This window comes from Xenopus laevis, chromosome 1S (genome assembly GCF_017654675.1).
Source record: "Xenopus laevis strain J_2021 chromosome 1S, Xenopus_laevis_v10.1, whole genome shotgun sequence".
NCBI lineage: Eukaryota > Metazoa > Chordata > Amphibia > Anura > Pipidae > Xenopus > Xenopus laevis.
Window position 1 is genome coordinate 58,002,534 of NC_054372.1, and position 72,089 is coordinate 58,074,622.

Consider the following 72,089-nt stretch of genomic DNA (forward strand, 5'->3'; position numbering starts at 1 on the left):
CACCTGTTGGCCAATAACTAGCATAGGTTAAAATAAACTAGATACATGGGCTTTTGCCCAGCAACTATGTAAAAGGAGGAATGGTAGGGATTTAAAGCCATAGGGGCATTTAACCCTATGGGTCTAAACTTTTTAATGTGTATAATTATATATGATGTTGCTCCTGTATCCACCATCAGTTCTTTTGGTGTTCAACTGCTTGACTGCCTCTCACCTATTTTGAAGGCAAACATTTGCTCTGTGTCATCATCTGCTTGCTTTACATTGCCCCACCCCTTGTGTCTGCAAAATGCCTCTTTATGTGTCGGGCTCTTGCAATAGTTACACCACTGTGACCTTCTTTTATTTAGTTTGCTTGGCCATGTGTTAGCTCTGTGGCACTTTTGGTTGCAATTGTAGCAGACAGGGTTAATGTTGCCTCTCTCCCTTACTGTTGTAAAAGGGGTGCTGACCTGCATCACATTATCAGTGTTTGGGCTGATACAGTATTTCTCAGTGTCCTCAAAAGTTCTTAACTGTGTTTTAAACTCAGTTAAAGTCACGTTTCCATCACCTTGTGTAATATGGATATCAAAGGGTTTAAATAATTCAGGTAGGCCCTAAAGAATCATTGCAATCAACAGTCCATCACTCAGTGTCTCTTCAGCATTGCCTTCGCCACCTCAGACCAGGCGAGGTGCAATGGAGTAGATAGGATGTACTTGAAATTTTGTTGAAAATTTTTCTAAGTTCCAAAAAAACGCTAGCGTCTTTTCCTTTTTTCAGGATGATAGCCTGTAAAAGTGTGTAAATTTTTTTTAGGGTACCCGGCTTCCCCCCTACATTTCCTTACATATGGCACATAAACTATACCGTGGGCACATGTATAGGGCAATATAACAACTCTATTTTATTTTATTAAGGCTCCCTGGCCTTGTGTAGTGTAATGTATTTGCTGCAACATATATATCCATTGTACTTTAACTGCATGTCGTATGCAAATTAGCCAACGCTAGCGTAACTTCGAACTACTGATCGTCTTATCGCTAGCGCATCTTCGCAAGCATTCGGTACCGTGTACTTTGGATGTTCATGAATTAGCATTGTCCAGGCGAATTTACGCCTGGCGAAGTGTTGCTATGTGCGTGAAGCCAGCGCTGGCAGATTTTCGGAGGTAAGTAAATTTACCCCTTTGTCTCCTTTTAGTCAGATAAATGAGTTTGATCCATAAACAAAATGTATATACAAGTATGGGATCTGTTATCTGGAAACCCGTTATGCAGGAAGCTCCAAATGGTAGGTACAATGTCTCCCATAGACCCTAGTTTTATTGTTTTTTTTAAACCTTGAAAAATTTGAATTTTTCGCAATCCAATTTTTTCGACCTGAAATATTAGTAAATAAGCCAAATTCGTGGATGGGAGTTAGGTCGAGTTTGTTTCTGGTAAAATATGAACAAAAAAAACAAGTTTTAGTAAATAACCGCCTTAATGTTTAAATGATTTTCTAGTAGACTTAAGGTATGAAAACCCAAATAACGGAAAGACCTCAGGTCCTGAGCATTCTGGATAACAGGTCCCATACCTATATTTTTGAATCCAATGATAGTGTGCCTTTAATATGAAAATATCTGCTACAGCTGGTACTTTAAAAAAAAGTCATGTAAAATACTGGGATTATAAGCAAGGAACCATTTTGTTATTTTAATAAAAACAGATGATCATGGCATTCTAAAGGGATCTTAAATCTTTACCCAACTGATTAATATTTAATTACACTGCAGTTTTTCATTTTCTTGGCAAAAATCATCACATCTTGCTGTCCAAAAGTAAATAAAATTATTGTTAAATGTCAGAAAGACACTGATGCATTTGTTAGGGGAATTAATATGAGCTTGAGCATTTAACTTAATATATAAAACCTAATGAACCATTCTCAGCAATTAATATAACATTCAGGCGGCTTTAGTAGCTTAATAAGATATATTACTTTTGCACCACATCAGGAAACCTATCAAGTGAACTTACCATTGAAGGTAGGCATAATTTACTTTAAAAAAGGATTTTTCTTTATCATATGATATTTTTTATACAAAGACACTACCCTTATTGTATAAGGGGCATTTTACAAACATCCTGAGATCACAAACCACATACAGTAAATGTTTCTCACAGTCCATGTTCATTTTACTGTTGCTTTTTTACTGTTTTGTATGTTTACTTGCAGCCAGAAAGGAGATTGATTGCAAAATGTTTTTTATTGGCAGAATGATTAGTTATTGATTCTCTTTCTGGGCAAACCCTATCCCTATTTATCTTCCATTCTGCAGACCTGCCAAGGTGAAAAAAAGTAGTGTTAAATGCAATGACCAATGTGCAGAGGCAAAATTAAGGGCCTGGCTTTTAAAATAAAGGGAAATAATATTTTTTGGGACAAGCTAGGGAGATGGGAAACAAGAGTTTGAAAGTGGAAGAAGAGAGAGTTAGGGGCGAATTAATCAGTTTTCAAAACCAAGTGTAACACCTATTTGGGCCACTCGGGGTTAATTCACCAGCTAGAACACTAGAGCATGGGTTACACGTGACTTACACCCAGGGCAGGGCCTTCGCTAAGTGGAAGTGTTCCCTCTATGGTGTAGTGCAACTACATCCCCCCCAGGCTACTGTGCACACAAAAACAACTTGGGCACCAGGAGGTTCTTAACAATCAGGAACAGTTTATTATGCCAAAAAGGGCAAATGACCACAGGTTTAATACTCACGCAGGAGTTGAGGAAAACAGCATATTGAGAGTTCACACAGAACAAGGCAGGCTCACACAGAGAGTACACAGGAAGATGCAGTACAACCTTTCCCTCCTGGAAGTTGTCAGGGAAGCAGCTTCTACCCTACAGTCCCTCTTCACTGAGGTCCCTGACTGGAGGCAACACACAGAGCCTCTGGGAAGCTACTCCCTTACTGCAAATCCTTGTTGGAGCTTCAGCTGCTCTTTCTCTCTATCCTATCTGCCTTTCTCTCCTAGAGAGACTATGACAAGTCTGCCTAGTATATCTGTTCCTCATTCACCAGTTACCTGGTCCCCGACTTGGACAAATGCCTTCTTCTGGGCCTATTGCACTCAGTCCCCCTGAGCACATCCAGCTGGATCAGCATCCAGAGGCAAAAGAGGAAGAGGCCACTCCCTGTACACACTATATAGGAGTGTGTCAGAGCAGTGTCGTGTCATCAAATCTCTCAGCCTATCACTGTAAAGGTTATTCTGTAACAGGGATTCTACCCAATAACCCAAGGAAATGGTGAAAAGATTAACTCTATAGGGCCTGTATCCCTATAGGGCCCTACACAAGTTTTTACAGCAATATTCAAAATCACTCATATTTTTGAGATTTATGAAGTGCAAATTAAAAAAACAAACAAACAATTTGGCATTTAAAAGCTGGCATGTAGAAGTCAGTAGGAATTGAGCTAGACAAAATGTAAGCAATTTTTCGCAAGTTCGAGTTTTTCAATTTTTTGAGAGTTGGTAGACCCACTGATGATGAGTAGAATATGAATTACATTCCAACTTTTTTTAACATTTCTATTGACCCAAGTTTTTAACATTTTAAAACACAATCTGCTTCAAAGTTGGAGAATGCAATTGTTGCTGAAAGGGAACCTGTTTAATATGCAGGGCTAATTGGATTTTACTGTCTGTACATAATGCATTGTAGTCTATGGGCGAAACATGGTGAAAAATCTACTTGTGGAGGGTAAAGTGATTCATAGCAACAAAATGATTCTGAAATAGATTTTATGTTTATATCATAATTCTTTTAGGATTTATGCTGCTCTCCTGGCCCTCTTTTATTCATCTTCCAGTCATTCATACTGCACCATAGTTGCTAGGGTGAGTGGGATGCTAGAAATCAGATCATGGTATATATTCAAAAATGACAGCGGTATATAAAATGAATTATCAAAATGCAGAGCATGCTAAAATTTAATTTTAAAGGGATACAGAAAATGTCAGTATCAGAAAAGAGATGTTACATGCAAAATATTCGCAAGGCCCACCAAAACAACTCCCAGTCCAGCTCACTTTAGTGAAGGCGACCCTTCCGCAGTTGTTTTAGATTGGTTGCAGGCAATGCAGTCCTTCCATAGGCTGTAGTATTGTTTTTATTCATAACTAGCCTATGGGGTGCAGCCCCCCAGCCCAGCATAACCAACAGCTGCAAAAGAGTATTAAGCTTTAATATGATTTTCATAGGAACGTGCCGGTATCCCTTTAAATAAGAAATCCCCTTTATTGCAGACTCAGCAATATATTTATTGCTTAAACACATCATGATATTCCCAGTAACATATTCTTTGAAACATCTACCATAATTCTGTAGCACACACTTAAGTGTACTTTTGCTGTGTATTAAAGTGGACCTGTCACCCAGACACAAAAATCTGTATAATAAAAGTCCTTTTCAAATTAAACTTGAAATCCAATTTCTATTTTTTATTAAAGCATTCATAGCTGTTGTAACCTTATTTAAAAATCTCAGCTGTCAATCAAATATTGTCTGCCCCTCCTCTATGCCATGGGCATAGAGGCGGGGCAGGCAATTACTTTCACTTTCCATTCAGCACTTCCTAGATGTCACTGCTCTCCCCACATTCCCCCAGTTCTCTTAACCATTTAATTGTGTAGCCAGGGCATGGGAATGGACATCGGGTCCCCCATTCTGGTGCACAAACATGATTCTGAGATGATACAAGGCTTTCCTTAAAAAATGGCTGCTGCCTGCTTGTTATTATTTTGAATTCCCAGACTGAAGGAAACAAGATTCAAATAATTCATACAGTGTAATTTAAGTTCATTTTGCTTGACTAATGTGATAAAATAGGATTTTGAATAATTGTTTTGGGTGACGGGTCCCCTTTAAGTCTGTGTGTGACCAGGCTAAAACTGCTTGTAGTGTGCCCCGGACCCCCAGTGTACCAGTGCAACTCCCTGTACCTGGTGTAGATCAATGCAGCAGGATATTCAGCCAGACAGTTTCTTTGCAGTAAACTATAACTTGTTTATTAACAGAGAGAACAGTGGCAAGGTCATAGTTCACAAGCACTTTGAAGGCAAAGTCCCCCAGGACAGACCCCGACCACATGGTGCTAAACCCCTTTATATTGACAAGCAGTGCCATCTAGTGGACAATCTCCGTGAACTAGCCAGCCAGGGACATAGCTGCCTAAGTTAACTAAAGGACCCTTAGGCGTCCAAATACTAAAGGGGAACTGCCTGAGTAATGTAACCCAAATCTAAGGGTCCCTACAATCAGGGCCGGATTTACATAGAGGGCGCCCCTAGGCCCGCTGCCGTTTGTCGCCCCTGTCCCCTCCCCTTTATTCATGCAAATTTTCATCATCAATGGGGAAATTTAAAAAAAATATTGTATCTCCAGCGAATATCCCCAGTGTTTGCAATTTATGATTAGGATTGCATCCTTAGGCCCAGTAATTGCTCCTTACGCAAACTGAATTATTTAAAAAAAGTGTAAAATGGATAGCACCAATACATGTTAGTAAAATGTAAGTAAAACAAACCTGATTCTCTTTTGATATGTGTCATTTTTTCATCCATCCATTACTAACGTATTTTGGGATAAGTCCTACTGCGTTATACCTGCCCATTCAGCCTCCTGAGACATATATTTTCTAAGAAATGTATAAAAAAGCAAATTGATTTTCCAGGACCATGCTGCTGAAACTGGCTTTGAATAACAAAATCCTGAAAGTGCTGAATATTGCTGCTTTGGAGAATTACACTACTGAAAGGCTTTTGAAATATTTTATACAGGGGTTATCTAATTTTCATGTCTGAAATATAATGAATCCACATATATTAATGCTTTCATTGCAGATGATTGTGCTCCTGAAGGAATAGTCTTTGCAATTTTCAGAGGACAACATTGTGAATGTCATACTAACTCCACAGAACTCAGGCAGCTTCCACAGAGAAGACATTGGATTGTATATTCATAAACCCAACCAGTGAGTAATCGCAAGTCAGCAACATGATCCTGTGACTGAATACAAACTAGGAATAATGGCATGGGGGGAAGGGGGTTGGTTCAGCTAACATTATTTAGTATAAAAATCACCCCAAAGTTACCCTCTGTCTGCTCCCATTGTCATCATGCTCATTGTCAGCAATGAGAATGTTTTAGTGGAAATAATTATGTTGAAATTCTAGAAATTACAACCAGGTAGTTTTTTCCCCATCCTGATGTAGGGACCCATAGGGGTTAAGATGCCCCTATGGCTTAAAATCCCTACACTTCCTGATCTCCCTAGTTGCTGGGCAGATGCCCATGTAGCTAGTTGTGATTTACATATCCCAGTTAATGGCCAAGAGATGTTGTGACTGCTTCCTGGTGAATGAGAAGGGATGGATCTTCTTCTTTTGCTTCTGGTTGCTGATCCAGCTGGATGTTTCCAGGGAGCCTGGGTGCAACAAAGCCCAGTAAAGCCAGTTTGTTCTGGAGGGACCTGAAACTCTAAAGAGAGAGTAAGGACCCCTTGAATGAGGGCAGCTAATGATACGATACTACCTGTAATAGTACTCTCTGGGAGACTAAGATAGGTTGGTTAGGTAGCAAGAGCAGCTTTGCTCCAACTAGGAGGGATAGTAAGGAGGTAGCTCTCCCCTCAGGCAAGACTGGTCTATAGTATAGGCACACAGCCTAATAGGGAATTAGGGCTAGTGAGTTCCCTGATACAACGTGTGAGGATCCAGGTCACGGTGCTGAGATCCTGATAGGGTATCTATAAAGGTCTTATGCTATCGCCTCAGGAGTTCCACTGTGCTGTCTCTGAGGGACATGGTGTAGCCTTATCATAATTATGTGTTGGGCCTCTGTGGCAACCTGTGGATTTTTGTCTATGACAAATAAAAGTTTGTTCTGTTTGACTGCGAGAAACTCCTGGTGCCCATTTCTTTATTGGTTTATGCACAGTAGCCTGTGGGAGTTGTAGTTGCACTACACTGCACCTTCACTTCTTCCAATTTGTGAAGGCCCTGCCTTAGAGTCAAGTGTAACCCATTTTCTAGTTTACTAGCTAGCGATTAACCCCGTTGGTGTAAATAGCCCAAAATAGTGTTACAATGATATACAGTAGATTATGCTGTACACTTCTTATTTCAAACTAAGTGCACTTACTCGAGTGTGAATCCATTTTTTTTAAAAAGGAAAACTACATCCCTGGACAATGTAAGTCTTTATATTTCATAAAACAGCTGATATGTAAAGCCCTGCTTCATATAAATAAACCATTTTTATAATAATATACTTTTTTTGCAATATGTGCCATTGGATAATCCTAAAAAGAAAATTGCCATTTTAAGAAATAAGGGCCGCCCCCTGGGATCCTAGGATTCACAGTGCACACAAACAAACCCATACATGTTAGATCACATGAGCCAATTAACAAAGTTGTGTCTTTTGCTTCCACATTTCTTCCTGTTACAGTTAGAGCTGCAATATTTCTGGTCAGGTGATGAGGTCAGGCGAGGGAATGCACAGACCATCACAAAATGGGGACTCAAGAGTATAGAGAGAACTTTTTAATAATAATATGATCTAATCTTATTATCTCAGTAAATGTAATTTGATGGCTGTTTTAACAATACCATTTGATGTGGAATAATATAGAATTCAGCTGTGCCATGTAATCCTTTCAGTGTCCCTTCACTTTAAACTTGGTTACCCATTTTGCAAGCAAAGGTGATAGGTGGTATCATACAATAAACTGTATCTTTAGGCTGTAGGTTTTACTTGGGGTCAGCATTCAAATCGGTAAAATTCCTACCACCCCTAAAACTCTCTGGGGCAAATGCACTAAGCGCCGAAGCACCGAACCCCAGCGTTACTTCGCTAGCGTTTGGCATTTTCGTTACTGCGCAAATTCACTAACGAACGCTGGCGTAGTTTCGCTAGTGTTACTTCGCACCCTTACGCCTGGCGAAGTTTCGCTAGCGACGTAACTACGCAAATTCACTAACGCGCGCAGTGTACTGAACGCTACCTTTTACGCTAGACTTCCTTCGCCACCTCAGACCAGGCGAAGCGCAATAGAGTAGATAGGGATTGCTTCAAAAAAAGTCAAAAATCTTTCTAAGACCCAAAAAACACTGGCGTGTTTTCTACATTATGGGTGATAGGCTGAAAAAGATCGAAATTTTTTTTGGGGCTCCCCTCCTTCCCCCCTACATTTCCTGACTCATGGCAACTTACCTAGACAGTGGGCACATGTGTAGCCATTTGTAGTGCTGATACGTATTCCTCCATTGAAATTTGAATTTGGCGCCGTATGCAAATTAGCCTTCGCTAGCGTAACTTTGCTTTACTTAGCGAATCAACGCTAGCGCAACTTCGCAACCTTACGCTACCCCTGAGTGCAACTTCGGATATTAGTGAATTTGCGAAGCGCTGGCGAAACTGCGCCTGGCGAAGTGCGGCGAAGTTACGCTTGGCGCAACTACGAATCTTAGTGAATTTGCCCCTCTATGTCCTTTATATATTCACATGATGAATAATTTGATCTTATTCTGCTTGCTTTTAGCCAGCAATAATTAACAGACAAATTTTGATGTGGTATATCTGTAATGTGTTCTAAGATCCAAAAATATGTTCTTGAAACCATATGACCATGTACTGTTTCCATAAAGGAAAGATAAAAGTCATTCCATTCTTGTGACAAATGTCATTTTCTCCATCCAATGTTTGCATGGGATTTTTAGGACTTAGCCAAAAAAAAATAGTTATGAAGGTAAATCAATCCAAACACAACTCTGGTCCTAATAAAATTGAAAATATGCATATTATTAGAGTACCTTCCCCAGGATATTAAAAAAAAACATTCACATGGCTCAATAGGCTGGTTCTGCTTCCATAAGGATTAGTTATATCTTTGTTCAAGTACAAGGTTTTATTATTACAGAGAAAATAAAAAATAGTTTTCTAAAATTTGGATTATTTGGATAAAATGGAGTCTATGGGAGATGACCTTTCTGTAATTCAGAGCTTTCCGGATAACAGATTTCTATATAATGGATCCCATACCTGAATACTCAGTATATTTACAGATTGTCTTTTTCACTTCCATGTAATAAATAAAGATTCATTCACAACTTAAAGGGTACCTGTTTGTTATCCCCAACCAAAGGTGTGGGCTAATTGAGCCAGCACTCCAGTTGGGGGTAACAGAAGCTTTTTATCAAAACATTGCTCCACACCAGCGCTAGGACACTCGCACCGGGGTGGACCTCCTGGTACGAGCGTCCATGTTGGGGCATGCATGCATGCACACTATGATCTGTGCATGACATCAGAAGTGCATTTGACTGACATGGCCACTCGCACCAGGAGCTCCCTCCCAGTGTGAGTGTCCTAGCGCTGGCTGGGGAAAATTTTTTGAAATAAAAAAAAAAAGGCTCTATTAGCCTGCACCTTTGGTTGGGCATAACATTTTAGCCAAACAGGTGCCCTTTAAAGGTACTTAGATGCAAGTACATTTAGGGCTCTTAAACACAGGAGTTTTTGCTCTGCGCTTCCCTTTACAAGCAGCTGCAAGAGTATGTGCCCATAATCAGATGCATTTAATCCTTCAATTAAAACGGAACTCAGGGGAGCGCAGGGCAAAAATTCCCACGTGTAAGAGGCCTTAATGGCATAAACTCGCCCAACCACTATGTGAATTTTTATGCGACCACAACTTTGGTTGAGGCCGCAAATGACCTCTATAATACACCAGTAACTGTTTTAATCAATTATTGTTCATACAGTAAATGAGTATTTTTCTACGCAGTATTAATTAGCATTTTCTTTATTATGTTTTGATATCCGCTACATGTTGCTTTTATGTTGGACCTTAAATGAATAGAGTCTTCTAAGTATGCTTCACTCGAAAGAAGAAATTGTTTCTGTTTATTAATGTCGACTGCAACGCCCATGAAGATTGAATGGCACTGCCAGATTTCCCTTGGCTGTATTTGTGGCTACAGTAGGACTGTACTATTGTTTTTTTTCTTTTAATCTATTTTTGTATAGTTGCTCTTTCCCAGAGTGTTTAATTCCCAGCACGTGGCTTCCCTGGCCCCTGTCAGAAGCATTTAGAAAAGCTTCAGCAACATTTGTGTAGAGTGTAGATGTGTTGCATCAGGCAATGCTGATTTAAGGAAGAAAAGCATGGAAAATGGCACTGAACTGATCTCAGGCAGGCTGTAATGTAAAAACATTCCAATGTTCTGGCTCTGTCTGGGGTTATTTAGTGCCATGAGACTGAATATCTCATAAACATCAGCACACCACATGTATTAGTGAGACAGGGAAAGGGAAAATAAAGGGAGTAAAGGAGTATAGGTAGAGAAAGGAAATGAAAAAGAAAAAATTATATGGTGAACGTTGAAAAGCAAAGCCCTACATAATTTGCTAGTTACACTATATAGAAATAAATGACGAGGAACATACTTAGCTGCAATCACAAAGCTCTGAACAACGTGGTTTTTTTTTTTAAATGGACATAAAAACCCCCCAAACACAACAAAAAAACATGTATTTGTGAACCAACCTTGAAAACCCAGACAAAGAATCACCAGTCTTACCAAGGAATTAATAACATTAATGAGGTACCGGTGGCAACAAATCGCCACAGCAGAAAATTATAGTAGAGTCATATGCCTTTATAAGAGGTGAGCAATGCTTGGGTTGTGTACAGTGTGAAGAAGGGTGATACCATAGATATACCAGAGAGGAATAGCAGATGATAGTACAGGGCTATTGAACTTGTCTGTCTAAATTTGTGGTTTGTGCTATCTTTTGCCCATGTGTCTATGTTTTTTAAAACCACAAATAAACAAATTTTCTCTAAAACCATGAATGCCATGAAGGTTATTAATACATCTTAATATAAAAAGCACAAATAAAAAAAAACAAAATGATGAATTATCCGCTAAATAATATGAATACATCAAAAAAAACCAAAAAAAGTTTAGTAATTTTGACAATTAGCTAAAAAATAAATCAGGAAACCTCTAAAAGTCCAAATTGATTAAAAATGGTCCAGTAGGAGCAGCTCCCATTGACTTGTATAGGACCTTGACTGCTTTTACTTGGAGACATTTTTGGATTTTTGTGTTTATTGTTGTGGTTTTTACAATCAACGATTGAATTTCGAGTTTATGAGAGTTTCTAAAAACTCCCATCAATTTGAAAAAAAAAAAGACCAATCAAAATTTACGACTCCAAATCGATTGTAGGAGGCCCCCCCTGGGCCAAAACACTAATTCAGCAGGTTTTAGATGGTGAATAATCAAATTCAAATTCTTAAAGGGACAATACATGATAAATTTCAAAATTTTTGAATTTTTTTAAAACTAGAATCGAATTTAGACTATTCCCTAGTAAAATACACTAAAGTTAACTCGAAATTTGAATTTCAAAATTTAAATTTTCAATTCGATCCTTGATAAATCTGCCCCTTAATATAGCTCAAATTATTAGAGTTTTAGCAGAATACAAAAAAGACATATTTTAAAAGATTTGTGAGAAAAATAAAAATGTAAATGTTAGCAAAATAGACCCCTTTGTGTCAAGGATGGTTTCTTCTAACATAATTCCTCAGTAAATGGGATGGAGTAAAGAGTCACATTGAAAAGATCCTGGGCATTGAAAAGATCCCCACCAGAATGTGAAATTTCATGTCTAGATGGGTATCATGTTCTGGTAGGGATACCCATGCCATCTAGGGGTGGTGACGAACTCATTGCAGTATAATTGCAGTAGCAATTTCATATAAAACACTTTTTAAGAAGTGTGTACTCCCAGTATATGTGTAATATTTCAGAACAAAATAAATGCATTGCCAAGTTCATGCATCCCAGAGCACATGATAGAACAAATATTGTGCCAATTATATGGGTTGCCATTTGTCCCAAATATATTCTGTATACAAAAATATCCCTTGTACACAGAATTCTATTAAAGAAATCTACAAAAATCTACAAAAAGATATCATCAGAGGCGGGCCACGCTGTCCAGGTGCCCTAGGCAAGCCGGGCAGTAGCGGCGCCTGTGCGAATCTGCGCATGCGCAAACTTACGCTCGCGTGCACATGCGCGAATCTGCATGCACAGAATCGAAGAAGATCGCCGGAGGGGAGAGGCGGGGAAAGTGACTGAGGGGAGGGAGGCAGGGAGGAACGACGGAGGGGTGGAAGGCGGGGAGAGCAGCGAACATAAGGGGTAGGCAAAAGTCAGATACCTGCCCAGCGCCCCCCTTTCGTTGCGCCCTAGGCAGGTGCCTCTTCTGCCTACCCCTAGTTCCGGCCCTGGATATCATTACAAACTGCATTTTGTAAATCTTAACAAGCAATCTGCCTAACAAATGTACAACATACATGTAACAGACTCAGCTATGTGCAAAGTTACTTACAGAATTTATTATGTAAAAAAACAGGCAGAATATATAATGGTGTAACTAACTAATGCATGTTGAGCTAGATTTTAATGACAGAATGGCAAAAAGATGATTGTGACAGAAAGATTTTGTAGTATAGGATTTATTCTATCAAAAAAATGAAAACTCAATTTCACAAAACTGATAAAATATCCATTCTGCGAAACAATAATGTCACATTTCTGAACTAATAAGAACAAAGGAGAGAAAGAAACTCTGTGGCTCCAGTATAATAACTTTTAACAGTAGTGTAGGGGCCTATAGGATTTGCTATGCTCCTATAGCTTTAAATCCCTACCCTTCCTCCTTTTCACCTAGTTACTAGGCAAAAGCCCATGTATCTAGTTTAAGTATTCACCTATCAGTTATTGGCCAAGAGGTGTAATGACCACTTCCTGCCACACTTCCATATAGTGTTTGGAAAGGGGTGGATCTTCCTCTTTGGACGCTAGTGTCCTTACCTACTGGTTGTGTTCATTGAGCCTGGGTACACCAAGGCCCAGTAAAGCCACCGCCCAGGGAACCCAGTGAATGAGTTTAGATAGAATTAGGTTATATCTGTTATAGACTTTCTAGGAGAGTGAGATAGACAGATTATATAGCAACAGCAGCTTTGTGCTCCATCGAGGATCTGTTGCAGGGAGTAGCTTCCCAAAGACTTCTTGATTAGCTTCAGTGAAGGAACCACAGTGGATAGGGTGTCAGGCTAAACTCCTTCTCCCTGACCACTCTGTTGGGTGGGATCTGGACCACTTCAAGGTACATCTGCCTGGGATTCCTGATTACTACTTGACTACAATGCCTTATGGGAGTAACATTCCTCTCCCGCTGTGTTATCCAAACTATTCTACCATGTGATGTTTTATCTACTTATACCATCTTAACAACAGTGAGTAAACCTGGGGACATTGTTCTTGTAACAATAAACTACCATTCTGTTATTTCACCATAAGAACCTCCTGTCGTCCAATCATTCCTATTTTTATGTACAGTAGCCAGAGTGTTGTAGTTCCACTACATCTTTATGGGAAACTTCAATATAGCGAAGGCCCTGATCCTGATGTCTGAGTCTCAATGTAACCCATGCTCATATCACTAGCTAGACGTTAACTATTTGTGGTCTGGATAGCTCAGATTAGTTACAGTAGCACTATACATTTTAGAGAAAGGGGAACATACTACTGAAATATGAATATGACACAATATGTCTCCTTTACCTGTAGTGTTAGGAAATGGTTGTCCTTTGTTAATGTGTATTGCTATGCAGCACAGGGGACATTAGAAGGTGCCCTCTATAGCAGGCCAGTATCCCATGCATTAGGGATGATTCAGCCAGGTGGAGCAGAGCTGTCAACTTTTCATCTTCTTTGTTATATGGCAAAAACTTTGTTCTAATTGGTTCAGTAATGTGACTGGCAGTATTGTTTCACAGAATGTTTTTTTTATCCGTTTCCATTTTGTTGTTAGAATAAATTCTGTGCTATAAAATCTTGCTTTCTGTCGCAAGCATCTATTTCGTAGTTAAAATCTAGCTTGGTATGTGGTATGTACTAGTTAGTTACACCATTCTGTAGTCTGCCCATTTATCTTTTACATAATTAATTCTGTAAGTAATTTTACACATAACGGAGTCTGTTACATGGATGTTATACACTTGTGAGACAGATTGTTTATTAAAATGTACAGAATGGAGTTTTAATATAATGATATCCTGTTGTGCACAAACCAAATTTTGTTCTCATTCTTTAATAGTATAAATTCCATATGCAATATACAGTAATACTTCTACAACATATGGTAGTACACACACACACACACATCGTTGTTACCTCCAAGTACAAATACAAAAGTGAATTAGTGCTACATATTTATAACCAATTCATGACACAAGATAATCAAGTTATTAAGACATTTTATACATGTCCCATGTAGAGTAACCATGCATAACATCATATTTCAATAGGCTAACACTAAATTGATAGACTCATATCCATACAGGAACAAGAAAAGCGAAGTAAGTGATATAAAACATACACTTTATATTAGCAGTATATTAGCAGTATATTATATAAACCGCATCATTGCATGTATTGATATAAAACTCAAGATGATCTAGTGCAATGACCAGGTAGGAATGGAAATATATGGACCATAATGAAAATGTAATTCAGTTATTTTTTAATGAACTTTATAATGTGCAGTTATGCTTCACTGTTAATATTTTATAGGGTGATCTATAAAATTATAGATTATTATACATCCATCCCTCTTAATTCCTACTGTCTAGACTGTGTCACCATATTTAATTGCAGCTAGCACAGAATGCCTTCAGAGGAAATATTAAGTAATATTGTTAATCTGATTTAAATTTCATAAACCCACTTAAAAGCAGCCTCTGTTTAATTCTATATAGTTTATACTTGGGTCCCAATCAGGCCCAGACTGGCAATCTGTGGGTTCTGGCAAATGCCAGAGGGGCTGCTATAAGGTGCCATAGAAAGTCAGTATTTAGTGGGCTGGTGGGGGCTGTTTGGGCCTTTGTGTAACTGAAATGCCAGGGACTATTTTAATTCTCAGTCCGGACCTGGTCCTAATTATTAAAATTTAAGACAGTGATTTCCCCATGATTTGAAAAATCTTTTTAAAGACATAACAATAAATGACAATAAATAATGTGCTTTTAGCAGCAACCGACTTTTTTTGCCACATATTAGTACAAGCAAGCAAGTTTTTTTGTAAACATGCTAGCAATTAAAACAGCAATTTGACTGAGCTTTATCACATTTTTCATTTTTTAGTAAATTGATCTGTCCTCTCCAGTACACCATTAATCCATTTAAATAAGCAAAGTGAGGGTTGGCAATGAGGAACTGTAGAACACGTGTGGGCTTGTGGTAAAGAGGGCGGCTGTGGGGACAGTCCATTTTTTATTATAAAATTTCATCTCTCTCTCTCTCTCTCTCTCTCTCTCTCTCTCTCCCTCTCTCTCTCTCTCTCTCTTATGCCTCCAATGAAACTGTAAAGAAGTCTGCAGGCATCGGCACATTAAGGACATTTCTACTATCAGGTGCATATTATAGAGGCAGCAGATGCTGCTCCACACTTACATAGTAAATACAAAGGTGTGCAGAAGCAAGTAGAACTAAACACCTCCTATAAACCAGCTCTATGCTAAAAAATCTATTATGCAAAAGTAGAACAAACAAAATTCTTGACTGACAACATCCACATGTAAACACCACACTACGCAAAGATTCTTCCCAATGACAGAACCAAATGAGTACAAAAATTGGATAAATGCAAGAGTTTTTTTGTCATTCCGTTATGTGAAAACTAATTATAATGAAAGTCCCAGGGGAATTGAAATTCCATGCGGAATGATTGTGACTGTGAGGCAAGGCTTCCCTGCTTCTGTCTAGTCAGCAAAGCTAGATATTAAATGCAAATGTTATTTGACACACAATAACAAAAAATAACACAAGTATTATAAATTATTTGAGACTACATGGCACATTAGGATTGCAAAAATGAGAATACATTTGTATGCAAATTGGTGGTAGAACCTATCTATACCGAAGTTGTTGCGCAAGGTGCTTTAGGTGCAACTTTTTTTCGGCACAAGCCTCCTACCTAACTGTTTTGAGCAAGTGGTAAGAACAGGGTTCCCTTTGCATGATGCTTCTATAGGTGTATAACTGTCGCCTCCCGCTATTTCATCAGAAGTTACCTATTTTTGTCTCCTCCCCCAGTCTTCCATCACCATACCGCTTTCCTCCAGTTTTTTTTCAAGGTTCTCCTTAGACAGGACATTCCTGTTCCCCCCCCCCCCCCAGGACATCAGGGACATCAATGTACAATAAGGATTCAGTGACATCAGCAGGAGCATGTGTGCATGAGAAGGTAGCATTAAGCTGCTTCAGGAAAGCATTTTTGCATCTCTGGTGGGAATAGCCACCACTTCCAATTAGCAAAGAAAGATTTTTGCTGGAACAATGCATGCACAATGGAACCCTGCCTGCTCCCTCTCTCTTGGGTTTGAAGTCTCTGTAGGTGCTCAATGTGCACCAGCTAGATTCTCAATGAGTTCTGTTTGCTTGAGTCAACAAATTGCTTATAGACTGATGCTGTCCATTTTGCAGCTAAGTAACAGAAATCTTTTCTCTAAAAAGGATATGATCTCATTTTATACTATACAGCTTTGGTTAAAACAACTGAAAAAGCAGTTGTAGAGTCTTTGGTTAGAATTAGGAAATGAGTGATGCTAAAGTCCCTATACCTCTCATCTTCAAAGCAGTGTTAATGTAACAAATGCAAAAAGCATAACCACACATGTCACTTTTCATCTGAGATTTCCTTTGAAAAATTTAGCTGAAATGCATATTTAATTATCAGCGAGCATTGTATAATAAGTTTAAAGCTCTAATAATATTGCTTGTTTCTTTATGGAATTTGCATGCATCATGGAAAAATGAGGATTCCATATGTTCACATAAGATTATGTTCTTAAAATGTATATATTTTCTATATCACATGACAAGCTGTTCAGCTCTCAGTTGAATCTTTATTAACAGCCTGTATCATATTTTTAGATTCGTTGGTTTTCTAAGTTTACCTTAAGTCTACTAGAAAATAATTTAAACATTAAATAAACCAATAAGGATTAAAGGGGGACCAGTCGCCCAAAAAAATATATTCCAAATCCTATTTTATCACATTAGTCTGTTAGTCAGTTAAACAAAATGAACTTTAATTACACTCTATAAATTATTTGAATCTTGCTTCCTTTGATCTGGGAATTCATAATTATAGCAAGCATGCAGCAGCCATTTTGTGGACATTGTTATTAAGGCAAGCCTTGCATCATCTCAGAATATTGTTGATGTGGTATGGTAGCTTGCCTATTTTATAATCATAATTTTTAACTAAAAATCCCTGTTTATATATATTGTAATATATTGTAACAAATTACCTGTCACCCACTGAGAAACCAACAAGTTATGGGTTCCTTTAACAGCCGTGGCGTAGCATCCATGAAAACCAATACATTAGGTATTTAATCCATAAGTGGATATCCATTTAGCATTCCCAGTGATGGCAGTCCAACACATGTGATGCACTATAGAGATAGGAAAGATATATGGGGTGGGTCTGCCCAAGTTGCGATGAGTCAATCCACTTTTTAACTGCATACAAATCTTCCAACTGGGTCACACTCCGTTTTAATAAAACTTTATTACAATTATTACAATTATTCAAAAACGCAATAAAAGTTCATGTGTATCGAACTGTAAACTTATCTAAACAGAGTCGGTATGTATAGCGACGCTTCGTAAACATCTCGTCCCCTTTATCAAGATCATCTCTGTTACAGAATGTCACAAGTTCAAACGTCCGTTGTCTGAACTTGTCCGTTGTCTGTCTGTGTTGTCTGTATCACTAAACTCTGGACCAACCAGTACTTATTTACATTGAGCACAGCCCTTACATTTAAACATGCCTTCCCTTTTGAACCTAAGAATGTTTCTTTTCTAGGGGATGAACGTACCTCCGCATGTACCAATTTATTACCTCTATGAAATGACATCATCGGTAACTGTTAAAAATCCAAAATAAAGGGATATGCATCTCTCAAAAGATGCCAGTGTTTATATAAGATTGATTTACAGTTATTGCAAAATGCATTATACTGTGAAATAAAGGTGACCCTTTGATTTTGACTTCTATGTTTATATTTTTGACGCTCTCTTTCTTTTTTTTGTACCATCTCTTTATTTTTCTGTATCATGTGGTTTATATAGCCCCTATCTAGAAGCTTACTGCTCATAATTTTTAGATCCTCATCCCAAACACATGGGTCGATTGTAATTCTACATACTTTTGAAAATTGACTAATTGGTATTGATCGCTTAACTCCAGGAGGATGACAGCTGTCATATGAAAGTAACTGATTGCTATCTGTAGGTTTCGTAAATATATGGGTTTGAAAGCCATGTCCTGAGCGTGAAATAAGTACATCTAGAAATGATATTTCTTGAAGACTCGCTGTCATCGTTAGCTTAATGCTTTGATGGGCAGTATTAATTACATCATGGAAGACGGACAAGGACTCCAGGTCATCCCGCCATAAGAGAAACACGTCATTGATGTACTTCCACCAGGCCACACATCGCCCTTTAGTAAATGTTTCCCTTATGTTGTGGAAACCACTCAAATAGTGAGAGATAGGTTTTCCCAAAATAGATCGACCATCAATACAAGAAATAAATCTTTGCCAGTATCTAGTCACTGTATAGAAGTAGGACATTCCTTTGAGGATCTCAGATTTAAAGTCATCCAACATATTCCTCCTCATAAGAGAGGTGTCGATCGGATTTTGAAAACTAAAATTCAGTGGATTGATAGGCTAAAGACCTTAGCCCCAAAAGGGGATAAATCGTGACTTCATAGTTACATAGTTAAATTGGGTTGAAAAAAGACAAAGTCCATCAAGTTCAACCCCTCCAAATGAAAACCCAGCATCCATACACACACCCCTCCATACTTTTACATAAATTCTATATACCCATACCTATACTAACTATAGAGTTTAGTATCACAATAGCCTTTGATATTATGTCTGTCCAAAAAATCATCCAAGCCATTCTTAAAGGCATTAACTGAATCAGCATCACAACATCACCCGGCAGTGCATTCCACAACCTCACTGTCCTGACTGTGAAGAACCCCCTACGTTGCTTCAAATGAAAGTTCTTTTCCTCTAGTCTAAAGGGGTGGCCTCTGGTACGGTGATCCACTTTATGGGTAAAAAGGTCCCCTGCTATTTGTCTATAATGTCCTCTAATGTACTTGTAAAGTGTAATCATGTCCCCTCGCAAGCGCCTTTTTTCCAGAGAAAACAACCCCAACCTTGACAGTCTACCCTCATAATTTAAGTCTTCCGTCCCTCTAACCAATTTAGTTGCACGTCTCTGCACTCTCTCCAGCTCATTTATATCCCTCTTAAGGACTGGAGTCCAAAACTGCACTGCATACTCCAGATGAGGCCTCACCAGGGACCTATAAAGAGGCAGAATTATGTTTTCATCTCTTGAGTTAATGCCCTTTTTATGCAAGACAGAACTTTATTTGCTTTAGTAGCCACAGAATGACACTGCCCAATATTAGACAACTTGTTATCTACTAAAACCCTTAGATCCTTCTCATTTAAGGAAACTCCCAACACACTGCCATTTAGTATATAACTTGCATTTATATTATTTTTGCCAAAGTGCATAACCTTGCATTTATCAACATTGAACCTCATTTTCCAGTTTGCTGCCCAGTTTTCCAATTTAGACAAATCATTCTGCAAAGTGGCAGCAACCTGCATGGAACCTATAGTTCTGCACAATTTAGTATCATCTGCAAAAATAGAAACAGTACTTTCAATGCCCACCTCCAGGTCATTAATAAACAAGTTGAAAAGCAAGGGACCTAGTACAGAGCCCTGCGGTACTCCACTAACAACACTGGTCCAATTAGAAAATGTTCCATTTACCACCACTCTTTGTAGTGTATCTTTTAGCCAGTTCTCTATCCAGGTACAATGACTATGTTCCAGGCCAACATTCCTTAATTTAACCAGTAACCTTTTGTGTGGCACTGTATCAAATGCTTTAGCAAAGTCTAAGTAAATCACACCCACGGCCACCCCAGAATCGAGGTCTCTACTTACCTTCTCATAAAAAGAAATTAAGTTAGTCTGGCAAGATCTATTATGCATGAAACCATCCTGGAACAATCTTATAGTATTATGATTTGCTATGAAGTCCAGTATCTTATCCTTTATTAACCCTTCGAAAAGCTTTCCTACCACTGACGTCAGACTAACTGGCCTATAGTTTTGAGGCTGAGAACGGGATCCTTTTTTAAATAGAGGCACCACATTAGCAATTCGCCAGTTTGGCAATGCACTTTGATTTGCATTTATTTTTGTAAAGTGACATCTCTAAGTATTTGCAACTTAATTTATATGTACCATTGATGTGCTTTACATTGTTTAACTTAAACTAACTTATATGCATATCTAACTTGCCAGTTGCTATGCTAATAATCTGTGGTTACTGGGACGCCAGTAGGTGTGTCCGCTTCCATGCATACGTGACTCTTCAAGATGGGTGTGTCCATGGTAACCGGATATGTCACTTCCATCTTTCTTCACTAACATGATCTTGAAAAGGGATGTTTGAACCTGTGACATGCTGTAACAGAGACGAGCTTGGTAAAGGGGACAAGATGTTTCTGAAACGCTGCTATACATACCGACTCTGTTCAGATAAGTTTACTGTTCGATATACAAACTTTTATTGCGTTTTAGAATAAATGCTAAGTTTTATTAGAACGGTGTGCGACCCAGTTGGAAGATTTATATATATACTATATACATAATTTTTTAAAAAAAAACATTTTGGCTTAGGAAAGACGTTTCTCTTTTATATGCAATACAGAAGAAATTCTGGGAAAGAAGCCTAGGAGTGACCCTAAAATTACCATTTACATGAAACAATCTTAAGCCTGGGTCTCATTCATTTGGTTTTCAAGCTCAATTATTTATCAGGCAGGTTGCTAAGTTCTGTTGAGTGAGGACAACATGTAACCATTGATGCAGTCCTCTCATAATAGGTGCCAATTGGCCTGTGTTATCTGATCAGTAGCTGTGGTGTTTATACAAATGGCCTGCGGATGTCACTGTGCACAGGACATGTACTGTGCATACACAGGACTTTCTGTACAGCTTGAAAGTGAAAGCTTACTGGTGTGTGATGTCTGCATGAGACTATTATATTCTATTATACTCTACTCATCCTCAGCTACCCAAAGCATAACAGTAGTCTGAGGCCAATTTATCAAATTAGCCCAATTTAGCCCATCATGTAAGTAGTCAAATCAGGAAAATGACTGCTCATTTGGCACTCATGACAAACTAATGGGTATTTACATATAAGCTTAGATTTAGACTCCTTGCACATGGCAGACTTTCTTTTTATTTATCTAGTTTTGACTGTGTGCTCAGAATGAAGAACACGAATGTCATGTTTAAGAATCCTAATGCGTTTAGTCCATTACTTAGCAGCAGTTATATTTACATTTCAGCTTAGTTTGATAATTGCCACGCTCATTTCCTAGGTTAGGGAAAATAATTAAGTAAACTAGCAGCTAGGTGTTGACATTAGAGTCAAGATCCACTGGAGAATCTCTGTATGCTTCTCAAAAAGAGAGAGAAGCCATTCATGATTTCAGTATACTGAATTGGGAAAACAGGCTTACTGTAAACTGGTTAAATCTGCCACATACACAAGAGGTGGTCAATTTTATAACTCTTGCTTACAATGCACACCATGTACATGTTGGAGAAGACTCCATGCCAACTGCAAACTGCTAGGCTCTTATTACATGTGGGAGCCAGTTATACAGGCAGCCCATCTATATAATGTAAATCTACAGCAGCACTGTATCTTATTCAATTATTATATATATTCTCACTTTTAGACTTTATTTATTTAATTTATTTTATACACAAAAATATTTAATTTCAGTATAGGCTTATATATATATTATCTTTCAATATTTGAGAGAACGCAAACACTAAGAATAACAAGAATCAATTCTTTATTACACAATGATCCTTTTTCCCTTGGCAAACAGAAAAGTGCCTATAGGCAATCTCTACAATAATGTGAGCATTGTATTTGCCAAATATTAATAGTTTTCTGTGTGCCACAAGGTGAAGGGAAAAAGGAATACATTTTGTGAATTTTGATTATAATATGTTCCAGCTAGCACCACAAGATGAACAGGCTGTCAGTGAAGCAATAACATTTGCATTTTGTTTATGAGTTTAAAATGCTCTGTGCTTTGGAGAAAGTTTCAAAGCTCGTTTTGCTCATGACAGTCCAAAGTTCAAGAGACTTGGCTTCCAAACTTTATCATGTACATTTGGATGATATAAGGAAGGATTAAATTTCGACCATCGAATGGGTCAAATTCGATCAAATCGAATGATTCTAAAGATTCGAAATAAAAATCGTTCGACTATTCGACCATTCCATAGTCGATAGCCGAAGTATGTAGTCTAAATACTTAGACTACATACTTCACCACTTTAAGCACCACTTTAAGCCTACCGAGGTTCAATGTTAGCCTATGGGGACCTTCCCCAGCACTTTTCTAATTTTTTTGTGGTTGAATAAAAATTGTTCGATTCAAAGGATTTTATCGTTCGATCGAACGATTTTTATTTGATCGTTCGATTGAAGTATTTGCGGTAAATCCTTCGAATTCAATATTTGAATTCAAAGGATTTTACTTCGAGTGTCGAATTTGAGGGTTTTTTAACCCTCGAAATTCGACACTTAGCAAATCTGCCCCTTGATATATATCGGGGGTGCCCAAGCTTTTTTACCTGTGAGCAACATTCAGATGTAAACAGAGTTGAGGAGCAACACAAGCATGAAAAATTTTCCTGGGTGGTGCAAACTAAGTGCCGTGATTGGTCATTTGGTAGCCCCTATGTGGACTGGCAGACTATAGGAGGCTATGTTTGGCAGTACATCTGTTTTTATGCAACCAAGACTTACCTCCAAACCATGAATTCAAATATAAGCATCTTCTTTGGGCCAAAGGGAGCACCATTAAAGGGGTTAATTGAGCAACATGTTGCTCACAAGCCAATGGTTGGGGATCACTGGTGTATATGCTATAATACAGCAAGACTGTGTCTTGACAGCTACAGCCCTGATCTTAACCTATATTTTTTAGTACTTTTCTAATCACAATAAGTTAACAGTAAGGACATTAAAGGCTACAGTGCTACACTGATTTAAACAATGACCTTCAGAAAGAATCCGTGGCCACTGGAAGGGAACCCAGAGTGATATCCTACTGATCAATAACTGATTAGATCTCAATTATTTACTGGAAATCCCCAGATGGGATTTCTGGAAAATCCTGTTTGTCTTGGACCCCATTGGGTCTACTATAGCATGTCGGCAGAGCGACTGGATCAGCCCAAACTGGCCCGCCACAAGAATGACAAAATTGGGCAATTATAATAAAATGAGACAATGTTCCCCTGTATTGCAGGTTTAAAGGTGTTTTGTTGCAGATATACTCTAGCTACAATCTCAGCCATGACAGGATGGCTTCTTCTTTGGAAAAACAAAGGTATCTTAGCCATATGAGTACTTGAAAATATATTCCCCTGCTTAAAAACATAGTTGAACTGAAATAAGAACTAAAGCATTATATACATGATATGGTCATATGTTACTTTATAACTATAACATATTCATAGACACAAATACAAATACTGCATTCTGCCTCTAGGCAATGGAGCAGACATTATAATCCTGGGAACACACTGGGCTATGAAACAGATCTGTTTACAAATTGTATTTCTACATTGACACCACATATTTCAGTCAGTATTCCTTTAAGTAGACTTTAGGAAAGCTTGTAGTTTCTCCGTCATATTGTTAATACCAGCTTAGTGCATTACCATATCCTGTGAGAGAGATTCCTGTATACAGCACATAAAAAGCTATACAAGTACAACCTGTACCCAAATGTACCTTAGTTACTGGGCAGATGCCCATGTATCTAGTTACTTCATTTACATATTTCTGTTATTGGCCCACTGGTCTTTGACCACTTCCTGCCACACTTCAACATAGTACCTGGTTAGGGGTGGATCTTTCTCTTTGGCTTCTGGTTGCTGACCTGGTTGGATCTGTTCCAGGGAGCCTGGGTAAACCAAGGCCCAGTAAAGATGTTCTGCCCTAGAGAGACCAGTACCTCCAGTGATAAGTCTGGGAGCAGGGACCCTGTGAATGAGGCCAGCTAGGGACAGGTCAATTCCTTTCATAGTACTCTCTAGGAGAGTAAAATAGAGAGGTTAAATAGCATGAGCAGTGTGTGCTCCTACAAGAATTGTAGTAGGGAGTAGCCTCCACTGGGCTCTGAGTTTGTCTGTAGTGAAGGGACCGCTGCTGGATAGGGAATCAGGTTTAGATTTATTCTCCCTGATTATTCAGCTGTATGGGATCTGGACCACACTTTGGCATTCCATCCTAGAGGTGTACCTTAACTACCCTGACTACGTCCATATGGTGCCACATTGTGCTGTCTCTGCCTAACTGTCCTGGCATATTAACATCTGCAATAACTTGCCTCCTCTGTGGATCATGAGTATTAACTCTGTGGGTCTAGACAATAAAAGTTATTTTGTTTGCTACAAAAACCTCCTGGCATCCTTACTATTTTGAAGCACTGCAGTTTGTGTGAGTTTTAGTTCAACTGCACCATTCCTTCCTACTTTCCACAAAGCGAAGGCCCTGCCTTATGTTAGAGTCAAGTGTAACCCTTGTTCTATTGTAAACCCTTTTTGGACTAATATAGCCCAAGATAGCGCAAGTAGTGCAATAGTGTTTAATATAAAAGTATCAATGCAAAAAACAATAAAATACAAAAGTGAGGTGCCGCTCTCAACAAGGCAGTTTTTCACACAACTGTTGACAACATCCATTGTCAAAAATCTTCCAAGGTGTTCTCTAGCCTTCACTTAAAGGGCACCTGTTGGCCAAAAATATTCCCAACTGCACATTACATAATTAGCGAATGCCGTGCCTTGTACATTATGTGCATAGTGTCAGAAGTGCAATATGTGCATGTGCGATGCGTGACATGGCTACTCTGCACAGGATGATTCCTCCTGGTGCAGGTGGGTGTCCTAGCACTGGCAGAGCAATTGAAAAAAAAAAACCAACCGGAGCCCAGGCTTTTTGGCTGGGGATTATATTTTTGGCTAACAGGTCGGTCCCCTTTAACTATTATGATCCTAATTTGGTTGTAACAACTGGGAGACTAACCCACTAACACTTCCTGTTATAAATGTATGGCTACCAAGCTCAACAGCACTGTTTAAAGGAACAGTACCACCAAAAAATTTAATTGTTTTAAAGGAAAGAAAATATCATGTATTGTTGCCATGCACTGGTAAAACTTGTTTGCTTTAGAACACAACTATAGTTTACATAAACAAGCTGTTGTGTAGCCATGGGGGTAGCCATTCGAGCACAGGATACACAATAGATAGATAAGTTCTGAAGAATCATATTGTATACTACAAAACTTAGCTGTTATATGCTGTGTATCCTCTGTCCTTTCTCCTTTTTCAGCTTTGAATGGCTGCTCCCATGGCAACACAGCAGTCTTTTTATATAAACTATAACAGAATTTCTGAAGCAAACACACCAGTGCAGCACAACAGTACATTATGTTTTCATTACTTTAAAACACTTCATTTTTTTTGGTGTTACTGTTCCTTTAAGTTGTGTTAAATTGCCATTGCCTCACACACATCATCCTCACTCATGGTCTTCTTCCCAGTTTGACCTTTTTGTGGGGCTTACACCACTCCAGGCTATTCACACTAACAGAAAAAACTAGATGCAGCCTACCCTGCCTTTAGAATAGATAGAATTTTGGGTAACCTGAGTTGCTAGTACCCTAGTGAAATCCACTCCTCCAACAGCTGTTTCCGGATACCTTATGGAGGTTCCCTGCTTCATTATAATTTCACCAGAGAAATATGGACCTTAAAAAATACGTGTAACGTCTGTAAATATAATCATTCCTTTTATTTGCAGGACCTTTCAGAATACTGCAGGTAATTTGCAGCCACTTTTACCTTGTTTGTTACTGACAAAGGCAAAAGGCTGCATGAGTGACGTGTTACTGTATCTGCAATATTCATTTAATAAATAATGATGGAATCCTGGGGGAATCACTGGTAAATTCCTTCTCTGTGTGATAATGCTATGTAAGGGAATCTCTTCCTAGCATAGATTATAAATTGTGTCAGTTACTGTAAATGTAAAGGGTACCAGTACAGCCTTTGTAAACCAGAGATACTATAAATCAGGAGTGCCCATACTTTACTAATGCGAGATCTAGTGATGTTGTCCCATTATGATCTACATCCATAAAAGCATTGTTAGCATTCTGTTCCATGGAAAATATTACTTAAATACGGATTTATTGGAAAATGTATCTTGCTATATTTAACAAACAACTATTTCTTTTGTAACCTTAACATAATAATTATCTGAATGAAAAGCATGAAATAAGAGGGTGCTATAGGCAAGCTGTTTGTTGACAGAGTCTTGAGATCTACTGATCACCAGATCCCGATCTATCTTTTGGGCAACCCTGCTATAAACGATCATCTAAGGAAGGCTTTACAAACCTAGAGACATCTATTTGGGTTTAAGCTTGTACTCTTAAAATTTAAATGTTAAAAATGTAATTGGAATATATAACAAGCATCACTTGTTTCTTCCTCAACAGATGTCTGCTGCCATCTACAGGGAGAGAGGCCTAGAGTAAAGGTATACGATCCATTATCTAGCGTGCTTGCAACCTGGCCTTTTCGGAATAACAGTTCTTTCTAGTGTCTAATGTGGATCACCATAGCTTAAACAAAAATTCTTAACCGTTTAAAAAATCAACTTGGCCATAAATATAGATTTATCCTGGCTTAGTTACTGTGGGAACAGCAGGACGTGCAACTGCACTGATGTCTGGAGCCAAGTCAGGTCAGGAGAATATTGTGTACAAGTGAATGAGCAATTCATTGTGCAAACAGGCCGTTTATAGTTACGCAGCTGGAGAAAAGCATTAGACAAAGATGAAGAATTTTTGTTTAAACGTCAAACTATCATTGAGTGAATTATGCATAAAAGCATAAATCTGGCTTCCCTAAAAAAATTGACAGCAAAACATACTAAATGTTAAAACCCTGCCTTCAGCCCTGCTGCAAGTGTATTCCATTCTCTTTGCTAGAAAACATTCTAGTCATTCAGTCATTTTCATCAGTAGTATATCATTCTTATTCCTGGCACAGGAAAATACACACTTGCAGAATATAAAGAACAGGAGAGATCCTTCTGAGTGAGTTCTGCTTTGCATATTTCCAATCTTCCCATATCTGTAGGATGATGAGGGAACCTTCATTTTAGTGCAGAATAAATGGTAATGGTAAAACATATGTTCCTCTATCCTTCAAGCACCCCCTTGTGGGTATTATGTAGAATTAAGAAATATATGTCAGAAGCCGGAGTTTATTAGAGTTTCATCAAGCACCTCTAAAAATAAATCAAAACACTTGCTTTATATTTTTTTATATGAAAGTTTTCATTCTATAATTCTATAGAGAGGCATGTACCACACTCTATGCATTTTTCCACGAGAACTAAAGCCATTGCATTTTATACAGTTCATCTGCAATGTAAATCAGTGGCCTATAGCCCAATTTCAACTTGACTGATTGCTCCCAGTCCCATTGGCTGCTGTGGGACAGCAGTTTATTCAGTTTTTCTGAAGTTAAAACATAATGTTGCAGAGCACGGCCAGTGTCAGATGGGTTGTTTTCTCCACTGGTGTAGTTACATTATATTAAAATACATACACATTTTTGGTAATCGTCATTTATAGTGATGGGCGAATTTGCGCTGTTTCGCTTTGCCGGAAAATTCGTGAATTTCGCGAAACGGCGAAAAATTCGCGAAACGTTTTTGACGCCGGTGCCCTTTTTTGACGCCGGCGCCCATTTTTTCGAAAAAATTTTTTTTTACACCGGCGAATTTTTGCCGCGAATTTTCGCGGGCGTTTGGCAAATTTATTCGCTGGCGGCGAATCGCGCAAATTTGCAGCGAATTCGCACCTGGCGAATAAATTCGCCCATCACTAGTCATTTATACCAATGCTACTAATCACTACTAAGGGAGAAACCGCTTTATTTGTGTATTTATTATCTCTCGCGTACATTTTCTTGGATGCTAAAATGCTCCCAAAAATTTTTCCTGAAAAAATGTTTTCTGAAATAATGAAATGGTACTATTCTATACATTCTATACATATGTATACATGTATTTAACCCTCATTTGGCTTAAAAGGCAAATACCAACTAGTGAGGTAGAGCATGGACTACACTGGAAATTCTTTCAGCATGATAGGCTTTCACTATGTGGAAAGCGTATGTGAGGGTATTGTTAAACCTCCAAAGTGACAAAAAGTGTAAAATATTAAAAATGGAACACTGGGGTTATTTGCAAACAAAATAACACAGGCTTTATTCAATGTAAAGTGCCACAGGGTTCCAATACAGCACATGAGGCAGATCAATGAATGGCAGGTACATTCACAGGTGTAGCAGATACAGATAGAATGGCACCACTGAAGGAATAGCAGGGGGAGTTGAAGTATACACCTTCCAGGTTGTCAGTATTTCATGTGGTCTTGATCCCTACAGTAGATGTGGAACAGGTATAGAACAATAACCTGTTTCCCTTGACTAGTGATGGGTGAATTTGGGGTGTTTCGCTGAAAAATTCACACATTTCCTGCTAAATTCACAAAAATGGCGAAAATTTTTCGAAACTCGTCTCGTTTTTGACGCCAGTGTCCATTTTTGTTGCCAGCATCCTTTTTATGATGCCGGCGCAAATTCGGTGGCGAAAATGTGCCGGCGTCCAAAAAAACTGACGCCAGCATCCAAAAAAACTGACGCCGGCATCCTTTTTTTTGATGTCGGGGAATTTTTGCAGCAATTTAACAAATTTATTCGCCTGCCGAATAAATTTGCCCATCACTATCCTTGACAGTACTGTGTTCCCTTCACTACAGGCAAGTAGAGCCTGAAAAAGAGCTATTCCCATCCATCCTCCTTGGTGGAGCTCAAAGTTGATTTCACTAACTAATGCTCACTGACTCACTCCTCATAGAGAGTGCTATTACAGTGGCTATCTTGCACACTAGGCTAACCTCATTCACTGTTCCCTGACTTCTCTAAAGGGGTTGTCCCTTTGGGGCCTTGTTGACTCCAGTCTGAACTGACATCCATCCAGATCAACTGCTGCAGGCCAAAGAGCAAGGACAATGCTTTGCAAAGCACTTTGTGCATGCCGAAAATGGTTGTGAAACTAAGGGCACTGGGTATGCAAAAAAGTAGAAATGGCTACATGGATTACATGGGTTTTTTGAACAGATAGTCAAAATATTCTTTTTCCAGGCAGTTTCTTCTCATTCTGGTGAATGATAATAGCTGCCCCTAGGGGCTCCCTGATTTAGCACTGTATTACCACTCTCCAAAAACATAGTGATATATTTAAAGAATAGAACTAATAAGCACTAATAAAACTGACACATGGGTATTTTTGTTACATGTCCAGTGTTTCATAATTAAGTTGGGTTGAAAAAAAGCAAATGTCCTCCAGGTTCAACCACTCCAATTGACCTCTAGTGCACACATACTTGTACATCCAATGTTTTTGGCCCAAATTAGGGCCTTTATCAAGGAGCATGATAAGGCCCTAATGTGGGACGAAACGTAGGATGTACAAGTATGAACATTAAAGCACTATGATTCACTTACACTGGAGTGGTGGCTCCTACTAAATATTTTACATACTTAATACTGACTCAGCACCCACATTAACGGAAGACAGCCACAGCAACCTCAGCTGGACATTCCACAACCTCACTGCCCTCACCTTGAAGAACCACAGACACTGCTTCAAATTCAATTTCTGTTCCTCTAATCTAAAGCAGTGACCTCTGGTTCGTTTTCAGGGAAAGAGGTCCCCCACTACCTGTCTATAATGCCTGTACTTGCAATGAGTAATTATGAGTCCACACAAGAGCCTTTTCTCCAGGGAAAACAATCCCAACCTTGCAAGTCTATTCTCATAGTTTACATCTTCTAAACTAAATCAACTACAACTACCAGTTTAGTTGCACATCTCTGCACTCTCTTCAGCTCATTAATATCCTTAAGGACTGGAGCCCAAAACTGCACTGCATACTTAAGGTGAGCTTAAAAAAACATTATGTAAATTCAAGGAAAACACTGACTGAAATGCATTATAAATGGGTGGGAACAAAAAAAAAACAATGTAAAATGCATGAGGGTATGTTACATAGTTACATAGTTAAATTGGGTTGAAAAAAGACAAAGTCCATCAAGTTCAACCCCTCCAAATGAAAACCCAGCATCCATACACACACCCCTCCCTACTTTCACATAAATTCTATATACCCATACCTATACTAACTATAGAGTTTAGTATGTAATTTAGTATCATCGGCAAAAATAAAATAAAAAACAAAGGGCCAAGGACAGACCCCTGTAACAAGTAATGTGTTTGAAAATCTCTATACCTAGCCACTGTGGTCTAACCACATATTCAGGAATACAGGTGTGTGGATGCTTGATAAGCTTGAAAATGTATTTTTAGTCTATAGCAAGAAAATGTTATAAAATCTAAATTATAGTTAGTGAAAAAAGTATACCATTTGTTGTCACTAGAGGGCAGTGTTTAAAAAAGAACTAGAGTTCTAAACTCAGATTAGATTTTAAATTATATCAGAATGTTAAGCATCAGAATGTTACATACAATTAAAACCAGTATTAACTAAATTATGAACCAGATTTATTATGTGGTGTAATAATTCACCACACATCGCCATATAAAAAAACTGCGTAAAAATGGTGTGATCTTTTTCTTTGAGCAACTTCTGCCAGAACTTAGTTACAAAAGTACGAAGCAATGTAAAATGATGGCAACAAATCTGGTGTTTGCATGGCGTAAAATAAAACACAAATTGTCACTGTATATTCGCCATTTAATTTACACCACTTTTTACACTGTTTTTACTGTGAATTTCATTTTACACAGCACAATAAGGTCCCTAAGAGGAAGTCTAATACTGTATCTCTGCCTTTGGCATGAGACTTAGATACCTTGTGGAAAATTCAAAAGTTATACTAACTTAAAGTATAATATAAAAAAGATATTGCATAAAAAAACTCATATGTAAAACCCTGCTTCATGTAAATAAACCATTTTCAAAATAATATACTTTTTTAGTAGTATGTGCCATTGGGTAATCCTAACTAGAAAAATGCCATTTTAAGAGATAAAGACTTGCCCACTGGGACCATACGATTCACGGGGCACACAAACAAACTAAACAAACCATACACTGGTCATATCAGCCAATTAATGGACAAGTATTACTCCCACACTTCTTCCTGGCACAGTTATTTTAGGGGTATAGTTTTCTTTTAATGAATGCTCCACCAGAATTATAGAACCCAACCCTCACTTTTCCATACACTGATGTGCATATCAACAATTGCTGTAAAGATAACACCGATATAATTATGCCTCCCTAAAGGCAGTAAACTAGATAGAGCATTTGCCCTTAAAATATTCCATATTCTATAGATCTGTGATCAAGAAATGTCTCATTGATTTTATAGCCATCATTCCCTGTGTGCTTCTGTATAAAGATTATTGTGTCACAGTATAGACATGTTTTGTGTTGTGTATATTTTCCTCCCATCTGTGCTTGGATAAAGACAGCGGAGTTTAAAGAGCATTACCAGTGTTGGAAACAATGTGCCTTGCAAAGTATGTAGATCTCAGTTAATGATTTATGTGTGTCTTCATTCAGGCCCAGATTTGTTTGCTGTGATGCCCAAAAGTCTACAATAAAGGCAATTTTAATTCAAATAGAATGAGTGGTGCTGTTCAATCACAATTGCTACCTGATTTGTGGTGAGGCCACATATTCCCGGGCCTAGGGTAGCAAAAAATTAGGGGCGGCATGTGGCCCAGCCACAATATGGGGACCAGTGCGTCCCCATTCAACTGTGCCGTTTGCCCGCTCATATGCGCATGTGAAAGCGGGGGCGAGGGGTGGGCTCACAGATTCAGAGGGTACACGATGCCACACAGACACAGACAACGGTTCTTACCCAGCAGTGAAGTTTACTGAACAATAATAAACAATAAATAGCTGGGCATGTATAAACAGTCAGATAACAAGGTATAATTCACACAGTAACAGTAATATTGCCTAACCTAAAACTAGCTCCTGCTAAATATTCCCCCACAGTCCGCGAAGCAGCCTGGCTGCCCCTAAATGTTCCTTCCCGGTCTTTGTCTTCGGGGTGCACCCTTAAGTATTGCGCAATACTATTTGTAATCCACAGGTAATGTGTCCTTCTCTTTACACGAGGCTTCCCTGTATGCAGTTCCAAGCCCAGCGAAGTATGTCTCTAGCAATATACTGTAATATACAAAATGTCACTGGTATGCACTATGATGGAGCAAGGCTGTGCTTACAGTTCCTTGGGTGCTTTAAGCAAGCTTTCCATCCTTCCTTCTGAATCCACAGGTCTTTCCACGGCCAAAACCACACAGACAGGAAACCCTGGATCATTCACTGCAAAACTGTCCTTAGGTGCTGCAGAAGGGAGCCACACATCACTTCCTGTTCCTCTCAGGACTCCACCTCCTTAGATAATCTGTGATGCATTAATCGAACTTGTTCATACAAACACAAACCTGTAATTACAGTTCAGTAGCACACTTGTGGGGTTCAGATCACTCCCCTAAATTAGCCTTATTCACGTTTTGAGAGGTGAATAAATATAAACTTTCATTACTATACACAGCATTGTACTTATTCCATTTCCTTTGCTGCCACCTACTGACTAGTACAGGTAATTAAATACAAATATATTGTAGAACATGGCTTCATACCCTTACATGCCACCCCACTAAAACATTGGCGTCCCGACAGCTTCACCAAATAAACTCATCTGCTGCATAGCGCTGAGGGGGAATACCTGACGTGGAGCGCTCCGACCTGCGTAAGCCTAAGTTTTCTGTACTTGGTGTAGGAATAAGGCCCGGCTCCTCCCGGGGTGGTAGAGCATTCTCAGGGGTAGCCTCCGCTGCCGCCCCATTGGGAGCGGGTGATTCACTAGTTTGTGAAGGAAATGTAGTAATTACACACCATCTGACATCTCTTGGACTCAGAGGTTTCGAAGGTCGCTGCTGAACATCTCCAGAATTGTCTGTCGTGGGGCAACTCTCTGAGAGACAGGGCCTGAGCATGTTGCGATGTAATCTTCGAATCGGTCCATTAGAGTTTTCCTTTTGCAAGTCGTAGACTGGGCCTTCCGGATACACCTGCCTCTTTACAATATATGGTTGTGGTTCCCAGCGGTCATCCAATTTATCTGTGGGCCGTTTAGCACGCACCAATACTCGGTCACCCGGCGTCAAGGGTGCAGTCTGCACCGGTTGGTGATCCCTAGTGGTTAGTTGTTGCAACTTCTCATTGACCAGCCGATATACAGTTCTCAGTTTGTCCTGGTGCTCCTGCACCCATGAGTCAACTGTCCTAGGGGACTCTTCCGACAGTGGACCCAGATTCATTTCGGCAACTTCCTGTCCTGGGCGACCAAACAGTAGCATATGTGGAGTATAGCCGGTAGTGTTATGAACACGATTATTGTATGCCCATAGTAGTTCAGGCAAATACTCGGGCCAGCGCAGCTTCTTTTCTTTCTCCAGAGTGCGAAGCATCTGTAGAAGCGTTCTGTTGAACCTTTCACAGGCTCCATTTCCCTGTGGGTGATATGGCGTCGTCCTTGACTTCTCCATCCCATACAACCGACATAGCTGCTCCATTAACTTCCCTTGGAAGCAAGCTCCTTGGTCGGAATGAATCCGCTTCGGACATCCATACACCTGTATGAAGTGTTGACACACTGCACGGGCAGCTGACCCTGCCGTCTGGTCAAGGGTGGGTACCGCCACAGCGAACTTTGTAAAGTGATCAGTCATCACAAGACAATATTGGTGTCCACTCACTGACTGACCAATCAAGATATAATCAATCATTAAGATTTCCAGTGGCGCCGATGTCTTAATAACTTGACTTGGTGCCCTCTGTTCAGGAGGTTTCGCCAGCTCACATGCTCGACACTTCTGACATACTTCACGGACAATCTGCTCCAACTGCGGACAGTACACTAATCTCTGTACCCACTTGTATGTCTTCTCCACGCCAAAGTGAGCACCCTTCTCATGTCCCTCGAGGGCCACTTTACGAGCCAGGTTACTGGGTATCACCATCTGCCACCTTTCCTCAAGATCAGTAGGTAGAAACACCTTCCGGTACATTATTCTATTTCGGATTTGCAGCCGATCCCACTGTTGCAACAGCTTCCATCCATCTGAGGACAAGCGACTTCGCTCTTCCATTTTGGGCCATATCCCTGTCTTCACCCAATGTTTGATCTTCTTTAATTCAAGATCATCATCTTGCACCTGAGCCCATTCTTCCTCTGTCTTTCCCAGCAACACCGTGTTATGGGTAGCCACCCCACTTGAGCTTGCTATGGGTGGCTGCCGTGGCACTCGGCCCAGATCGGGTGTCTCAGTCCCTTCATCTTCTTCATCCACCTCATCTGTTGGGGCTTCCCAGGTGACTCTGGACAGGGCATCTGCATTTGCGTTCTCCTTACCGGCACGGTACTTGATGGTATAATCAAACTTTGCCAGCCTTGCCACCCATCTCTGTTCTAAGGCGCCCAGCTTTGCATTCTGCAGGTGAGCCAAGGGGTTATTGTCTGTCCTTACTAGGACCTTTGCTCCAGTGAGATACCCCGAGAACTTTTCAGTCATTGCCCAGACCAACGCCAACAGCTTGAGTTTGAAGGAGCTGTAATTTTCCGGATTGCGCTCAGAGTCCCGTAGGGAGCGACTAGCATATGCAATGACTCGTTCTTGCCCGTCTTGTTCTTGGGCCAGCACCGCTCCTAATCCATGCAGACTTCCATCTGTGTAGAGCATAAATGGTTTGTCATACTGAGCATATGCCAGGATGGGGGCACTGATCAGGGCTCTCTTCAACTCATCAAAAGCCTGCTGCTGCGACAACCCCCACGATATGGGTCGTGTCTTCGGACCCTGGGCGGTCCCTCTCAAGAGCTCGTGTAGTGGTCCGGCGATCTTTGCGAAGCCTTTTATAAATCTTCGATAATATCCAGCCAGTCCAAGAAACGCCTTCACTTCTCGAAGTGTCTTAGGCTCTGGCCACTTACTCACTGCCTCTATCTTACTCTCTGCAGGACGAACTCCCTCAGCTGATACAACGTGTCCCAGATACTCTAAGCTTGTTTGAAAGAGATGACACTTCCTTGGTTTGATCTTGAGACCATGGGCACGGAGTCTACTTAACACTTGCCGCAATCTTCTCAAATGTTCTTCAAACGTCGGAGCATGGACTATTATGTCATCCAGGTAGATCAGAATTGACTCAAAGTTCAGTTCACCCAGGCAGTGTTCCATTAGGCGTTGAAACGTACCCGGAGCATTTGTTAGTCCGAAAGGCATGCTGTTGAACTCATACAACCCCATAGGTAAGATAAAGGCTGTCTTCTGTCTATCCTTTTCTGCCATAGGTACTTGCCAGTAGCCACTTGCCAAGTCCAAGGTTGAGAAATACTTGGCCCTCTGTAGTGCCGTCAGGGACTCTTCAATCCTTGGCAGGGGAAAAGCGTCCTTTACTGTGGCAGCGTTTAACTTTCTATAGTCCACGCAAAACCTCAAGGACCCATCCTTTTTCCGCACCAAGACCACTGGCGCCGCCCATGGACTCTGGCTCTCTTTGACTACTCCACTACCTAACATCTGAGACAGCATTGTCTTCACCTCTTGGTAGAGAGTGGGCGGAATCTGCCGGTACCTTTCTCGAATTGGAGGATTATCCCCAGTCTGTATTTCATGTTCTATAACTGTGGTACAGCCAAAGTCCTCTTCACACCGGGAAAAAGTGGATTGAAACTCCCATACTACTGCTTTGATCTTCTCCAACTGGTCGGCGGTGAATTGGTCGGCGTCGATCTTCATTTGCTCCAAGATCCGCCTGCCATTCCATTCAGGCGTGGGCTCTTCCACTGAGTTCTGGTCCACTGCCAGGGTCCAGATATCATTTTCAACTGACCGTAGGGCGAATTGTCTACCTGTGAGTGGTACTCCTTGCAGAACATGTAGCTCAGCCACTTTCTCTCCAGCATGAAAGGTAACTTCATGGTCGTGTATGTTGACACACCGGACTACCACATGACCGTCCATTACTGTCACAATGGTTCTGGCAATCACTGGGCTCCGTCCAGCTTCTGACACACCCAGTGGCTCTACTAACACTCCTATCCCATTCAATTTCCGCCAGCCTCCGACAGGTATTCGTATAATCTTTTCCTGTCGCGGGGGTACGATACAGGCTCTTCCATATGGGGCATACACTGCTCCCACTGGCTTATCTTCAGGGGTGCTTTTGCAGATACCGCAGGTCCGGATCAGTCTCTGGAATACCCTCTGGGTAGGCTTGTGGGAAGTCGTTTTCTTCCAGTAGCCCGGTCCCTCCTTTGTAAACAGGAGCTGATCTAGCCCTCTCAGGACATTCATCCCCAATACCACGGGAGCTCCACACCGAGCCGGATTCTCTACCAGTACCACTCCCTTCCTGCCGACGTCCTGTCCACATAGCTTCATCCGCATCCAAGCCACTCCGAACACTGGTATAGCAGTCTGATTTACCGCCGTCAGCTTAATCACAGTACCCTTGTCAGGTTTCAACAGGTGTCCGAAGTGCTTTTCGAAGAACTCCACTGGCATGGTGGTAACTTCTGACCCTGTGTCTATAAGACATCCCACCATCTGTTCTTCAATTTGCACTGTTAGGTAGGGGCTTTCGGCCACCAGGTCCCGGGGGTCATTAGGAATAGCTTGGCACCTGGCTTCCCCCGCGGTGTGCCCCACTACCGCGAGGGATTCCCGTTTAACGGCGGCTGTTCTGGATGTAGGCCCCTTTGCGGGCATTGACGGGAGATATGTCCTCTTTCTTGACAAACCCAACACTGTGGGCCCATAGTTCTCCGGTTCCTGGGAGGGCCCCACGACTGTGCCTCTTCAGGTGGTGTCCGGTCAGCCCAGTGCCTGGGGGAACTTCTCACTCTGGCCTCTGTAGCCGCGGGATATCGAGGGGGACCCATTGGGGCGGCACTCCTCTGCCTGTAATCCGGCTGGACTGGGGCCATTGCTGAAACTTGCAACTGTGCCAACTGCTTCTGGATTTCTCCCAGGGATGCACTGAGTGCCTTCACTGTCTCTTGCAGCTCCCCTTCCTCAGAAAGAGTTCTTGGACTTCTTACAGCCTGCATCCTCACGGTGTAAGCCCCGTAGGCCTCCTCCTTGTCTCTGGCCACCGCTTCAGCCTGTACCTTGTGAAATTGCAGCGTAGCATCCACCAGGATACGTTCCCTGAGGATCTGGCGGAGGGGGGGACTGCGCAATCCCAGAACAAACTGGTCCCGAAGGATTTGGTCTCCAGTTCCAAGAACATTAGCGCCATTGGCCTCTCTTCTCTGTATGTGTGCCCATATCTCTTGAAGAGCATTCGCAAACTGGGGGATAGTCTCATCTTCACGCTGGAAGCGAGTGAATAAGCGAGACCTAAGGCTGCCAGTACCGGCTGTTTCTCCGTAGATAGGCTCAAGAATTGAGATTATGGCCTCCAGAGTCTTCCTCTCCTCCTCTGGGCGTAGCATTACAGTGCGTCTCGCATCCCCTTCCAGGGCGTTCAGCGCCACATCGGATTGCAGATCAGGAGTCAAATTGTACAACCTAAGGGTACTTTTAAGGTAAGTGGCCCAGTCTTCTAGCAGCATGTTCTGGCCGTCAAACCGTACTAGCTGGTTCAGTATTGCTCCTGCGGGCAAACACATGGTCGGAGCTACTCCCATGGCAGGAGGGGCAATAGGGGCTATGGCAGGAGCGGCCTCATGACCGGCTGGGTTCTGCATGGCAATCAATGTACCCTGCTCGCAGCGCCAACTGAAAGCGGGGGCGAGGGGTGGGCTCACAGATTCAGAGGGTACACGATGCCACACAGACAACGGTTCTTACCCAGCAGTGAAGTTTACCGAACAATAATAAACAATAAATAGCTGGGCATGTATAAACAGTCAGATAACAAGGTATAATTCACACAGTAACAGTAATATTGCCTAACCTAAAACTAGCTCCTGCTAAATATTCCCTCACAGTCCGCGAAGCAGCCTGGCTGCCCCTAAATGTTCCTTCCCGGTCTTTGTCTTCGGGGTGCACCCTTAAGTATTGCGCAATACTATTTGTAATCCACAGGTAATGTGTCCTTCTCTTTACACGAGGCTTCCCTGTATGCAGTTCCAAGCCCAGCGAAGTATGTCTCTAGCAATGTACTGTAATATACAAAATGTCACTGGTATGCACTATGATGCAGCAAGGCTGCGCTTACAGTTCCTTGGGTGCTTTAAGCAAGCTTTCCATCCTTCCTTCTGAATCCACAGGTCTTTCCACGGCCAAAACCACACAGACAGGAAACCCTGGATCATTCACTGCAAAACTGTCCTTAGGTGCTGCAGAAGGGAGCCACACATCACTTCCTGTTCCTCTCAGGACTCCACCTCCTTAGATAATCTGTGATGCATTAATCGAACTTGTTCATACAACCACAAACCTGTAATTACAGTTCAGTAGCACACTTGTGGGGTTCAGATCACTCCCCTAAATTAGCCTTATTCACGTTTTGAGAGGTGAATGAATATAAACTTTCATTACTATACACAGCATTGTACTTATTCCATTTCCTTTGCTGCCACCTACTGACTAGTACAGGTAATTAAATACAAATATATTGTAGAACATGGCTTCATACCCTTACACATGCATGCGCAGCAGGAGGTGGTAGTGCAGGTGCTAGGAACGCGCGCCTGCCTAGCTGCATCCCCGCGAGTGCCTGCCTAGCTGCATCTCCGTTCGCGGACACTTTTGCACTTGTGCCTGCGGTGGGGGGGGGGCTGAGGGTGATCGGACCGATCGGCCTAGGGGCGCTTGCCCGAGGAATCTGGCCCTGCCTTCATTTTAATTGCATTTTACAGTTTCAATACACCAGAAATGCCTAACGACTACAAAACGAAGCTGAAACCAAGCAGAGTAAACTAAATTAATAAAGTTTACGCATTCAAATTTAAATTTTACTGATAACATGTATAAAATGTAAAAACAAGAGGAAAGTAAGCAGGGGCATTTGTGGGTCTGCTGTCGCCTAAGGCGTACATTTCTGGATCTCTGGATTTACTCCAAAATTATTCATTTGGGAGTAAATTAATGACAGTGCTGTCACTGTTAAATTGAAAATGAATTTCAAAGGAGGATTTTATACACATAACTATAGTATGTTAGTATTTAAACCCTTTAGGAAGAGAATATGGTGAATACTGCTTTTTTATTTTTGTACATTGGACTAACGTAAATAAAGTACTGTTTTGCATAAAAATGGCACAAACTCAAGGGATAAAGCCTCTTTATAGGTCCCTGGTGAGGCCTCATCTGGAGTATGCAGTGCAGTTTTGGGCTCCAGTCCTTAAGAGGGATATAAATGAGATAGAGAGAGTGCAGAGATGTGCAACTAAACTGGTTAGGGGGATGGAAGACAAATTATGAGGGTAGGCTGTCATGGTTAGGGTCATAGGTGGGCAGGTGATTTTTTTATTTGGGTAGGCTAAGTCTAATGTTACTTCAACAGTTCCTTCACCAGCGAATTTCACCAGCAAACATTTTAATTCACCTGTTTGAGCACACAGGAAGGATTTTTTACCTAAAATACACTGCAATCTGAAATCCATCCCATGGTCTGACTTAAGAGCTACTAACTGATGGGCCCACAAGCTGCCTGGTTAAGTACTAAGTAATTTTCCACTTGCCATGGATGAAGTCCAGAATATTTTCAAAATAATATGCATAGCACTCTCCTATCAACATTATAGAAAAAGTTCAGTTCATACAGATTACTGGAAATCAGTAAACTATGTTTATTGGTCTACTTTCACATAAAACACACGGATATGCTAACTGTGTCATTTATGAGACATCTTACATGCAGAAAGTAATGCAAAATAATAAATATTTTGGTTCCCTTGCAAAAACAGTAGCTGCTTTTTTACTGCAATTTCTAATTAAAACAATATAGTAGTAGATGAGATTGAATAAAAACTAAGGGAAAGTAGCATAACTGATCTGCTAGCTGACCCAGAGAAAGGGAAAATACATTAAAGGCATGTGTGCTGCAGTCCTATCTGGGATATAAATTAAGGCAGTAAGAAGGAATGCCATATTTATTTGATATGCAGCTAAGGATAGAAGGCATTTAACCCCTTAAGGAAACTGTCACCAATATCCAATCACAATGGTTCCATTTAAAGGACCAGTAACATCAAAAAAAATTAAAAAGAAAATTCGTTAGTATACAACGAAAAATAAACACCAAGACAAATTAAACGTTAAAATAGCAAAGTCTTTATTAAGAAATAACTTACCGAAACTCTACTTCCGGTCCTCTTCAAAAAAGGCTACAGGGCTACCATCCATGCTGCAGTGTTTGATTTCTTCTCCCTGGCTACTGACAGCATGTGAAGGAGGCTGTGGGTATACGGCGAGTATTGGAGTGTTTCTTTTTCGTTGTATACTAACTAATTTTTAAAAAAAAATGTTTTGATGTTACTGGTCCTTTAACTACTCAGGTAGGTATTAGCTAAAAATCACAAAGTGGGAAAGTGTCATCTGGCCACAATGGCACCATAACAACTGCATGATACCTTCACAGTTTCAGCTAATTTCTACCTGAATAGTTTAATGGAACTACCATTGATCATTATGTTTTGTATTAATAACGCCTTTCAATAACTCATTCCAAAAACCACTTATCCAGGATGAGTTCAGATGCAATGTAAATTGCACATATCAGACAAGCAGGTGGAGGATTAGCAGCTGCTTTGTCTCTTGGCCCTGATCCCCAACACAAACAACCATCCTGGGTAAAGCTCAGTCTCACCTATTCCCTAAATGTGCTCGGCACTCAGATCAGCTCATAAGCTTTCCCATCTGAAATGTTACAGGATTTTCAGTGCAAAATCTCAGGATCACATCACTGGAGTCAGGGGTGATCCGTGGGCTGCTGCTGCCTGAGGCAGCAGCCCCGATGCTGCCCCACTCTCCTGCTCCACGCTTAAAAGTTTAGCATCGGAGTGGGTGAAAATGGGCGGTATCGTTAGTGCAATGAGCACGTACTGCGTTTTCTGCACTAGCAGAGCCGAATTTCCGGTTTAAAAACCGGAAATTCGGCTCTTAAAGTTACAGGAGGCAGCTTTTTGCCGCCCCTTGTAACTGGCCATTCCTTGCCACCTGAGGCAAGGTGCTCACCTTGCCTCATGGCAGGGACGGCCCTGACTGGAGTCACCATATAGGGATTTTTTTTTCTAAAGACACTAGTCAGCAGCACCCTCTGCCCCTCCCTCGAGAAAAGCTCAAATAGATACTGTACATTGGTGAGACAAGATTTTTTTTTTACTTTTCTTTTAATTCTTTAGGAAAACAGGTTTGGGGAGGCTTAGCCTCTCCAAGCCTTAATGAAAATCTGCCTATGGTTAGGGTTGTTTTCTCTGGAAAAAAGACACTTGAGAAGGGACATGATTACACTTTACAAGTACATTAGAGGACATTATAGACAAATGGCAGGGGACCTTTTTACCCATAAAGAGGATCACCGTACCAGAGGCCACCCCTTTCATTTGAAGCAACGTAGGTGGTTCTTCACAGTGAGGACAGTGAGGTTGTGGAATGCACTGCCGGGTCACGTTGTGATGGCTGATTCTGTTAATTCCTTTAAGTGTGCCTTGGATGATTTCTTGAACAAGCATAATCTATGCCTATGACTAATGCCCCTAAGGCACAAATTGCGTAAGGCTTTTCTGTGATCGTTTTTGCTTAAATAAATACTTTTTTTACTACATCAATTTACATAGTGTGGTCTGGTATATGCTAGCCCTTCATTATCTATTTGTAATTCTGTTAATGCCTTTAAATGAAAACTATACCCCCAAACAATCAGGTCTCTAAAAATATATCACATAAAACAGCTCATAAAAATGTCATGTAAAACCCTGCTACATGTAAATAAACCATTTTCCTAATAATATACTTTTCTAGTTGTATGTGCCATTGGGTAATCATAAATAGAAAATTGCCATTTTAAAAAATAAGGGCCCTCTCCTGGGATCATACGATTCACTGTGCACACAAACCAACAAACCATACATGTTAGGTCACATGAGCCAATTAACAGACAGAGTTGTGTCTTTTGCTTCCACACTTCTTCCTGTTACAGTTAAAGTTGTAGTATTACTGGTCAGGTGATCTCTGAGGCAGCACAGAGACCATCACGAAATGATGGCTCAAGGCAAAAGATGTAAAAGGGCAATATTTTTTTTAAATATATAGACCATTTTGGTAAGATTCTTTAATATGCCCCTTAATAAGATGTAAACTGTTGATTTTTGGGGGTATAGTTTTCCTTTAAGAGTGGCTTGGATGATTTCTTGAACAAGCATAATATCCAAGGCTATGGTGATACTAAAATCTATAGTTAGTGTATGAGTCTATAGTTTATGTGTGTATGGAGGGGTCAGTGTATGTATGGATGCTGGGTTTCATTCGGAGGAGTTCAACTTGATGGACTTTGGCCTTTTTCCAACCTATGTCACTAGGTAACCCAACCAAGACATTTGCATATTATATTGCAGATAGAGCTTTTCTATGATACTTGGTTTCACTTTGACGTTAAGTAAACCTCAGAGCAGCCAAATGATCTCTCCTCCTCCTCAACATATGCTTGTTATCAAGTTGATCAGCTCGTTGGAGGTTATCAGGGGACAATTACAGGGCAAAGGCTATGACCATGTATTGCTGTCGCTCCCCTGGAAGAAAATCTAGGAACATCATGCATAACCTTACCAAGGAAGAATTGTTTATAAGATAAGGGAGCTTTTAAATATCATACTAGTAGCCTTTAGAGCATTTCTGTACAGAATTCTCATTATATTTAGAGACATCGGATCATCCATGCTTAGCAGGCAAGCTTCACGGATATTACTTGGGGAAGCATTAGATATTCCACAAGCAAAATTAGAGGGCCCACATGTAAAAAAATTCTGTAAAATTTGTTGTTACATTTAGGGCACTCAGCATGTGTTTTTTGTTCAATAGCTTTAAGCTTGTTTGGCATCATATAGAAATGGTGAAAGACTATCAATCTCCCTTGGCTTAACACGAGAAAAGAGTAGCATGTGGCTCCTTCCTATCTGTTAGGCCTTACAGTAGCAAGAGTAACACAGGAATTCAGAGGCAAGTGGAATTAATACCTAGGCTCTGTAATGCCTCATCTGATTCAGAACTTCTTTCTGTAATACTCAGCTATAATACAAAATGCTTGTTAGTAATACTTGTTGATCATCAAAACTTCTGTCCACAATACTCATGCTATAATTTGTCTCTAATATTTGTGCTATAATTTAAAATGTATCTCTGTAATAATTATCTTTATATAACAAATATTTATAATATATAAATATATATTGCAAGTATTTACAATATATAAATAGATTTTTTGTGCCATGTGCAGAAAGCCTCAATGTCACAGCATCCTACACTTACACTCTTTATATTTTCTCATTGTCTGAGTATCACTCCCTGGACTCCCTCTATTATTGTATTAGTCCTTAGATGCACTCCCTATTGTTAGAATTTAGCACTGAAAAACAGAAAATATGCTCAAATTACTATACTGTATCTATTACACAGAACCCAGTCACTGCTTCAGCAGCTATGGCAATAAAATACATTGACTCTCTGAAAGGTACAGGGCTCTTTTTCCCATGAAACATTTAACAGGCAGGGTTAGGGTCACATGATGCTGTGTGTATGTAAAGTAGCAGAGAGGGGAATCATGTTAGACAATATAAGGGAAACAAAACAATACTGATTATTGGTTTATTTGGAAAATAAACATTATATCATTAACAGAAAATAAATTTTGAGGTAAACACATATAATGGCTTAGGGTTAAATTGCACAGTGAACAAACAGAGGTTTAGAAAAAAATCTGTAAATAGTACAGGTAACAGTAACAGAACCTTCTCATTGGCTATAGTATAATGTACACAAATGTAAATAAAGTATTGGGTGCTGAAAGTGATCTGATCCAACTGATTAGAGCACAGTAGTGTTTATCAAGGTTAATAGTGTTCTGATTTGTATACTCTACACCTGATACAGAATTCATTTATAAGATGAGATGAGTGCTATAACAGGGAGAAATTCTCTTCCAGCGTAGTGAAGAAAAAACAGATGGTATTTCATTTTAGTACTGGATAGATGTAGCTCTTTATTGGCTGGTCTAGTCTATACCTATAGAAAGGGGTTTGAAATGATCCGTTTTTTTGCTTCCCATTGCTTTGATAGGCAATGTTAGTGACTGAAATGAATAGTTATGTCGAAGGACTTAGTAAAGAGACACTTAATACACTAATACATAATTTATGCGCACTTCACCTTTTTAAAGTGATGTCATGATTTTACAGAGAATATGAAACCATGGCAGTATAATGCACACTATTTAGTTAAGAAAGACTTCAAGATGATCTTTTCTGGCACAGAGTTGTGTCTGACAATGCGGCAACAACTGCACTAAGTTGTAATGACATAAATAAACTTTTTTTTAATGCTTGACTGATATACAGGTATGAAGATAGTGGAAAAACAAATAGTTGTACCTGGGTATTTTCTTTTACCATCAGTGAAGCTGAAGATGTTAATTGGACTAAAAAAATTGAATATGTAGAGGCATGTTGGTTGTGTTGTTCTATTATTGAGCAAAATGACATAATGATGAGGAAAAGGGGCTGAAGGGTTAAAAAAATTATTCGGACATAAAGATCAGGTAGGCTTCATGCCATCTTGCCAAGCTAGTGATAATGAACAGAGGGTGGAAAATATCACTGCACAGCCAAGGCACTCAGTTAGTACTCCTCTTCCTGAACATGGAGAAAGCATTTGATTCTCCTGGGTATATTTACAGGAAATTCTAACACAATATAAATTTCCTTTGAGCTTCCTAAACCATGTGTTTGTTCAAAACCCATGTGCTAGGGTCAAACACATGAACATCAAACATCAGAGGCTATCTACATACAAAGGGGAACGAGGCAGGGTTTCCCCACTACTGTTCTCCTTGTGTATTGAACCCCTCAGCCAAGCCAACTGACAGTACCCTGACATCCCAGGCCTAACAACTGCTAATACTGAATAAAATGTTGTCAATATGCAGATGATTATTATATATTACTTACAATAACTAACCAATAACATCTTTACTCAACCTATGTATATACCATATCCTTGAACGATTTAGCAGTAATTCGGGTCTCACTGTCAACCCTACTAAATCCACTGCAATCGGTATTAATCTCCCCCCAACCCCTTAAGAAACTATTACAACTGAACTTTGATTTTGGATGCAAAAATTAAGTCCCTCCAAAAAGATATTGAAACCTAGATCAAGGATAACATCTTAACGTTTGGCAGAATTTCTGCACTTAAAATATCAATTCTACCAAACATTTAATATTTTTTACAAACCCTACCAACTTCCCCACTAACTCATCTGATAAACAAACTAGAACAAATGAGTCAGAAATTACTATGGCCATATAAGACCAGCCATTGCTTGAACAATAGTATTTTGCCACAGAATGCAAGGCGGGCTGGGAGTCCCAAATTATACCAATTATTTCCATGCTGTAGTATTAGTGCAACTGACAAAATGGCACTTAACGACCAACCCTCAGGCATGGGTGGAAATAGAAAACACAACTTATCCCTTATTAAGCCTCCAACATTCTTTATGGATAGACAAAAGTTTCCAATCTCATACAAACTCTCTGGTGATACAATTCTCACTTGGGATGTGATATCTTGCAGACATACCTTAAGATTACCCCATACTCCAGCCATTCCACTCTTTCTTAACCCCAACCCCGCTGTACATCCACCTAACAAATACAACTCCACTAATGGAACTCAAATACATCCAAAGCATGGTTATCCCCAACTCTATTGGTTGCTGAGCTAAGAATAGAATTAACTCTGTCTTTATAATGGCAATATTGACCAGTGTGGGACATATGGATCAGGTATATATTTCCCCAAGTATTTAATTATGCTACTCTGTCACTATAGAAATATCAGCAAAACCTTAACCTGCAATTTGCTTCCGTCTACTTTAGATCAATATACCATGTTGAGCTCATGTACAGATTACAATCTTTTTTTATTATAATTTTCAATTTGACTAACTTTTTTTACTGTATACCCTTTTACCTAAAATTTGAACATATGGATGTATATGTACAGTAACCCATGTCTTATGTTAATAAACAACTGTCATTAAAAAAAATTAATCGGAGCTTAGGGAGGGATTGTAAAATTTAGTTCTATGAAATTAAAAAATAATGAATATATTAATTTAGGTATGTATGAATTATTTCAATTTTTTAAAATTAACAAAATAATTAGATCACAACAATCTTGGTGTTAAATGACAGGTTAGGTCCTGTCTTTATCTATATGCTATGGCACAATTACGGATAATTTATTGCTAGTACCTTTCACTATATATAACAGAATGTCTTACCAGTGGCATAACAAGAGTGCTCCAGGCCCCCCTGCAAAAAAATCTTCAAATGGGCCCACTCTGATCCCCATCCTCCTGCCCGCCCACTTCCTGCCCTGACCCTGCCCATTCTCCATCCAGACTCCGCCCACTCCCCAACCAACTCCCACTCTCTGCCCCGTGCCGACTTGCACTCTGCTTCCCTCCCACAGGTAGGTAACATTGCTTTTTAACCCTTCCAAGTATGGCCTTCTTCCAAAAATAATGAAGGACAAACAATGAATAATACAGGTTACGTTATCTTAAGTTATATGTGTTGTAGTAGCACTGTGTGACTTTACTCTAGTAAACTTGGGTACAAACTACAGAAACAGCCCCTAAAATATTAAAGAAGCCACATAACTTGCAATGTTTCTATGCACAGAGGATCTATATATACATCTGTTGCTAATAGTAATGTTTTCAGTTTGAGGTATCTGGTTTAGGCTCAGGAGACGATTAACAATTGATAACCATCTCGAATAGCTCACTTGATATGTCTCTTTTTTACTCATATGCATGTTCTCACGCCGAGAGTGCTTCGGTGGGGCTAGAAAGGAAGCAATAGCCATCAAAATAAATGCAATTGATTCAACATTATTATATTGTCTTCTACAGTTTCACTTTTCTTCCACAGTAAGGATTGAAACACAAAAAGAATAAGACAAGAGTAACTGTCCAGCCATAAATACTTCTTTGCCAGCATGCTGATTTATTATTTTAAGAATTTTGAAAAGGGAAAAGAAATTACCAGTATTATTATTTATTTGTAAAGAGCCATCACTTTCCACAGCACATTACAGAGAGTTACATCATTGACATCAGTGTCTGCCCCGGTGAAGCTTACAATCCAAGATCCCATTCCCAGTCACACCAATTTTATAATGAATTTACCTGCCTGTATACGTTATGAATAAAACACAAATGGACATATGTCCCATGTTTATTTATTTTTCTTATGTATATAGAGTGTATATATCAATATGCTGGCAAGAACTTTGTCACTTTATGCTTTTACTTTCACAAAGGGCTGCTGGAAATCACTGTAGAAAACATATGTCCTAACTGTAATAACCAATTGTAGCTCATGATTTAGAGGATTGCTAGAGCTCAGTGGTGCTGCAAAATATGGTTTGGCTGCAAACTTTAGTGCTAAAGCTTAACTAAAGAAGTAGGCTAGAAATGTTGTACATTATGTTTTGGGTTTCTATACCAGCTCAAAGCAACCACAGTCCTTTAGCAGAGAAGATCTGTGTCTCCAAAGATGCCCCAGTAGCTCCCCATCTTCTTCTCTGCTGATTCACTGCACATGCACCGACTCAAAATATAAAGTACCCAGGGGCGATCCTGGCCCCTTTGTCACCTGAGGCAGCAGCAGTTGCTGCCGTCCCCCCTCCCCCATTTGCTTACCTTTTTTCGCCTGAGGGGGTCCACAAGGGCAGCAGAGAGGGCCAGTATGCTAGTGCAGAGAGCCTAACTGGCTCTCTGAGCTAGAAGAGCCGATTTTCCGGTTTGAAAACCAGAAATTCGGCTCTTAAAGTACCAGGAACAGCATTTTTGCCGCCCCTGGTACCTAGTGGGGCGCTGCTGCCTGAGGCGACAGCCTCAACTCGCCTCATTGGCGAAGCACCCCTGAAAGTACCCATGTGATTTAAATGTCACAGTATAAAACAGATTAGAAATTAATACAGATGATTACTAAATGGCAGCTTTATTATTTGTGACAAACCCTAAGCTTAGCTTCTCAACAGCATCTCAGAGCCCACTGAGCATGCGAGTGTCACAGACACTTTTTCAAGTTGGTGACCCCCTGTGACAAGTTTGAAGTCCTGGATCATTGCTGCTATTGACAAGCTGAAACTTTAGGTCGGGGGCAATAAGTTCAGTATTTAAAATATGGCATTTTTAGCCAAATTAATTTTAAGGGGTTAGGTCTCCTTTAAACACATTCTCATGAATTTACACGTGTATCTGAATGAACTAATGGAGCATAAAACCTTTCTTGTCAGGAAAGTCTTTAAAAAATTAGGAAAACTGCTTGTAATAACCAGTTTACGCTATAAATCTGCACCTTTCCAGAGTCATTCTTTGTATGACCTCAAAAGTCTAATTATAAGTTACTGTGCTTTGTTTGCACTACGTAATATTTGTATGAGGAAAAAAAAGAAAAAACCTTTCAACATTATATGAGATATTTTCCTAAATGTACCTGACACTAACTGACACAGAGCTTATGACTAAGAACAAGAAGTTACTGTGCTTTGTTTGCACTACTGGATATTTGTATGAGGAAAGAGAAAAAAAAAACCCTTCCCATATTACATGAGATAATTCCCTAAATGTACCTGACCCTAACTGACACTGTATGTAGAGCTAATGACTAAGAACAGGTTATACCCTGTCTCAGGTTCCAAAGGGAATGAGATAATGGGCGAGAGATTGTAAACTCGTTAACATACCAGGAAATATAACAGTACTTATCACATTTTTCATTGGATATTTGATTCCCTTTTTCTTAGGAAAAAAACATATTACATTTTTAATGTGGTGTCCAATAACTTTTAGCTACTGCCAGAGAGGAGAACCTGCTCTAGAACATCCTCAGGAGGATCCACTACCTAGTGACTGCAACCGAATTTATACTATTTACACATTACTATTTCTATCCTTTACATATTGCACATGTTGTCAGGAGATTTAACAGTTAGGTCCAGAATAATCAGCTTTTAGCTGCATGATTGACTGCTAAAATTCTGAATTTGAGAGCAGCTAGATAAACTTAAATAATTTATAACTAATAATAATATAATTTAAAAATAATAAAGAAGACCAGTTCAAAATGTCCCAGAATATCACTGTCTACATTATACTAAAGCTGAACCATCCCTTTAAAGGTGAACCAAACCCTTAATTACTCAAGAGAAGAAGATGGTGATCTCCACTGCACAGAATCTGCACTGAGGGGTAAGTAAAGAGGTAGGGGCATTTACCAGGGGTAACACATAGGCTGGGGGGAAGCAGGGAGGGGGGGTTCAATGTAGGGTAGGGGGTAGGTTTTTTATAATTGAGGCATTGGTTCTTCTTTAAAGGGGACCACCACCCAAAATTATTCAAAATCCTATTTTATCCCATTGCACTATATTAGTGATGGGCGAATTTATTCGGCAGGCACGAATTCGCCGAAAAGCCCGCGAAAATTCGCCGGCAAAAATTCGTCAAAAAGTTTTCCGCCGGCGACGGAAAAAGCGGACGGGCGTTTTTGACGCCGGCGTCAAAAACGAGACACCGGCCCGGTTTCGCGAATTTTCCGCTGTTTTGTGAATTTCGCATGAAATTCGCAAATTATTCGAAACGAATCAAAACGCGCAAATTCGCCCATCACTACACTATATAAATGATTTGAATCTTGTTTCCTTCAGTCTGGGAATTCATAACTATAGCAAGCAGGCAGGAGCCATTTTGTGGAAACTGTTATTAAGACAAGCCTTGCATCATCTCAGAATCTTGTTTGTGCACCAGACCCAATGTTCATCCCCATGCCCTGGCTACACAATTAAAAGGTGAAAAGAACAAGTGGTATGTGGGGAGAGCAGAGACATCTAGTAAGTGCCTGAGGCATAGAGGAGGGGCAGGCAATATTTGATTAACATCTGAGATTTTTAAATGAGCTTACAACAGCTATGAATGCTTTAATAAAAAAATAGAAATTGGATTAAATGTTTAATTTGAAAAGGACTTTTATTATACAGATTTTTGTGTCTGGGTGACAGGTCCACTTTAAGGGAAAACTGGATAGGTAATCAGGTATCTTCTTACATGTCAGTACTCAAAAGGTATTTTTGAATGTTTTTATTTAAAATATAGGGCATCCCACATGTCTCAAGCATATAGCCCTCCAGAAACATCAACAGGTTACTAAAAATAAGAGTGGATGTAGACCTGTCTAAAGGTCCCTATAGACGCAAAGATTTTTCTTGCCGAACAACCGATTTTCGCGAAGTCCGACCAATCCTTCGAAATTATCGTGCGGTTAGTGGGATTCAAACAATAGTACATCTTACGATTTTTCGGCCAGAAAATTGATTGGCCAAGTTAAAAAATCTTTGTCGGTCCCAGTGCAATCTATCTATGTTTGCAGGGCCAAGCAGGCAGCTCCCCTTTGTTTTCCTGGCAATATGCCTGAAATTGACTTTTAAGTTGATGGACAATTCGTACGATCCTACGATCATTTCGAGATAATTGTGGTCTCACGATGACTACAGGATCTTTTAAAAATCTTTACATCTATGGCCAGCTTAAGAATTGGAATCTTTTGCATTACAACAGGTGAGTGACCTTAGTTAAACATTAGTCACATTTATGAAGAGTTGCATAATTCTGACACTACAGAGTAGCTGCGTTTTGCGTGTCAGATACATGGTCTGAGGGAACAAAGAAGCATCAAACCACATCTAATTGCCTTCTGTACTTTACAGATCTTAAATGATTAACCTCATCTAGTAACTAATTACAAAGTGATAAGAAAAGCTGCACATAATAACCCATACCCAGGCAGCCACTGCTTTTCTTCACTAGAAAGTTAACAGAGTTGGCATTGTAGTGGGCACTGATGTTTGAGACCAGTTAAGTCCCAGATAGAATGTAAAATGCTAAACTTAACATCATTTATATTAAATTATTATATTATATCTGATGTAAACAGTACTGATAGTCTACTGTTGCCTATAAATACGTAAACCTTTTTAGGCATAAACATGTTCAGACCTGTATATGCAATAAAAAACGTAATAAATCACTGTTGAAGTTCACCCTTGTTGAAGTTGGAGCAAATACCATCACAAAAACATTATATATAAATACATTAGTCATGTTGTAAAGTGGAAAACACAAGCACAAATTGTCACGGTTTTTGCATGACTGCAAATTTTTGTCCCTTTTTTGCCCCTGCATCCAGGGCATTGTATAATTCTATAGAATAATAAGCTGCTAATAATATTCACAAATATATGTATAAAGGCATGTAGAGAAGTAAGGATGCCACCTCAGGGGTACCCCACCCTTTTTGTTTCTCCTCTGCATCCTCCAGAGTAGAGACTATTATGTGGGGGGTACATTTTCTCCTATGGCAACCAGTCAGATGTTTGCATTAAAAATTGTTCTGCCTTGGCTGGTTGAAAATAATGGTTAATATGGCTTACTGCCCAGGTACACGTTTGTCCAGTGTTTATCAATGAGCCCCAATGTGTTTTGGTAACCACTTTGTAGAAGAAAGTTGCAGCTACTAAATGCTGACAAATCTATTAATCTTACAGCAGCTTTATGAGTGCTCGTATATTAATGTAAGTGCAAAATGCAATTTCAGGCACAAGCTGTAATGTGCTGCACAGGGAATTATCCCTGAGCGGCCATGGGCAGGTGGATGGCCAGTTAGGTCTTAATCCTCACCTACCGAATGGTTAACTAATTGGGGATGTGTTACTCTGCAGGTGAGGTAGACATTAATTAGGATAGGGGCTTGGTATTGGTGGGTTTGGGTCAGGTGGTAGGGGCCCAGGGGGTATAAAAACCTGTACCAGCCAGCAAACAAGGGTCTTCAGCGAGCAACCCCTAACCAGTTTATGTATACATGTTGGAATATATGTTTTGCAGCACTAAGTGGTGGAAAGTATTGCGCATAAAGGATGACCATAACAAATAAATATGACATTTATTGGAAAGTTTTTGAATAGTCAAATGGCGGCCTGCTGGGTATGAGCAGAGGCTGGCTGGTTTGATAATGCCAATAAAAACAGCAGCCTACCGTCCAACCAAAAGATTTCTTGGTGTCATGTGCAATTATTTCTATATAGATAGTTATATTCTGTTCTGTATTATAGGTACATCCTACCTCGCCCATGCGTTTTTACTCACACTGCAGCATTTCCCCACAATTCCAGTGCAATAGCACCCACAAGGTGACAATTCACCTGATGTAATTTCAGCAGATCAGCAATTGTATATGTGCATCTTATGCAAATTGGGCACAATTGTGCTGAAAATGGTTGGTGTTTGGATGTTATAATTTCAAGTGTTGTGCATCAAAATTACATCTGTGCTTCATTCTTTAGTCAAATGTTTGCTGCATCAATTGACGCAGGCAATTGTTGGACCAGGGCTGGAACTAGGGGTAGTCACAAGAGGCAGCTGCCTAGGGTGCAATAATAAAGGGGCGCTGGGCAGCTACCTCTAAAATTTTCCGGCCTACCCCTAGCCAGGGTCTCCCTTCCTCCTGTCACCTTATCCTCCTCTCTGTCACATTCTCAAGCCCTCCGTCGTATTCTCCTCCCCTCTGTCGTGTTCTCCTCGCCTCTGTCGTGTTATCCTCGCCTCCCACCCTTTCTGTCACGTTCCTCTCCATCCATCTCTCCTTTGTCAGGCTCATGCGCACTCTCGCGAGGGGGACACGGTGGCCGGCCAGGCTGCCTTGAGCCTGGCCCGGCCCTGTGTGCGACCCCTGGAGCTACTGTCACCTTGAAAAGTTGTGTTAGCAGATGCACTGCAGAACTGGCCATAATTTGGAACCAACCAGTGCCAAGCACAATTATGCACTGCGCAGGGCACCTTTAGATATAAATATCTGATGATTACAAAATGACATATATATTCACAAAATGAATGAAACAAAATTTGCCCATCCACAACTATGGCAGCTCTTTATATATGACCCCTGAGATGTTGAAAGCATGAATACAGGAAACACATCTAAATCTTGCACTCTTTATGTGTCAGATGCAGACTTCACTATTTTCCCCCAATGCAGGGCCGTTCCTGCAATAAGGCAAGGTGAGCACCTTGCCTCAGGCGGCAGTGAACGGCCAGTTACAAGAGGCAGCAAAAAGCCGCCTCCTGTAACTTTAAAAGCCAAATTTCCATTTTTTAAACCGGAAATTCGGCTCTGTTAGTGCAGAAAGAGCAGGACACGATTCTGCGCTAGCGATGCAGCCCCTTTTGACCTGCCCCAATGCTAAACTTTTAAGCGCGGAGCGAGAGAGGGGGGCGGCATCGGGGGTTGCTGCCTCAGGCGGCAGCAGCCCACGGATCGCCCCTGCCCCAATGTATATCTGTTAAGATTTAATCTGTTATATATATCTGCTATATCATTTTTGTCAACTTTAATTTTCTTAAGTGACCAGTTATGGGAGAGCTATTTGACCAAAAATATGCTTTGGTATGTTTTTGTACAGTAGGTAAAATTACCTACTAACGGGACCTGTTATCCAAATGCTTAGGCCCTGGGGTTTTCCGGATAACGGATCTTTCCGTAATTTGGATCTTCATGCCTTAAGTCTACTAGAATATCATGTAAACATGAAATAAACCCAATAGCCTAATTCTGATTCCAAGTATTAATTACATCTTAGTTTGGATCAAGCACAAGGTAATGTTTAATTATTACAGAGATTTGCAAAAAAGATTTGCAAAAAAATTAATTCAGATGTGCTATTTTCATTTGGAATCCACCTAATATCAAACCATTAGCAGGAGTTTTGTCTGAATATCAAAGTTAATGCAAATATGCAAATGCATATTCATATTTGAGCAAAATCTTCAAAAAGTGCATTACGGGAAAATGCTGCTTTTTGTCAGATTACTTTTAACTCAATAGATCCCTGTATTCATATATACCAGAAACCTGCAATCCATAGATATCAAGTACAACAAAATGAAGGGATATTACCCTAAACAAGCTCTGATTAGTGATGGGTGAATTTATTCGCCAGGTGTGAATTCACTGCCAATTTCTGCGTTTTATCACCGGCGAAAAAATTTGCGAATTTGCAGAGAAAATTCAGCAGCGTTAATGTTTTTTTGACACCCGCGCAGATTATTGGACGCCCATTGACTTTAATGAATTGCGAATTAATGACTACCTCACTTGAAAATTGTTGCTGGTGTCAAAATCTGCATTTCGCAAATTTTTCACCCGTTTTGCGAATTTCACAGGAAATTCGCAAACATTTGTGGCAAATAGAAACGGGACAAATTCGCCCATCACTAGCTCTGATTTCTTTCTGGGGCATAAACTCTTCCTAGGGCTCACTACTGCCCTTGCTGCTAAGGGCAGTTGCTCACATTTACTGCAGTCAGTTCTTCAACAATTGCATTCCAAAATTTTCATTCATAATTTCTGCTCTGGAACATTTGTATAAGTTATATATAGGTGTTTTTATGAGCAAGATAGACTACCAGGCTCACTTACATGTGCAAGTTGCCACTTCTGAAACTGGCAGCAGCAGGTTTAAGAGACAACCTGCATCAATAGACACAGCACACTTGTGTCCACAGGACTGGCTGCAGATATAATTTTGATGGCAAGCACTGAAAGGGATTTGAACTTATCAGCACAATTGTGTCTGATTCTCTTCAAAGTGCAAGCCAAATAGGAAATGGTAGTGCTCAGGCATTTCATGAAAAGTTGTAATAGTTCAGCACATCATTTCCAGAAATATATTCCAGTGTACTGCATTGTATTAGTGCTCTGGCATTAAATGCAGGGTTGTTATAGTTCAGCACCTAATTTCCAGAAATGTGTTCAGGTGTAATGGCTTTATTGGTGCTCTGGCGTTAAATGGAGTGTTATAGTTCAACACCTAGTAAATTGAGGTACCCACTAGTAGCTTAAATATATTCCATCAAACAAAGGAATTGCCAGAATGAAATAACAACGTCTCTCATGGGATACTGACAAGCGGGTGGCAACCGGTAAACAATTCATTCAAGGTGGAACCAAATGTAGATTAAAACTTCATCTTTATTGATCCAAATAAAACCGAGTGTACACGAGGGCAGGGAGAGTAGCTTGACGCGTTTCGTGACCAATATATTACTTCATCAGAAGCTCAAATTACAACGTCACAAGCATCCATTGCAATGTTATCAGCGCCCCAAATGTAGATATCAAAATGGTTCCGGGTGCTGAAATGCCCTGCCTGGGCATGAGGAATAAAAGAAAAAGGTTTTACCGACCAGTGTATAAGGTATAATTCTCTGAGAGGGGCCCCATCTCCCAAGTGCACCACTTTACCTCGACAGCTATTTCACTACCAACCGTAGCTTTGTCAAGAGGGTAGGAGCAGCAAGGTTGGTAGGGAAACAGCTGTCGAGGTACAGTGGAGTCCTCATCCTTGATGGGTTCTAATTTATGTCATACAGTCACAGGCAACGCCACCTCTTTGTCCCCTTCACTTTCTGGGGGAAGTGGGGATGAATCAATTATGGCAGCCTCAGCCACAGCTGCCATCAATAGTGATCGGCAAATCTGACCTGTTTTGCTTTCCTGAAAAATTCACAAAACTGCAAAAATTCACTGAAATGCTTGAAAATCTATGGGTGACAACATATTTTTTTTTTAAACACATCCCATCACGTGACAAATTTTTGACACACCACAAATGTTTTCAACCATTAGAGTCCATATGGGTGTCATTTTCGCTGTGAAACTTGGCAAAAAAATTTGCTCATCACTAGCCATCAAGGCTTTATCAAGCTCATCTTTATCAAGCTCATAAATTCAGGTGGTACAGTACCAAAGCATTCTCCCCCTTGGATTTCATCATGAGTGTGGGTGGTTGAGTAACAGAAGCCACAGCAGCAGACACTTCTGAATTACTGTCTGCTTCATAATTCAGGGGTAGTGGGTCTAGCACTGATTTGGGTGCCACAGTTGTGAGTACCGCCGGAGCAATTGTTGATTTGATCCCCACAGTAGTGCAACTGCATGTCTGCATGACTGCAGTTGGAAACCCTTCAGTTTGGGGTAATATTTAAAACTCAGTTAAACGACCGCACAGTACAAATAGTCTATCACAAAAGCCTGCCAAGAATGAATGTTTTCTGCAGTAGCCCAAACAAATACATCATAAGGGGCTATTGTGGTCATTTTGCAGTTATATTTGATATTGCTCTGTCTCTGTACTTAGTCTTTCAAGCTCACAGTCAATTACTAAAGCTATTTACACGGGAGATAAGAAGCACAGAATTTACCTGCCAGCTTCTCCTTGCCTATTAACTATCATATCCGCACCTGCAGCGCTTGCCCCACTAAGCTGCAGTGTGGTTTTACAATATCACCCTGAACAGGCTACACAGTTGGCCGTGCCAAATGTAAGACGATAGAAAAATGAGCAGCACTGTTACTCTCAACTAGTAGCTTTACCCCAAAATTGCTCCGGATGAGACCTTGCTTTTCAAGGGTTGAGGTGTGGATGCAGGGCATTTGGAAGAATTTTTCGGTGAAGCGAAACAAGAACATGCAGCATCAGTGGATAGGCATATACTCACAAGTACCAATGGTCAGCGTAGACCCCGCGGGGTAAGACAGAGAGAGAGAGAGAGAACACATCATCTACAGAGGTTTACACCGAGTTTTAGCCTTTACCACTTAGTCCCTACTTCTGGGAAATTTGTACCCGGAATCCTAATCCCATTCAACACTCCCTGGTGGAGCCTCAGCTGCTCAGCTAAATAGCCTATTATTCCTAGAGTAATCAATGAAAGTGAGTATCCTATCACTAGCTAGACCTGACCTTGTCTAGGTTCCACTTCACCCTTCCTGCCTGCTCAGATAGGGAGACTAACAAAATAGACCCTGAGCATGTGTGTGCTCAGCTTTTATAACACAGTGCCAACTAGTGGCTAAACTTGGGATAATTACAGGTCATGCTTTGACTGAGGAAATGGAGTCTAGCTCCTGTGCAACTAATGGGCCCTTAGAGGCCAAACTTAAGGAGATTGCAGTATAAATGGGGAATACATTTATCAGTCTCCTACATGAGTAATCTGCATTGTATTTAACTTATCCTCAACACTTCTGGCTTGTTGTGTATGTATAGCTGCATATCTTTCAAACCCACACCCCTAATTTTCTGTCACCCAACTAAATCCTTTAATAAATAAACAATTAAAAAAGTATTTACAGTATATTGTTCTTTAGCTGAAAGTAAAGCAGAGCAGAGAAAGCAACCCTTTCAACAACATTTTATCTGTTTTCTTCCCTTGTTGTGATATTTACTTTGCCGCTGTGTTTAACCATAAACATAAAGAGCCAGTGTGCTACTTTTTTTGTGTTTGCTTATATTTAGCCAATAACACAGGATGGCCCCTTTGCTTGCATGATTGCAGATTTACTTTCCCTTTAAGCTGCTTCTATTCTGTAAAAGAGTGTGAACACCATAAGGGATCATTAAGAAGTCCAAGGTGCATTAACCATGTTTTTCTAGGGAATTCTAGAGAATTTTCTAGGATCCCAGCATACATGTGGGCACCTGCAAAGTACTGCATGCCACAACTTCACAGTTTGCCAATGCAAATGTACTCACATTGATAAATTATGCATTTTTTGTGTTTTTTGACAATTTTGGATTTCCCCCCATAATTCCAACATTTCTCCAAGTATAGAGGAGAGTACTGATCTAAGCACCTTTGTGAATAGCATTTGGATGTAAAAAAAACTTCCTGTAATTTTATGCATTGTATCACACCTTAGAGGTCATTTATATGTGCTTCCTCTGTAGTTGTGGACGCAGGGATATAAAATAAAATTGAGGAGCACACCCAAAAAAGTAAAGCAACAAACCTGTCACTTTAGCTTGGTTTCAGTATGAAGAGCACGCATAGCTTAAAACATAGAAGCATAGTAAGTTCTGTTGAAAAAAACATGTCCAGCAAGTTCAACCTTTTAAGTTTATATATAATGTAACCTGCCTAACTTCTAGTAGTTAAAAAATAACCTCTAAATATTTAGCCTGAACCTCCTTTCTTCTAATCGAGATGGGTGCCCATGTGTCAGCTGGAAGGACCTACTGGTAAATAAAGCACCAGAGAGATTATTATATAATTCCCTTATATATTTATACACAGTTATCATATAAACCCTCAAGTGCCTCTTCTCCAGCGTGAACAACCCGAATCCAGTCTTTCCTCATAGCTAAGATTTTCCATACCTTGTACCAGCTTAATTGCCCTTCTCTGAACTCTCTCTAATTTAATAATGTTCCATTAGAGCACTGGAGACCAAAACTGTACGGCATATTCTAGATAGGGCCTTATCGGTGCTCTGTCCAGTGGAAGAATGACCCCCTCCTCCCGAGAATCTAACCAGCCTTCTAATAATTCACCCACCACAGATGTTAAACTTATTGGCCTATAATGTCTGGGGACATTCAACAGATGACGACCATCTTGTTTCACTTTCTCTGCTACTAGGTCACAGCTGTACCTCAGAAATGCCTCTAAAATGTAACCATTTCGACACCCCTTCTGTCAATGTTACACTCCACGTGTGACAATCACCCGCTGGTACACATATTGACATGCAGTGCAACTCCAGCCCCTCTGGATACTCAGATGGGAATCCCCTGTAGATGCTGATTACTCCAATCCAGATTCCTCTCACACTCTCTGTCTCTCCAGGTACAGTATCTGGCTTCCCTGTGCCAGCCTGATCCAAATGACTGCTTTTGGTGGGGCCTTCCAGCTTTCTGGGTCCACCAGCAGTGCCTCTTTCATCTACAGGAAACTGCTGCAGAAAAGGGGCAAGTGCAAGGATTATGTACTACCCCTCTATAGGTGATATAACTATTTATAAATACTGTATATAAGGGGAGCGTATACTAATATCTCTAATGCTTTATTTACCAGTAGGTCCTTCCAATTGACATGGGCCACCATTACAATTTGATGAAAGGAAGTTCTGTCGATATATTCTATGGGTTTTTATTTACAGCGAGAGCTGTGAAGATGTGGACTCTCCCTGAATCAGTCGTACTGGCTGATACATTAGATAGCTTTAAGAAAGGGTTGAATAGCTTTTTAGAAAGTGAGGGAATACAGGGTTATGGGAGATAGCTCATAGTCATAGTACAAGTTGACTGGTCTGATTGCCATCTTGAAATCAGGAAGGATTTTTTCCCCCTCTGAGGCAAATTGGAGAGGCTTCAAATGGATTTTTTGCCTTCCTCTGGATCAACTAGCAGTTAGGCAGATTTTATATACACTTGAAAGGTTGAACTTGATGGATGTGTCTTTTTTCAACAGAGCTTAAAATGTTACTATAGTTTTCCTTTTATAAGGAATTCCCTTGGCATTAAAAGAACAGCACCCATGCAGCTTGCAACTTATGCAGCAAAGCAGAGGCAATCAAGGGTTTAGCACAAGGAAAAGGTGTAGAGAAGCAAGTACTGACCCATGCAGGCTTGTGAATAGCATTTAAACGGATGCAGTTATCTGCACAAATGTGAGCTTTAAACTGCACTGAGCATTAGGGCTCTTACACATGAGCGTTCTGATCTGCGCTCCCCTGCGTTCCGTTTTTTGGCGTTCAGCCGCAGGGGAGCGCAGGAATAGACGCAAGTCATTATTTGAAATGGGGCTGTACTCACTCAGGCGCGTGTAGGCGCCGAACGCAGGAAAAATGCAGCATGTTGCGTCTGAACCTGCTTTCGGCGCCTACACGCGCCTGAGTGAGTACAGCCCCATTTCAAATAATGACTTGCGTCTATTCCTGCGCTCCCCTGCGGCTGAATGCCAAAAAACGGAACGCAGGGGAGCGCAGGTCAGAACGCTCATGTGTAAGAGCCCTTATAGTCCCACTTGCAGCTCAGATGTACAGGTACTATGTAGTTTAACTGGCTCGTTTGTGTTCCACGCTTACATCTTTACATATAAAGGTGATTTTTGGATTGATTTCAGCAGTGTCAGTTGACTTGTATAGCTATAAATATGTTGTGGGCCTTATTGATCACTCTTGCAAAGTAACCTGCTTGGCCATGTTACTCCTTGATTTTATATATTTCTTGTCAGCAGTAATCTTTTTATTACAATCTATGTTCATGAATGCGTTTGTATTAATGTAACATTAGGGATCCACTAAATGCAATATTTAGTACTGAATTTAAAAACAACAGTGCCTCAATGGGGAACTTTAGCCTGGCACATTTCAGGTAACCTTAATTAGTAATGAGAGAATCTTTATCCAAAAATTCATGAAACTGCAAAAAAAATGCAGGGAATTCATTGAAGTAAAAAAATTTTACGCATACAACAATTTTTTCTCACTCCAAATGCATTAACATCAATGGCCATGTTTCTTGTGTTGACTTTTTTGTCTCGGAAACTTTTTAGACCAAATGCATAAAAGTTAATGGGTGCTTTTACTTATGGCGACTTTCTTGTCTCTGTGAGAATTTTGTCTTGGCGACTTTTTTTGTGGTGGATTTTTGCCGCAGTTTGCAAAAAAATGAGCAGATGGCAAAGTGTAAAATTTTGCTGAGAATCCATGCCTGGCGAAAAAATCTGCTTATCACTATCCTTAATCATAGGCTAAATCCAGAAGTAAAGAATTCTGATTTGGCTTAAAGGAACAGTTCAGTGTGAAACTGTGTAAAATAAAAAAATGTTTTTAATATAGTTTGTTAATCAAAAATGTAATGTATAAAGGCTGGAGTGACTGGATGTCTAAGATAATACTACTTCCTGCTTTGCAGCTCTCTAACTCTGAGTTAGCCAGCGGCTTGAAGGAGGGGGGTGGCACATGGGACATAACAGTTGAGAGAGTTTGCAATTGATCCTCAGCTCAGATTTAAAAGCAAACAGTTATGACCCATATGCCCCCCTCAAGTCACTGATTGGTTACTGCCTGGTAACCAATCAGTGGAAACCAAGAGAGCTGCAAAGCAGGAAGTAGTGTTTTGGCTATTATGTTACACATCGAGTCACTCCTTTATACATTACATTTTTGGCTAAACAATTCAGTTAATGCAACATAATTCATTTAATGCAACGTAGCTAAATCTGAACTCTTAAAGCTATGTGTATTTTAAGCACTGGAGAGTTGAATGCCATGACTGTTGGTCTAAATTAATGCAATTTATTTATAGTTTTCTCAAAGTGAAATATTCCATTGTGTTTGGATTCTAATCTGTATTTGGTATTTAACCAAATGCAAAAAATATGGATTTGGTGCATGCCTACACAACTCTCTTTTTAGGACCACAATAGTTGTCCCCAAATTTTCCCAGCAGTGCTTAAAACTAAAAATATGCCATTGCTATTGGAAGGCAAAAAAGCAAGTATGGTGCCATCAGTGTGCTATTAACTACATTATGTTTTAATAATTATCAGTATAGAAGTCATTCACATTTAAAAAAAATCACTTGCAATCAGTTCATAGTTTAACATAGTTTCCTCCTAAAAGACATGGAAAGTTTGTACTGAAAAAAAGGTAGAAAAAAAAAAACTTGGTCCATACACAACGGAGTTATTGTTCTTTGTGAAGCCTACATTTTAATTCTGGTTTGTGTATAGATGCATTGTGTTATTGATACTGAACAGCTGAGGCTCCTTGCACAGAACGCCTCTGGTCGCATTCCACCAAACACAATGGCATTTTGAAGTGATGGGCTGTCAACAAAGAAGTATTGATAACATTTAAATAAGGGTTTATACAAATGACAGTATTAAACACATACTTATTTGTTCTGCTTTTTCTGCATCCATCAGAATAAACGTAATCACAGCAAACCATACTTTTCACTTCCTTACAGGCTAACATATGAATCTCGTTCTCCATTAATGTGTATGTGCGTCTGTATGTAGCCCTTCTGATAGCTCTTCAAGCTAGCTTGGTCCGTAATATGATTTCATGCTGGGAGAATGTGACATGAATGCACATAAGATTCTGTACATCCACAAATCCTACACTACTGACCTAACACAAAAAAACTGTGTATTATATTCAGTTATCTGCCACTTAGAAGTAAAATGCATTGCTTGGTAACACAAATGATGCAACAGCAAGCTGTACAGAGCAAGTTATACACAAATTCATTCCCCCTGTCACTGACCTAGTGCAATCTCAATATGTCTGCATTCTGCAAAATCACTGCTGCATATGCACATTTTCTTACTCTAATGCACAAGTTCCCAAGTGGTAGATTGTTATATACCAGTGGATGTTAAGTCTGTAAGCAGTAAACAGATAGTTCAATTCTATACCTTTTTTCTGGGTACTTCAGATGTAGAAAAAAGGCTTGAAAAATGTGTGTTTTTCATTGTATAGGTAAAACTAATATAGATTGTACAGGTAAAACTAATACTCTATACATTAATACTAATGATAACTCAAATCACACATACAAAGAGGCAAGGAGCAATGTGTTAAAAATGAGTGCTAATATGTTTTTCTATGCACTTTGCTTCCTTGGCAGGTGGCAGCTCAGTCTTAATGTGTGGTATGGGAATTGTAGGCCTTTCCTCCTGGCAGCCTAGATCTACCTTGCTCACCTGGGCAGTCTCTATTGGGAATAGCTGAAAGGGACCCATTCAAATCTCTGGTTTCCCTGCATCTAAGGTTGCCACCTGGCTGGTAAATTACCGGCCTAGCCGGTAAAACAGGTATGGAGGCTGGTGCCGATATTAAGATAATACCGGCAATTACATTGGCCGGTGATTTTTTGTTGGGAGAAATGCCACTTACTTTTAAGCAGCTTCACTGCTCCCTCCTCCCTAACTGCTCCAAATTCCCCTGCTCAGCTATGCAGGCTGCGCTGCAGCGCACTCTCGCGTGATGATAAGATTTGTGGGCGGCGTAAGCGTGACTGGGGGGCTTTAATAGCTAGGCGCAGGGGGTGGTGCTTTGGGCGGGGCTAAGGCCGGTATCTGCCATGCTATTGTCCCACCCCCTCACTAAATAGATATTCCCTCCAGTATTTTGTATGCCAGGATGAAATCACAGGTGGCTGGAGGGCTGCAAAGAACAGAGGTGAGTACCTTCTAAATCCATAGAGACAGGGCCGCCATCAGAATTCATGGGCCCCGTACAACAATAAAAAAAAAATGGAGGCCAGCCCCTCCCCCCAAATAAAAAAAAAACCTTTTGGTGGCCGGCCAACCCAAGTAAAAAAAAAAAATCGCTAACCAGCCCTCCTAAAAAGTTTAAAAAAATAAACAATGGTGGCCAAGGTTTCCTCATAAAAGTTGTTTGTAAAAAACATTAGTGGCCAGGGTCCCCCATAAAAAATGTATCCCTTTGTCAGCTCCTTCCGTCGGCGGTTCGCTGCTACATCGGCGACTCAAGGGGGGCCTTGCTAATTCAGGAAGCAGAGCATGGCCTCCCTTAACACTTAAAAGCCTCCGGGATGATCGTTCACCCAGTGCCCACCTGATGGCAGCCCGACATACGGATTAAGTTTCCTTTTTTTTAAGATGACTGTTCATCACATTTTATTAGCTCATGGGTGTCTAATACTAACTCTGATCTCGCGGACTACACTATAAATATGGCATCTGAACCTGATATTTTTCCATAGGCCTATGAAGAGCCATATAGGGGAGGATTTTATAGAAACCTATAAAAGTATATGATGTAGTTAAACGACTCATAAAATATTTCAATATATTAAATGTTAATTCCCTTCTTTAGATGTTTTGTGCTTAAGGGCTAGTCCACACGGGGAGATAGCGACGCGTTTGCGGTCGCGGCGACAAAGCGCCGCGACAGTCGCCGCGACCGGCGCAGGCGACAGTTTTGTATGGGCGCCTATGTAAAAACGCCTGTGCTAACCACACGAGGCGATGCGCTTTTCAACAGTCGCCTGAAAAAGCCTGGCGAGGCATTTTCAGGCGACTGTTGAAAAGCGCATCGCCTCGTGTGGTTAGCACAGGCGTTTTTACATAGGCGCCCATACAAAACTGTCGCCTGCGCCGGTCGCGGCGACTGTCGCGGCGCTTTGTCGCCGCGACCGCAAACGCGTCGCTATCTCCCCGTGTGGAATAGCCCTAAAGGATTGGAAGGGCCCTCAAAATCTGAAATAAAGGGATAAAAGCTATTTTACTATGATGTAGTCAGTAATATTTTTTTTTTGTGGTTTTTACATTTTTTTGCTTATAAGTTCCCAAGTTTGGAATTTAAGCCATTAATTGGTTGCTAGGGTTCAATTTACCCTGGCAAACAGAGGGGGGCCTGGCTAATCCAGAAAGCACAGCATGGCCTCCCTTAACACTTAGTCTCCTGGCCCAGCCCGACATACAGATTTAAGTTTCCTTTTTTAAGATGACTGTTCTTCACATTTTATTAGCTCATGTTTTTTTTGGCTACTTTGACTACGACTTCGAATCGAACGATTCGAACTAAAAATCGTTTGACTATTCGACCATTCAATAGTCAAAGTACTATCTCTTTAAAAAAAACTTCGACCCCCTAGTTCGCCACCTAAAACCTACCGAGGTCCCCATAGGCTTTGGAACAATTTTTAGGTCGAAGAAAAATCGTTTGATCGATGGATTAAAATCCTTCGAATCGAACGATTATAAGGATTTACGAAGTCGAAGGATTTAACTTCGACAGTCGAATATCGAGGGTTAATTAACCCTCGATATTCGACCCTAAGTAAATGTGCCCCCAACTCTGATCTCGCTGACTTCACTGGGATATACTATTCCAAATTCAAATATGCACGATACACCCAGTTTAAAGAGCCAGTAGCACAGGAAAATTAAGGGACACAAAGAAATTGTTTTGCATACATTATCCTGCATGAAATATGAATACATGCTGATAAAAGCTTTTTAAAAAGCTTCTTTGTAGCAGTAGTGGTAGTTGTGCAGGGTCCTGTAGGGCTTTAGGGCCCAATTAGCATAGAAGATACAACAGATAAGCTATTAAGAATACAATGGGTATAGTATTTAAGTCATGGTAAGTAGGGTCAAAAGCCATTTATGGCTCTTCATACATCTACAGCAGTGATCCCCAACCAGTAGCTCGTGAGCATCATGTTGCTCTTCACCCCCTTGGATGTTGCTCTCGGTGGCCTCAGAGCAGGTGCTTATTTTTAAATTCCTGACTTGGAGGCAAGTTCTGGTTGAATAAAATCCAGGTGTAATGCCAAAAAGAGCCTCAATGTAGGTTGACAATCCACATAGGGGCTGCAAAATGGCCAATCACAGCACTTATATGGCACCCCAATAACATTTTTAATGTTAATGTTGCTCCCCAACTCCTTTTACTTCTGAATGTTGCTCACGGGTTCTAAAGGTTGGGGATCCCTGATCTACAGGATCAAAACATTTTTGTACAAAAAAGGATTCTGCCTTCCAGGCTGATCCTGGATAACAAAAGTACAATTCAGAATATGAAAACAATCACTTTTTATGTTGTTAGTGTCATTTAAATGAAATGTTTTAATGTGATGCTTCAATTCTACTGCAGATCTAATCTCTTGCTTTTCCCCCTTTATAATTTGGGTCACAGTTTAGAGCTTAATAAATAAAAACTCGCCCATTCCTATAGGATTTTTAGAATTGTATTTATCAAATAATGAGTTCTAACTTTCACTCTTTGATAAATACAATTCTAAACATCCCATAGGAATGAAAGCAACTTGTGTGAGTTTTTTTTAAAGTTCTCACATTTTGATAAATCTACCCCTTAGTATTCAAACTCAGGTAATACTATGCTCTAATGCAGTGATCCCCAACCAGTGGCTCGTGAACAACATTTTGTTCACTAACCTTGGATGTTGCTCCCAGTGGCCCCAAAGCAGGTGCTTATTTTTGAATTCATGGTTTGGAGGCAAGGTTTAGTTGCCGAAAAACAATTTGTACTGCCAAACTGATCCTTGTATTTGCTCCCAGTCCACATAGAGGATACCATATAGTCAATAACTACCCTTATTTTCCACCCAGTGCATGCCTGTGTGTCTCTCTTAATCTGAACTCTAAAATTGAATGTGGCTCACAGGTAAAAAAACGGAGGGATAATACGACACACATCGCCACATTTCACCATGTAAAAAATTGTGAAACTTTTTTACACTTTTTTTTCTTATGTGACTTTCACCAGAAGCAATGTAAAAAAACGGCATCAAATCTGGTGTTCTCATGGGAAAAATTACACACACCGTTGCCATTTATTTTAAACAGTTTTTTTCGGCAACCTTTGTTTTACACAGCATAATAAATATGCCATTTGAGTAGTAAACTATAAGGTCAGCTCTTAAGCTCCCCATAGAGGTGACGATTCTTCTTGCCGAACAACGGATTTTAGAGAAGCCCAACCAATCCTTCGAAATTATCATGCGGTTAGTGGGATTCGAACGATCGTACATCTTACGATTTTTCAGGGCCAAGCAGGCAGCTCCCCTTTGTTTTCCTGGCAAATTGGTCTTTTTAGTTGATGGTAAATTTGTACGATCGTACGATCGTTCTGAGAAGATCGTGGTCTCACGATCAGGATCTGATCTTTTAAAAATCTCAACATCTATGGCCAGCTTTAGACATACAGACAGTTTACTTTACTTCATCAAAGAACAGCAAGTGAAGAAAAAAAAAATTCTAAAGTTTAAAATACAGTTTAAGAAATTAATAAAAATGTATGTAAAGGAAGTTGTTCACCTTCAAAACTTTTTTTCAAATTAGTTGGTTTCAGATAGTTTACCAGAAATAAAGGGTTTTTTTCCCAATTACTATCTATTTCTTTCTATTTGTGATTAGTAATGGGGCGAATCTGACCCATTTCCCTTTGTCGTAAATCCACCAAAAGGCAAACATTTCTTTCTTCGTCATAAATTCCTAAATATGTAACAGTGAATATAATAAAGGATAATGAGGTGTATCTACATACAACCTCACATGAGAATAGTTTGGCAGGTTGTATGAGATGAAATATAATAAAACACATTTAATAGATAAAGTATTGACCCCGTTTAACTATTTAAACCCTAATTAGTAAAGATCACAAATAGAGATTGATGGAGGGATTAATCATACAGGGTCATTTCTGGAACATGTGCACAACCCCACCTCCCTCATGTTTACCTCTGCCAGACTCAAACAGGCAAGAAGGGGGCCACATTGGGAATGAGCAGAAAGCATAGTTGTGAATTTCCCTTCTTAAAGTTCCAAGGAAAGGATTTTGATCTTCCCTGGTAAAGTGCTGTCTGAGACACCTTCTAGTTCTCACCTTGTAGTGAGGACATCCCTAAATGTTGTATTTACTGTACTTAGCAGTTGATAGGTCAGGGAACGGTTTTATTCTTTTATGAAGCATGCCACATCTTCCAAAAGGGAGAGTGAGCACCCTCCAATCTAATGCTGCTCACACGTACTGGGTGCATCAGAACAAGAGGCTTTATTAGGGGATATAACAGAAAAATGTCTACACTCTGGTCCAACTGCTTAAAGCTATTTATTCACTCAACTGTTCTGGAGGTGATATCTCCAATTATTAGGGGTTATTTATTAAAGTTGGTATTTTCTGATCAAAGGGCAAAACACCATTTAAAAGGGCAAAACACTATTTTTTAAATGTACATTTTTTCATGATTAATTAAACCCTTTTAATTAAAAATACTTCATCTCAAACCTGCCGTAATCCAGAAAGCTCCAAATAACGGAAAGGTGGTCTACCATAGACTTGTAATCATTTTTACAAAAAATTCCCTTTTCTCTGTAAAAAATAAAACAGTACCTTGTATTTGATCCAAACTAAGATATAATGAATCCTTATTGGAAGCAGAACCAGCCTATTGGGTTTATTTTTTTAATGTTTACATGATTTTCTAGTAGACTTAAGGTATGAAGACCCAAATTACGGAAAGGTCCCAAGCATTCTGGATATTAGGTCCCTGTATATAACCTGTATATATAAAAAAAATACTGTTCTCGCTTCTCTCACATCCCTTGTATCAAGAGTTAGTACTAAACTGTTCAGTCACTGGATCTGCTGGGCATTTGGTACACCACTGACTTTTTCCCAATGCCCACACCCTACCTGCTGGTCAGGAGTGAACCAAGGCGCATGTGAAACCACGGGTCATCTATGATACAGAAAAAAATTGCAGATGACCCATGATTCTGCGTGCACCACAGGACAGCCACAGTCCCCCCCACCCACTGAGGAAGCAGACCCTGGAGAACCCTGTGTCTTCTTCTGTAGTTAGGTGACTGAATCTGTGGAAATTCCTCATTCGTGGTACATCTTGCGCGAGTTCAATCATTACAAAAATTTAATCAGAAAATGTTTAGTCAAACAGCTAATGCATTTTCTTCATGTTTTTGAACAATTTAACAGAATATTAAAGACCACCCTTTAGTAAACAGGGTTTAAAGGGTTTTTAGTAAAACCATTTAATTGTTTAGCATCCTTTTCTTTATATAACAGACACGGAAGCTACAAATCAGCATTCCTACAGGTTACTTGATATCTGTTGAGCATGGACATCACATAAACACGATTCCCAGATGAAATTGAAACATTCAGAAAGCTCTGAATTACGGGAAGCCCATTTCCCACAGACTCCATTTTAAGCAAATAATCCAATTTTTATTAAATGATTTCCTGTTTATGATAATACAATAGTACCTTGTCCTTGATCCCAACTAAAATAGTCCATATTGGCAGTTGTCATGTCTCCAGCATAAGTTGTCATCTTGCTGTTATATTTCATTGCCTCCGCTGGAGGCCAGTTCATGTTTATTCTGCACCGCCACATGGCTTATGGCAGAACAGCATTTGGTCTAATCAGGCTACCATACTCTTACCATGTGACCCAGCACAGTGCCATTTTACAGTCCATGCTGTGGAAGAAGCATGTAGTTTCTCATCCTCCTCATGGTAGCATCGCTGGTAAGCAAATAGTTGCACCAAATCACCTCCACAACTGCCAGCACCCCCAGAGACATTTCTGTATACATATTCCTGAACATAAGTTCATGTTATAGTTATATACCTGCATACGTTTCTCTACAGTATCATTCCTTGTATTCATTGCATTTCTTTTCACTTAGTAGCACAATAGGAGAGCACTCACCCAAACTCCTGAGTCCGGCACCGACCAAAAAGCAGGCTGTGCTAACAACGCCGACACGCCTCCGGATAGAGTGTAGCAAAATGTATCTGAGATTTGAAATATTTCCATTTATTGAAGATTAAATGACATACATAAAAATCCACCAACAGTGCAACAACACAGTCCATGCTTTAAAGGGGAAGGAAACCTAGTTGGCGCAAAAACCCTCCCCCCCTCCCGTGTATTGCCCACCCTCCCTCCTCCCCCCTGGCCTACCCGTCCCGCTGGGCAATTGCCCCTAACTTGTTACCCTTCTGTGCAGGTCCAGTCCAGGGAGTTCACAGACGACATCTTCTTCCAAGCGATCTTCTTCCTGCTTTGACCAAAGCATGCGTAGTAGGAGCATCTCGCCGGTACGATCTACTGCGCATGCACCAAAAGTACTTCGTGACTTTTGGCGCATGCGCAGTAGATCCGTACCGGTGAAATGCTCCTACTGCGCATGCGCCAAAACGCCGTTCAAAGCAGGAAGAAGATTGCGTGGAAGAAGATGTCGTCTGTGAACTCCCTGGACTGGACCTGCGCAGAAGGGTAAGTAACAAGTTAGGGGCATTTGCCCAGCGGGACGGGTAGGCCAGGGGGGAGGAGGGAGGGTGGGCAACACACGGGTGGGGGGGTGGGTTTTTGCTCCAACTAGGTTTCCTTCCTCTTTAAGGAAATATTTCAAATCTCCGACCTGGTCTAGTGCTCCGCGGATCAAAGACGTTTTCAGATTTCTTTGCACTTGTATTACAGTTTGACCTCTATTCCACTTGCCTATCCAGTAAAATCTACAGACTCCAAGCTCAGTTACCCCCGGGTGATACGTAGTGAGGACAGAACAGTGGTAGAACAATCCTATTTGTTTTAAAGATCCATTATCTGAAACCCCCCAGGTCCCAAGCATTCTGAATAACAGGTCCCATACCTGTTGTTTAATGGGAAACCCTGTTTGATGTTTGTTTCAATTCTGAGTAACAAAGCAGCAAATGAATGGAACACTGGAATGAAAGGCTGATCAGCTAGCAATGTCTATGCGCAAAACTATCTTTTTAGTGCTCCAATACATTTCTCCTTTATTTGAGCATTAGCTTTGTCTTCAAGTCAAACTGATGTATATTGTTTGCAGTGAAGAACTCACCCAGGTGCTTATTTGATTCTTTGGTGAATTATTTGGCAAATTAACATCACTAGTAACTAGTTTCATGCTGCGAAGCTGCACTGTAATTCCTACCAAGTTATATATGTAAGCCATGGAAACCATGGAAACAGTTCTAATTAGAATATTCACAATCTAAAACATGCCAAGTTCGATGGCAGAGGTCTGTTGAACCATTTGAATATGTTAATTGCCTTCTTGACGCTCGAGTTTATTTTCAGAGGAAAATTCGATTCGATTAGAATTTTCAGGTTGGGAGTATTCGATCGAATATTAGACGTTCTCATTTTTTCATAAACAACCTCCCATTTAAGACTTTAGTACATTTAAATTTATTAAAGTAAAAAAAATTCCCATTAATCTCCAAAAAGGAATTTTAATACACTGTGTTTTGGACTGCAATCATCTAAGTTACTTTAAAATATAAATGTTGTGTTTTTTTTAGCATTTGAATTCATTGTGCCATGGTGCCTTCTAAAACTTGGAATTCAATATGCAAAATGGCTGCTGTGTTCCATATCCGCCGTACAATATGGCCCTTACTTGCAACTTATGACATATTTTGCAGTGATGACTTACATGAACTACAGAAGCTTGGATTTTAACATCACCAGTAGTGATGGGCGAATTTATTCGCTAGGCGCGAATTCGCGGCCAGCGAATACATTTGCGAAACGCCTGCGAAAATTTGGCCAAAAAAATTCGCCTGCGTCAAAAAAAATTTTGCCGCGTTGAAAAAAAACGGACGCCAGCGTCAAAAACGGCCGCCGCCGTAAAAAAAACGGGCGCCGGCGTCAAAAACGAGACACCGGCGCCGTTTCGCAAAATTCGCACAATTTCCAGCGAAGCGAAACGTCGCAAATTCGCCCATCACTAATCACCAGCAAAAAACCCAAAAATAATTAGTATCCAGGCTCACCAACTTAAAAGCAGATGAGTTTGAATTTTATTTAGATTATCTGATATTAGTTTTTATCCGTACCATTGCCATGAAAATGTATTTAAAACACAAGCCGTTAAGTGCAATGCATGTGACCTTTGACCAAAAAAGCAGTTT